The 60,948-nt window shown below is 36.0% G+C and overlaps 2 pseudogenes; both read right to left on the bottom strand.

Annotated features, from left to right (window-relative positions):
• Positions 1 to 9,729: 9,729 nt before the first annotated feature.
• Positions 9,730 to 12,104, bottom strand: LOC135673940 (DIS3-like exonuclease 2; annotated as a pseudogene).
• Positions 12,105 to 17,108: 5,004 nt separating this feature from the next.
• On the bottom strand, positions 17,109 to 42,921 carry LOC135673939 (DIS3-like exonuclease 2; annotated as a pseudogene).
• Between the last annotated feature and the right edge of the window lie 18,027 nt (positions 42,922 to 60,948).

The raw sequence follows: 60,948 nt of genomic DNA, 5'->3' as shown, positions 1-60,948 counted from the left end.
CGGAGAACTTAATTATTGGTTTGTATTAATTGTCTCGATCGAAGTTTTGTTTTAAGTATGCAGGATTAACTATGAAAGCTTGAAGACATAAAGCAAGTCTAACGGAGTCAAGTTTGATGGGTGTTCAAGAGTCCGAAGATTCATCGAAGATGCTACCGGAACCAACCGAGAAGAAATCGGGGACTTGTCGGAGTTTTCAGAAGTCCGCCGAAGAGATCGTCGGAGGTTCACGGAGATCACCAAGAAGGCTCAGCTACTCGCTGAACTCGCCACAAGACTGGGAGTCTGCTGGGAGTCCGCCGGAAGAAATATGAGAGTGTATCGGAAGTCCACCGGAAGTTCGCCGAAAAGCTCGCTGGAAGGAAACTCAATGTTGCCGGTTAAAAACTTGCTTAGGACTATCTCTTAAGCTCATAGTTTGCATGTAATTAGGGTTAGGATTAAAGGTTAATCCTATAACCCGGTTTGGGGCCAATTGAGCCCGAGTTCGGACTGGTTTGGGCCAAGTTTGGAGCTCAACTAGTGAGCTGAAATAGTGTAGGCAGTGGCACCGCCAGACTAGGCGGTGGCACCGCCCAGAGCCTAAAGTATCAGGCGATGGTACCGTCGGACTGGGCAGTGGCACTGCCCAGCACCTGAGAGTTCGGGCGGTGGCACCGCCTAGAACCTAAGAGTTCCAACGGTGGCACCGCCAGAACTCTATCAATGTTGAAATTGACAGGCGGTGGCACCGCCACCGACAGGCAGTGGCACTGCCAGCCTCGGAAACCCAAGAGAATTCAAAATTTGGAGCCCAAATTTGAATCCTCTTGGGGCCTATAAATACCCCTCAATTCTCAGTAGAGAAGACAACCTTTTGATGAGTAAGAAATTGAGATAAAACCTTAGCAAAGTCTTTAGCAAGTTTTATTTTCAATAGCTTGAGTATTCACCTCCTTCTTTCTCTTTGAAAATTTGTAAGAGTGTGAACCACTTGTAAAAGGTTGTAAGAGAGGTATTTGTCCTTCCCCTTCAAAGTGATTTGCTAGTGGAAGTTGGGAGCCTCTTCGAAGAAGGCTTCGCAAGTGGATGTAGGTCATTTTGACCAAACCACTTTAAAGTGGGGTGTTCCTTGAATGTATGAGTTCTTACTTTCCTGAAATTGTTATTTACACTGCTGCTAGTTTTTTATTTTCATCTACTCAAGTTACTATCGAAACGAAATCTCCTCGTATTTACGAATTCGGTTTGAAACTTACAAGTTTTAATCCGCTGCACTAATTCACCCACCCCCCCTCCCCCTCTTAGTGCTGCTCCAATCCTAACAGAAAAAATATTTCAGGTTAAGGGGGAGTCTTCTACTTCAAAAGAAGACAAAAAATCAGTAGGAAGAGGATGTGGCAGAGGAGGATTTCGTGGTAGAGGAAATGGAAGAGGAATGGGACACTTTGATAGGTGAACATAAGCAATCAAATTATAATTTAGTCACATGAAGGCAGATTGCTGGAAAAGAGAAAAGCAAGCAAGTTATGTGGACGAAAATTAAGAAAATAGTAAGTTATTTATGACTCATTCACAAGTTCATGATATCTCAAATGATATTTGGTTTCTGGATAGTGGATGTTCTAATCATATGTCAGGCATAAAATCAATATTTAGAGATATTGATGAAACTCACAAGTTGAAAGTTAGACTTGGAGATAGCAAGCAAATCCAAGTGGAAGGGAAATGAACAATTGAGGTGAAGACAAATCAAGGGAAGGTAAAATACCTTGATAATATTTTCTTTGTTCCTACTTTATCACATAACTTGTTGAGTATTGGACAATTGATAGATGATGGATATTTAGTAATATTTGATGATGGTTCATTCACTATTAAAGATAAAAAATCTGGTTTGATTATAGTAAATATTTGCATGACACAAAACAAGATGTTTCCACTTGATGTGTCAAATATTGAAGGGTTTAAGGTTGTTAAGTCAAAAAGAAATTATTTTTGGATTACCCAAGATTAATACACTTGATGTATGTGAAGGACGCATTTATGGCAAACAAAGTAAAAAACCATTTCCTATTGGAAAAGCATGGAGAGCATCCAATTATCTTGAATTAATTCATGCTGACTTATGTGGACCTATGAATACAAAATCATTTGGTGGAAGTCAATATTTTTTATTGTTTATGGATGATTATAGTCACATGAGTTGGGTATATTTTTTGAAATTGAAATCTGAAACATTTGATAATTTTTAAAAATTCAAGGCACTTGTAGAAAGGCAAACTGGTAGATATATAAAGACACTTCGGACATATAGTGGTGGTGAATTTTTATCTAATAAGTTTAATTCTTTTTGTGAAGAAAATAGTATTTACAAAGAATTGACAACACCATATACACCAGAGCAAAATGGTGTAGCTGAACGTAAGAATCGGACTGTCGTTAAAATGGCAAGAAATTTGCTTAAAGGAAAACATCTTCCAAATCAGTTTTGGGTAGAAGCAATTGCAATAGCAGTTTATTTGTTGAATATTTCACCAACAAAAGCTGTTATAAATCGAACTCCTTTTGAGGCTTGGTATGGTATGAAACATCTAAGAATTTTTGGTTGTATTGCTTATGCTTTGGTGAATTCACAAAATCATCACAAGCTTGATGAAAAATCTGAAAAATACATTTTAATTGGTTATTCTTTACAATCGAAAGCATATCGATTATATACCCCTATTAATGGCAAAGTTATTATTAACAGAAATGTTATGTTTGATGAAAGGGCAAGTTGGAATTGGGAGACCAATAAAGGTGGAACACAAATGCGGACTCCAACAGAACTAGACACTCCGTAGAATCAAATGATAGATCCTGCTCCATCAAGTTCATCGTCAACCTCACCCAATAGCAGTTCAAATTCTGATTCCTCAGATGAAACCCCTCCAAGAAATTTCAGATCATTGACAGAAATTTATAAGTCAACATTTGCTTTGTTTATTTCAGATCCAACAACTTTTGAGGAAGCGATTGAAAAAGAGGAATAGAGAAAAGCAATGAAGGAGAAAATCAACTTAATTGAGAATAATGAAACTTTGGAGCTAATGGATCTACCGAAAGAAAAGAAACCTATTGGGTTAAAATGGGTGTTCAAAACAAAATTTAAATGTAAATTATTTGGTTTCACTAATAGTAATTGAAAGAAACCTATTGGGTTAAAATGGGTGTTCAAAACAAAATTTAAATGCAAATTATTTGGTTTCACTAATAGTAATTAGGCAGGAGCTTTAGATGATCGAAAGAGTACTTCAGGCAATGTTTTTAGCCTCGAATCGGGAGCTATATCTTAGAGTTCTAAAAAGCAAGCAACAACTACATTGTCGACATCAGAAGCAGAATATGTAGCCGCAACATCAATAACTTGTCAAGCAATATGGCTTAGAAGACTTCTTGAAGATCTTCATCAAGAACAAAAAGAAGCAACGAAAATATTTTGTGACAATAAAGCTATAATTGCAATGAGGAAGAATCTAACGTTTCATGGAAGAACGAAGCATATAGAATACACTATCATTTCATCTGAGATCTTATAGCAAGTGGAGCCATAACAATGAAGTATTGTGGAACAGATGAACAAGTTGCGGATATCCTCACCAAATCCATTCCAATTCAAAAACATGTTTATTTTATGTCGCAAATCGGTGTATACAACTATGAATCAAGAGGGAGTGTTGAGATTTGATTCATAGTTATCTATCTAGATAGTTATCATGATTTAGTGGTTACAAGATTATTTCAATAACCACCTCAATCATGATATAGTAGTTATAGGATGATTTCAATAACTACCACAATCATGATCTAGTAGTTATAGGGTGGTTATAACTAGGTCTTATAAATAGGACCATAGTTTATGAAACAAGGAATATAGAGAGTGTGTACTTGAGAATATCTTGTAAGTGTTCTTGTCAATCCTCCTGTTTTAAATACTACATCAGTTTTTAGTATTATGTTTTTTCCTTGCTCCTTCATCCCCAACATACACAACCTGGAAGACTATCCACAGTGGCATCTGTAGGCATCAGCTGTACATAATCCAACTCTCGTCCATTTTCTTCTCCTTCAGGAAGCCATGGATTCAAAGCAAGAAGACCAATCACTCCTCCATGACGAGGAGAGCTTCTAATGATAGACAAGACTCTGCCAGTAGGATGCTCCGATGGATTGCAACTCATCATAGCACGTATCCTTTCTACTGCTTCTCCCTACTCGGATTCCCTGTTCTTAGTTGAATCTGTTGATGCCTCGGAGGTCAGCGCATCATTCGATCCTCTCAACTTGGTCCCGTACACAATAGGATCCGACATTACAGCAACTGATTTCATCACCATCTATCTACACACAATCATGTCAAGGAATCATCATAAGACAATTATCAAATTTGATCCGCAAAGATATACCGAACGAATCATTAAACTCTAATTGGGTTTTAAGCCACCGAGATAACTTCGTTGTCAAACACAATAGGAATCGGGCTCACTCCTAATCCGAGTTGGGTCAGTTCCAACACTACCCAATTTCATCTAAACAATTGAATTAAAATAGATAAAACTGGAAATAATGAAATCTAATAATTTAATGACACAATATTAAGTTAAAAAATAATCATATTATAATTCAAAATTTATTTTTCATCTGTTAGAAAGAAAATTTCTACAATTATCTATGCCATGAGTCCATAGCATATTTTCTTTCATGAATGAAGGTGAATTAATATTCAAATATGATCAATCTCATACAAATTATTAATCATAATAACTGAACATATTATCATTTAAAAAATAAATTAATTAAATAACCTCTTGAGAATAGATTACCTCCATAAATTTTTCCCCACTATCGGACTCTTTCTTTGGTTTAGATGGAGAATCTATTTAGAACATCTATGCAAATCTTTCCCCACAATTAAAAAAACTCTTTGATCACTTAAGATAGATGAGAAGAGGATAATTCCAACCATCTATCTAAATAGGAGAAGAGGAAGACTTGAAAAAATGTCTGAGATTTTAATTTCTATCTTTGATTTCATATTAATTAAAAAATAAAACTATACCTTATTTAAAGGTATTAATATAGGAAATATTATTTTTTAATTAAAATTCTAGATAAGATATTTAGAAAATAAATAACGATATTTCCATTAGAAATAAATAAATTAATTAATTAATTAATAAGCTTACGACTATAGCTTTCGTCGCTTGCACAACTACGTCTCGCTTGATTGGAATTGGTGCCCATTGATATGGGGATTCTCATCAACTTGACAACGTTAGCTCAAAGATCATGTCAGGTATTCGATCAACCTCATACGTATAATGCAAAACCAAATTGGTTTATATCTTATTTGAATATATTTGATTAGTTAAAGAGGTATTTCTCTAAGATCACAAGTTGCCGCATGACAACTTGTGAAATAATTCTAATGTAGTTTGTAGATTACAAAGAAAGAAAAGAATAAGAAATTAAATTATGATTGTAAATGAAGATTACAAATACAAAGATATTTCAAATCATTATTTCTACATAAATGGAAGCCTATCATCGAAGATTATTTTCAAGATAAATTTAAAATGTTATCTTCTTCGAATAAGGAAAGAACAAATAATTTATTTAGTTTGATTTAATTATACTTTTTTAGCTCTAATTTTTTTTCTCTTTTATGATACTTAGGCTTATAAAAAGGGTCTAATACTTTGTAATAGAGATCATAAAAAATGGATTAATAAATTGTGCTCTTTTCCTATATGATATGTGGGTGATGTGATGCCATATTTTTTAAATAATATTATTCTCTCATCAACATGCAAGATGTATATTGATGCCTATATTTTGTGAATCTAGTAGTTATATGTTATTTTATTATTATCTCTTTGTTTTTTTTTTCTCTCTCTAGTTCTCTTTCAGAAAGATGGAGACCACCTCCTTAAACAATATATAATCGACAACAAATTATCGATAGTGGTTCATCTCTTAAATATGAGGAATCTCACGTTGCTTGCAAGCGGGTGATAAAATGGACTAATTAGAATAGTAGATTGACAATATAAGTAGATCATTTAAGAATCATAAATTAAAATTAAATAACATCTTTTCGTAGGCGAAGAGTATTAACAAAATATCTAAATAAAAAATAGATCTTAAATACTTCTATGTTCTAAAGTATTTGATTTTAAAATATGACTTTCGTATTAATTATAAGCATAAAAATCTTGATTATACTACTATTATGTGAAAAATTTTAATACTAGAAATTAAAATCATATAACAATAGATCAAATATACGATGCGTACCTTTCAATTATCATTTACAAAGTTTTTATCTAATCTGTAAGTGCACCATCATCGAATTCAAAATCTACAACGATATCGATATGTAAGAAAAGTTAGATTCACTTTTTTCTCTCTTCATATCCGTCCAGTATCACTATTACCAATGAATTAAAGACAAAGGGGAGATGAGAAAAATATATAATCTCTTAATAATTAGTTCATCTTTTAATAATATCATGTATCTATACTGAGCCGTGAGATCCTATCTATTTATAAGCGTAAGTGGAGAGTCTAGGATAAATAATTAGGAGAATCTCTTCCATCAAATTTATCTCATAAGGAATCCTATAATAATCAAACTTCTTTTGTACTGATGTATATTCATAATCAAAATTCAATCATATGTCTAAAATTAGACAATGATCATATAATCCAACCACTCTAGATTCAAGTCAAATCTTCCTTCAAGTTTAATACGTAAGTAGAACCCCTCTTCCAACTCACCACTGCTCGAATACGCAAGTGTTCAAAGCTTCCTACATAGTTTTAGCAATGAATCTTCCTCTTAAGAAAGACATTTTTGCTGGTTCAGCAGGTGGCAGCCATCGTAGCCTTAATGGACTCGATACCATGATCGACGAAAGCAGCAGCAACACCCACCATGCCTCAAATCCACCCCCGTCCACCCCCGGCTGAGTGTATTCCTAATTCATCGACTGTTTACTGTGATGGATCCTTCTTTCGCTAAGATGTCAAAGCAGATCTAGCTTTTGCTTTGTGGATGGTAACGATAACGTAATCATAGAAGACAACATACATCAAGCTTCATCTCCACTCCAAGTTGAATTCTGGGCTATCTCAAGTTGATGCACTCACAAAAGCCTCCTATCTGAATTTGCGAAACTTTATTCTCAAATCCTATTCTCTTAAGGCAGTTTTGTTTTATAATAAATCTAGGATATATTTTTAATTGGTTGAATTTGTGGGTGTTTTATCTTTTGAATATGTGAATATGAAAGAAAAAAAATGATCACATGTAAATACAATCCATTCTCGAATAGTAGTAAAAAGGTACTATTAGCTCAAAATTAAACCGTGAAAAAAAAATTATTAAACTTCTTAAAAAAATAATTACAGATTTTAAAAGACTCTTATACTTTAGTTCTATTGGCTTGAATACTTAAGATTTGAATTATCTAGTAGATGTCAGATATTTATAGATGTGAAATATAAGAATTCTTAATCTTTATGATTCTATCTAATCTAATTTTAAAAAATAAAATATCAATTTAAAATCTTTCAAAATATATTTTAATCAATAAAATTAAGAACTCATTATCTCTCTAACTCTATCTAATCTTATTTAAAAGATAAAATATTAATTTATAATATTTTAAAATTTACTTTTAACTTCTTAACCATTAACATGTTAAACAATTCTATAGCTCACATCAATGGAGCATTTTTGTTCTTCTCCAACCTTCCTCGGAGGAGAATTTTTTTTAATTTTATGGACAAATAGGGTCCAATTAGTTAATTGATTATATGATTTTTTTTAACAAAAATAACACTCTTTCTCCCATTACAATCTGTATAAATTATTGGATTATTTTATTGGTGTGTATTTTAGTTATATTTATAACATAGTAAGAGAAATTATTTATATATGAAATTATCGAAGTCATTTATAAATTATTGAAAAAAATATCATTGACTAATGAGTCAGTCCGATTAGATATTTATCAAAAGTGCTAAGTGCCTTATGAAAATTTCTCCCTATTAATGTGGAGTGCTGATGTGGCGAACTGATGAGCGAGATATGTTGGGGGGATCGTTCATTGGGGGTGATCTAGTCTTGTAATAGGGAGGTTGAGTAGAAGAACTGGATCTCTCTTACTATGGGGTTATCTCTTAGCCATTGGTAGTCTTGCATAACAGGTCTACGTTGGAGGCTTCCTGGCTTGACCCCTCCGATGTTTAAGTTAGCGAGAGGCAGAGGGGGAAGAAGACAACAACATGAGCTATGTAAATAAAAGAGTAGAGAATAGAGAGGCTATTGCCTAGGCTTGGGGCATGGCTTTTATATTTAGGTGCTGAGCGATCTGATCATGCCTTAGCCAAGGCCCCCCTTACTCTAAACTACGAAGGCTTTAATGAGAGCGATTTGCAGTCAATCGTTAATGCCTAGGGAAGTTGAGGCATGCTATCATTAATGATCGTTGATTCTCATTCTTTTATTGTATGTTAGTTCACATAGTGGAGAGAGTTGGAGGGAGCCAATATTATCCCTATCATTTACGGAAGTTGAGACGTACTATCGTTAATGATAATTTGTTCCCATGCCTTTATTGTTTGTTAGTTCACGTAGTTGAGGGAGCTAGAGGGTGCTAATATTATCCCTATCAAGTGGGTGAGTTGGAGGGTACTAATATTATCCATATCAGGTGGGTAACACGTGAGTTCTCTATATTCTCATAATTAATTAATTTTATTTTTTTAAAATATAATTATTATTAAAATTAGTTAATAATATAAAATTTATAAATAATAACAATAATATTTATGAAGTTTTACATGTCAAAACAATATTAAAATATAAAACTTTATCTAAATCATCATTGTATCTAAATCATCATTGTGTTCAATAATAGCATGAATAACCACAAGAATAATGGATAAAACTCTGATCACCGAAGGAAAGCGTAGAGGAGGAGTCGTAGTTACATCGCTTTCTATATTATAAAAACTCAGAGCAATAGTGATGCATTTATTTTTATCTTCGAGGGTAACTATTCGGCATTGGCTCATCGTCAACTCTATATCTTCAATCTCACGACAACTCCTAGGAAGATGACTTTTTTGTGAGGGTTCAGTGTTTGGTGTACTAAGAACCAAAATACCAGTAGTTGCAATCCATTTAACAACCAATCCTTCAACTTCACCAAAATATATCCTCCTCTCAATCTGTGAGAGAAAAAAACAAGAATCCATGGGATTAATATAGAAGTAAAAATACAAATTTATATCAAGATGAGGTGCTAAGATCTTACGGTAAATTTGTATACGTAGACTGTTATGAAATATGGTCCTACTGTTAGAACCCTAACTTTAGAAAACATCACCTGCAAATAATAATGACAGCATAAGGATCAACTTCTCATGCTCAACCCAAAATGCCAATGAAAACAATCAAGTATGAACTCTGTTTTGTATCTATATCAGCAAATTAATCATAATATGATCAATTTCTCTCTCTAAAGCTGCAAGAAGTTATATATCTTTTTTATAATCACAATATATATGCGATGTTACCACTATTTAATTTTATAATATAGAAAATTCTTTTTTCAGATTTTTTTATCTCTATTATACAATCTCATTTTTTAAAGTTAGATATACCTTATGGAATATTTTAGAACTTGTGTTCATCACTTATTCTTTATAAAAAAATATATATAGTAACTGAAAAAAAAAAAAAAAGAAGATTATCTCCTTGTTCTTCAACAAAGCCCAGAGATAAACATTTTCTGCAGATTGCTCAGCATGGTTGATAGCTCTTTTTCTTTCATTACAATATGCAGGAACTCCGTATCTCACAGCTACAGACAACAATGCTTCTCTACCTTCCTCGCAGCCTCCTTATCAAAATAAAGACCAGTAAAACATCTATTGCCAATCCGATCACCTGAATCAGATGCACCCCGTTTCTTCACATAAACCTCTTCAGCTTCAACCACTGCAGCCAATGTTCTATATACAATAATGTCAGCATACCTTCTCAATGGAGAAGTAAAAAGTGTGTAGAGTGGGATTGATAGTCCATAAGCTCACTCATCTTCTCTGCCTCTCAAATCTCCTGTGCAAAAATAGACTGCTAATTGCATTGTCCTTGCAGCAAGTGCCAAAAGAATTTGAAGCAACACAGGATCATTCTTCAGTTTCTCTCTCATTTTGGGTATTGCGAGCTGAAGTTTGCCGGATGACGAAGCATCCAACTCGAGTCCACGTTTCCTACAAAATTCTTGGAACTCTTTCAGCTTCATCGACATAGGCTCAGCATGCCTGCGAAGTAGGGCACAGCCTGGGAAAGCCTTGGATATGACCTCCGCAACTGATTCATTTGCCAGCAGCATCGACTCCTCAACAAGACAACTTGACTCCTTCCTCACACCAAGGAAGCTGTCATTTGGATTCCCACTCTCATCCAACAAGAAGACAAGCTTAGGAGTCTCAATCCAAAATGCTCCATTTCTTAATCTGATCTCCCTCATCTTCTTGGTGATCCCATGCAGGCTTCTAAGAGAATCAACAACATCCTTTAACTCAAACTGCCCATACATTTTAGGTACCGTTTTCACTGAAACATCAACCTCAAATCCTCCGTCAATGATGTCTTGCACATCATCGTATGATAGCTTGCATCATGAATGGATCACAGATCGGCCGATCCACCGCACGGTGATGTTTCCGGTGTCATCAATGTCCCAAGTGATGGAGAAGGCAAGCCTATCCTAACCTGGTACAAGTGAACACGCTTCCTCAGAAAGCTCTGGAGGCAACATTGGCAGCTTGTGCTGCGGTGTGTACACACTGGTGGATCGAATTCGGGCTTCTCTATCTAATGCTGTGTCTGGAAGAACAAACCTTGAAAAATCAGCGATGTGGACACCGATTCCGAATACTTTTTCGGATACCTTTTCGATAGATAATGCATCATCGAGGTCGGTAGCAGATGCATGATCGATTGTGAAGGTGCAAGTGTTTCTAAGGTCTTTTCTGGTCTCATATTTCTCCGTAGGGATCTTCCATGGTGCTTCTGGAAGACAAGACAAAGACTCCGGAGAGAAGTCTGCAGCTCTGATTGCATGCTCAAACAATACAGCACTTATCTGTGGCTCAATTTCCTCAGCTCGTCCCAACATACGGATAACATGTGCTTTGGGGCAGACACTTCCTTCCTTCCACACCTTTATTCGAGCGGCTACCAATTCCCTTTCGATTGATACATCGTCATTGATGAGCCTTTCCTTTGCACAACCTGGAAGACTTTCCACAGTGATTACCATCATTGGCAATTTGGAATTTGTAGGTATCAGTTGTATGTAATCCAACTCTCTTCCATATTCTTCTCCTTCAGGAAACCATGGATTCGAAGCAAGAAGTCCAATCACTGCTTCACGACGAGGAGAGCATCTGATGATAGACAAGACTCTCCCATTTGGTCGCTTCGATGGATTGCAACTCAACGTAGCACGTATTCTCTCCAAAGCTCTTGCAGCTTCTCCCTGCTCGGAGTCCCTGTTCTTAGTTGAATCGGTTGATGCCTTGGAGATCAGAGCATTATTCGATCCTCTCAACTTGGTCCAGTACACAACAGGATCCAACATTACAGCGACCACATCACCTTCTATCTACACATAATAACGTAAAGGAATCATCACAGTGCGCAAATGTGATCCGCAAAGACATACCGAATGAACATACCGCTCTGTTTTGTGCATCAGCTCCATTAATGAGAACGTCCACCGGGAGACCGTCGACGGTACAGAAGGCCTGCAGCAGCCAAGAAACAAATACCCAATAAGAATTCTGCAAGAACAGTAAAGAACAAGCTTTGTTACTGACCTCTTTCCGGTCATATGCGTTCACGCGAAATGTTGCTTTAAAGGCACGACCTTTCTGCAAGATCAAAGACTCGATCAGTATGGTTTCCACCGTAAGAGTTCATCTCCTATTGTAGCAGACAACAGGTTTACCTCGATCGCCTCTTTGACTGCCTGCTCTGGCCAATGAAGAGCAAAGTTCATCTGCGAATTGCGTGGAGGAGCTGCCGCAGCAACAGGAACAGAGAAGTCGGCAAAGGGTGGTTATTCGGGATCCCTGCAGAACATCAGACAAAAGAAAAAGAACAGATTTTTTGGTCAAATCTTGAAGGAGAGCAGATGGAACGAAGAGGATGGAGGCGCTAAGGCCAACCTGGTAGGAAGGCCATGGTGTCGCCTGCGCCGCTGCTACGTCGGCCTCTTGGCAGCTACGTCGAGATAATTAATTCATATCATTGACTGAACGTCGTTAATTAATTCATATTTTATTTTGCTTATATAAATTAAAATAAAAACTTCGAGAAGAGGACTCGATCTTTTTCTTTATCTGAATATAAATAAATAAATAAAATAGTGAAACATTTTTTATTATTTATATTAAGAGTTTCATATATCATGAAGACACATACTTCAGTATGCTTGACTTAGCCAACCAAGTCGAATGAATTTGGCATATGTTGAACCACACACTGAACCGGCTCCAACTAAGCCCAATTGTTATTAAACCAGGCTAAACCGACTCTAATTAGGTTCAATTTCTCCTTAAACCAAGCTCAACAAGTCAGAATCGATCTGTAAACCGATATGATATCGGATTGAAACTACCAAAATGAGTTTGAACCGATATGATATCGGACTGAGCCGAGCTTAATAAGCCTAAACCGACCAAATTATGCTTACCTCGACTTGGGTTGGCCGTTGGTCTTTGACAATCCACCTACGCTGAGACCTGAATTGGGTTCAGCCACTGGGATAACTAGGAATCGAACCAAACCCATTTGGATCGGGCTCGCGCCCAAGCCTTGATCCGATCCGAGTTGGGTCAGTTCCAACACTACCCAATCTAATTTTCATTTTTTATAAATTTTAGAGTTCATCTAAATAATTGAATAAAATAGATAAAATTAAAAATAATAAAATATAATAATTTTGTGACATTATCTTAACAAATCAAATTGATAAGATTAATTATTTAACATCATATTATAATTCAAAATTTTATTTTACATTGGTTATAAAGAGAATTTCTACAATTATTTATGCCAAAAGTCAATTGCATATTTTCATGAATGAAGGTGAATTAAGATTTGAATATGATATAATATGCATAAAAATATATTCATATAATTAATCTTAATAACAGAACATATTATCATTTAAAATATGAAATAATTAAATAGCTTACTTAGAATTGAAAACCTCCTCAAATCTTTCCCCACGATCGAACTCTTTCTTTGGTTTAGATGGGAACCTATTTAGAATATCTCCACAAATCTTTTGGCACGATCAAATTTTTTGATCACTTAAGATGGATGAGAAGATGATAATTCCAACCAACTAAATAGGAGCAGAGGAAGACTTATAAAAATGTATGACATTTTAATTTCTATCTTTGATTTCGTATTAATTAAAAATAATAAAACTATGCCTTATTGTTATAGGAAATATTACATAAAAGTATTATGGGAAATATTTTATATTTTAAAAGTATTAATATAGGAAATATTATTTTATTTTATTAAAATTCTTGATAATCATATTTATTTTATTTTAGTTAGAAAATAAATAAGCATATTTTAGTTTATAATAAAAAAGTTAATTAAATTAATTTAGAAGCTTATAGTGCACACCCACTGATGGGAGGAGTTTGATACGTGTCGCGTCAATAAGGGGAGTCTGATATACACCAAATTAGTTTATATTTTATTTGAATAAATTCAATTAGTTAAGGAGCTACTATTTCTCGATCACAAGTTGTGATATGTGAAATAATTCTAATGTAGTTTCTAGATTACAAAGAAAGAAAATATAAAAAAATAAAGAAATTAATTTTAGAAGATTATTTTCAAGATAAATTTAGGATGTTATCTTCTTCCAAGAAGGAAAGAACAAATGATTTATTTAGTTTGATGTAATTGTGATTTTTTATTTCTAAATCTCTCTTTTGCAGTACTTAGGCTTATAAAAGGAGCCTAATACAGTGTAATAGAGATAACTAGAAAATGGATTAGTAATTTATGTTCTTTTCTCATATAATGTGTGGGTGGTGTGTTACCATATTTATTTTATTAATGAAATAATTTTATTATTAACGTAGAAAAATCATTATTGATATATGAGTCAATCCGACATTGTCCAAATCCAAAGACATAGGAGTGTTTGAAGTGGTGGTTGAGGTGACTTCGAAGTAAAAATATCAAACTCTCGAGGTGTCACCTGGCCTTAGAGGGGACAATTTGTAATTGTCCAAATATCTCTCTCTTATAATTTTGTCCATGCAAGCAGATGGGTGGAGGATAACATGGACCTTTTCCATCCAGGATAACTTTCACATGGTGATTATATGTCAGATGATAATTTATCGTTAATATATATATATATAACTAACCATATGGTATATCGACATCGTTGCCCTCAGTTTGTTGAGTGTGGGTCGACATATAATCACATTGTACACTAAGGGAATGTTGACTACTATAAATTTGGTCATCATTGCTTTAGAGCAAGGCTCGTCCCCAACCATAATATGTAGGCTTAGAGTCTAGAGAGGGGAGATAGAGTCACCAATTAACCCTATCAATGAAAAAATCATAAGGATGAGATCGTTAGCCAAAAGCCCAAGTTTTTAAAAAGTGTCAAAGTAGAGGATATCGATAGCTCAACTAATATCAATCATAACCCTCCTTACTCGGGCATTAATCATCCTTACAGAGACTACAAAAGCATCATCTTAATTTGGATTGAGGTATTTCGTCTCTTGTTCCTTAAAGGTTATTTCTAAGTCGTCTTCTGACCTCAAGCGCTTTTCAATGGCAGCTTGGGTGTAGACTTTACGATCTAAGAAGCTATCTCCTCCCGGTGCCTTCGGACAAACCTCTCGAGGTATTCCTAATGAATAAATCATTCGATTTGTTCCTTCAAGTCATGAAAGTCCTCTATGTCATGGCCATATCATGATGGAAACTACTTAGATGTCTTTATCAATTGAGAGTCTTTCAAGAGCCTTTCTTTCTTTATTTGTAAAAGATACTTTGGTTCTAGTCATTTGATATCTAGACAAATTATTATAAAGTATTAATCACATGTTGTTCGACATGTCATTGGTTTATCTAGCACTTCATTTGACCCTTCGACGCATCATCCTCTCCTTCGGCATATTGCCCAATCGATATGTTGTCTTTCCGCAACATCGGATCTCCTTAGCGTAATGTATGATCTTCTTAGCCCGAAGCCCAAACTCATAGCATGAAGCCTTCTATCGCCATGTCGACCAATCATTCAGCTAGACGTCTAATATTCTAACTTGTTTCACTTCGGCCCAACATAGATTCTTCCTGTTTTAGTTAAATTATCTCTCCATGATCGAAGATAGTCCTACGAGACTCAAAACACATATTAGATAATAAACTTATTAATTGATTTCATCATCAAAATATGAGATTCAACATGATACACACAAGTGTATTGTATCCATTGATTGCAAATGGATCTTCAAGAAGAAGATCAGAGTAGATGGAAAGGTGACTTAGAGTTGAGGGTCGAGTATTTTTGATTTAGGGTTTAAGATTAAGGGTTTATGGTTTAGGATTTAGGGTTGATGGTTCAAGGTATAGGATTTAAAATTGAGGCTTTAGGGTTTAAGGTTTATGGTTCAAATTTAAGGTTGAGGGTTGAGAGTTGAGAGTGTAGGGTTTATGGGTTAGTGTTGAGGGTTTGAGGTTTTGGGTTGAGGGTTTATGATTTATTGTTGAGGGTTGAGGGTTAAGGGTTTAGGGTTGTGTGTTTGATATTTCGGGTTTAGGTTTAATGTTTAGGGTTTAGTATTGTTGTTTGAGGGTTTAGGGTTTAGGTTTTATGGTTTAGGGTTTAGCGTTGAGGATTTAGAGTTTAGAGTTTAATATTCAGGGTTTAAAATAGGGAGGGAGACCTCTGATGATGTGAAGTCAATGCCGGAGAAGAAGGCTATAGTTACGATGGATGCTACTGTCAAGAGAGTTCTATTTGGCTCTCGCATATCTGTTTGGCTCTAGTGACAGTCAAAGACGACAAGGGCGGTTGAGGGCGATGGACGAAGCGTGAAATCATTAGATATGGGGCTTCCGTCTTTGACCTACCTAGTGTCCAATGGGCTCCCTTCCACCATAGTTGCATTGGACATTCTACCTAGTGTCGAAACTGCATTGGTCTTTGCTACATTGTTCTGGTTCAAAAATGATGTTCTTGAAGATTACGTTGTGGAACAATCTCTTTCAAACTCATTGTAATCTAAAGATCCTAAAATAGAACTCTAGGAATTCAACCATGAAGGGTTAGTGCCAACATAAGCAGCTTCACTTGTACCATCATTCTCAAGGATGGCTTTGTTTCTCATATGTCTTGAAGAGAAACATAGCAGTATACTCGCATTCCAATAGAGAGCGTGGGAGGAATGTATGAAGACTCCAACTGCCTGATCGATCTCTCAAGGTTCTCTGACTTCTCTCAGGGAAAATAACTTAAAAGTGCTCTTCACAATTGAGAAATCAGTAAGGGTGAAATCATTTTAGACATTTTTCTTAAGGAGAACAGAAAGTATGATATTATTCATGTAATGATTAGTAGATTCAAAAGAGGAAGTATTATGTGGATACCATTTGAGGAAGAGTATAAGAGACAGTTTACACCAATTGGCTTGGAGTGCAGAATAAAGACACAGTTTTGCCGCTACAAACGATGAACACCTGTAGTGTACAAGAGGAGTGAATTTTATAGGAAAATTAACAAGGCTCAACCCAACTTTGATTTGATTTGAATCGTGTCGACTCACATATTGACATGACGAGGATGGGTACGAGGGATGAAGGAAAGTGCTTTTACTCTTTCCTGCTCCATCACCATGCGAATAATAGAAAATACCTCCATTTGCATTTATTCCTTGTGCTCGTACCTGTGAACATAATTGATACCTCTACTTGGAAGCTTTTTTTTCTTCTTACCTTATCTAAATCATCAGTGCATATATAGTCTTGCCATGATGTGTACATGACCTTCGCTTCCTCCAACAGCATGAACAGCCACAAAAATAGTAGATAAAACTCGAATCACCAAAGGAAAGCCTAGGGGAGCAGTCGTAGTTACATTGCCTTCTCTATTACAACAACTCGGAGTGGTAGAGATGCATTCATTTTGATCTTCAGGTGTAACTATTTGGCAGTGTCTCATCATCAACACTACATCTTCAATCACACGACACTTCTCAGAAAGATCACTTCTCTATGAGGGTTTAGTCTTCAGTGCATTAAGAACCAATGTACCAATAGTTTCAGTCCATTCGATAGTCAATCCTTCAACTTCACCAAAATATATCCTCCTCTCGATCTATGAGGAAAGAAGAAGAATCCATGAGATTAATATAGCAGTAAAAGTACAAATTTATATCAAGATGAGGTGCTAAGATCTTACAACAAATTTGTTTATGTAGACTGTCATGAAAGTTGATCCTACTCTTAGAACCTTGGCATCGGAAAACATCACCTGCAAATAATAATGACAATATAAAGATCAACTTCTCATTCCCAACCCAAAATGCCAATGAAAACAATCAAGTATGATCACTGTTTTTTTATCTATGGTAACAAATTAATCGTAAAATGATCAGTGGCTATCTCTTGAGCTGCAAGAAGTTATATATCTTATGTATAATCATAATATATTTGTGATGTTACTACTAATTAATTTTATAATATAGAAAATTCCTTTTTCCAATATATATTGGTTGATATATTTTTTTTCAGATTTTTTATATCTACTATACATTTCTCATTTTTGAAAGTCCTATATCTTATGGAATATTTAGGTATAAGAGTATCATAACATATGATATCCTTATTATATATTTTATTTCTCAATTTATAAGAGTATCAAAACATTTGATATCCTTATAATATTTGGGTATAAGAGTATAAATAAATAAATATTAGGATCAAAATCCATCTTCATCGCTTATTCTTTAGAAAAATAAAATACCGTAAGTGAAAAAAATAAATAAAATTACCTCCTTGTTCTTCAGCAAAGCCCAAAGATAAACATTTTCTGCAGATTGCTCAGCATGCTTGCTAGCTCTTTTTCTTTCATTACAATATGCAGCAACTTCAGATACCACTTCAGATGTAGGAACTTCATCACTTATTCTTTAGAAAAATAAAATACCGTAAGTGAAAAAAATAAATAAAATTACCTCCTTGTTCTTCAGCAAAGCCCAAAGATAAACATTTTCTGCAGATTGCTCAGCATGCTTGCTAGCTCTTTTTCTTTCATTACAATATGCAGCAACTTCAGATACCACTTCAGATGTAGGAACTCCACATCTCACAGCTGCAGACAACAATGCTTCTCTGCCTTCCTCAGATTCTGCAGCCTCCTTATCAAAATAAAGACCAGTAAAACATCTATTGCCAATCCCATCACCTGCATCAGATGCACTACTACTCTGCCTTTTCTCCACATAAATTGTAAGCATAAAATCTGTAATCATGCTATATATAATGCGGAAAAACTTTTATGACAAGATTGAAATCAAATAAATTGGATCTAACAATATTACGATGCATACCTTTCTTGTTGTTTAGAAGAATAAACTTTATTTGATCTACAAGCGCTCCATTTTCGGATCTGAAATATCAATCTACAAGGATCTACAAGGAGAACTAGATCCTTCTCCTCTCTTCCTATCTTTTTACAGAACCAATGGATTAGGGGAGAGAAGAGGGAGATTGAGAGAAAAAAAAAACTTTAATCTCTCAATTGCTAAGATGCTACTCAGATGCAACCTTAGCCCCTAGAGGTCCTGTCTATTTATAGACGAGAGTAGAGGGTCTAGGATAAGTTATTAGGAGAGTTCCTCCCATCAGTGTTATCTCCTAAGGAATTCTATTTTAGCATGGACATATTTTCTATTGGCCAATAACCATAATCAGAATCCAATCATATCTATAATATATCTTACTTAATTAAATTAAGTCACATAATCTAATATTCTCCCACTTGGCCTATTAATTAGTAAGATACAAAAGGATTTAAAATAAAAAATAAATAAATTTATTTAGAAATAATTTGGCTCGATTAGATTTTGAAATTTTAGAAAAACTATATACACGCGTATGAATTTTTAGAAAATAGGCCAATAAGTGTGATAATAATAATAATACTACATTAAGTCTGACTAAGAATATGAGTCATAGCAGTTGTATGCCATCAGTGTCACACTTCCTTCTATGTACCACAATACTGTTAGCCTTTCCTAATGCAGTCCAAAATGACCCATATAATTTGTCTTGTCAAAACAATCCTATCATCACATTCAACCATAATATGTATATACATAATTATGAACAGGATAGCAGAAACAAATAACTTTAAGTACGTAAGCAAGAATGTCAATTATAGTATCCACTCAAACATCCATCTCCATGTCCTTTATGGGTTGCTCATAAACCCAATCATAAGAACATATTCTTTTAAAATATTTTAGACTGTAAGTCCTAAGTGAATGGATCGGCAATCAGTACAGTAGAACTCAAGTAATTAATTGACATTAGATGTTTTTGGACTCATCTTCTCTAACCATCTAAGTACTTTATACCATAATGCATATAGATACAATAGTACTTGTCATTCTTAGAGAAGAAAACTACTACAATGTCATAAAATATCTTCAATGACATGGTAATTAAGTTTGACTATACCAAGTCCTAAAATAAAAAATTTACAGTAAAAAATTTGATTAGTGGCCTCAAAGCATGTCCCAAAATCAACTTCTATTATTAATAATAATAAATTACCCCTCTAATTTACATAGATATTAACCATAAGGTGGACTTCCTATTAACGATGCAATTTATATAATCAGCATTTGAAAAATACCATTATTTCAAGCTGATATAATTTCATATATGTGAGCATATAATCCTTTGTCCCTTCGGGTTATCTTATTACTTTTTCTGTAGTCCTTTAATGTTTATACTTCTGGGTAACTCCAATATATACCCAACATTTTAATTGTAAAAACTGACATCCTTTCTAACGCAGGCTTGAGCATAGACTTTCAACTGCGCATATACAAAGAATATCTTATTTATCTGATTCTTTTCAAGTCATTTTAAAATATTTACTATTGACTAAAACTTTGCTTTTATGATTAACTTAACAAAGCTGTATATTAAAATATTTTCAAGACTCGATTGATATATCCTTTATAAGATAATCTTCATAATCATTAAGGTCTATCCTTGAATTACTCAATGTTAATAATATAAGATGTCTTATTCATATCAACCATCTTAAAATTCTTAGTGACAAATTTCTTGATTTAGTATAATAAATCAAGATCACTATTAGTAAGGTAAAATATTATCCATATATAAGACCAATATAATAAACTTTCTTCCATTGATATAAATACTGATTAATAGTATTTATCTTAAATCTGAAATAATGATATCAAGAACCTTTATATATCATTATCTTGAAGCTCGTTTAAGGTCATAAATGGATTCCTGAATTTGCATACCAAACTTTATATTTCTTTCATTTTCTTTATAAATCATTTAGATTAACCTATATAAAGCTAGATCTTTTAAAAATATTTTCATATCATTATGATATAACTCAAACTCATAAATGATGATTCTTAACAAGTTCATTAAAAATCTTGTTATGGTCGATACATTCTTTATGAGTAAAACTTTTAACCACAAGTCTCACCATTATATCATTTGACATTATCCTTTGAGTCACATTTATATAATAGACTCTTTTATAATTATTGGACAATTCGATAAATTTATCAGACACCATTCTAGTTATTAATTTTAACTTTTTTTTATTACATCATATTACTTTTCAAAATCATTACTTTTTATGACCCGTGACAAAAATAAGGGATCCATTCTGATTCTTATATCATAATATAATTCTTGTAGATATACAACATAATAACCATAAATGAAATGATTCCTTCCCCTTTGAGATATTCTCAAAGTTATCAATTATGGTTGTTCTACAAGACCATTAATAATGATATCAATATATAATGTGAGAGTTTAGTAATGTTATTTTGTTGTTCACTTTTATCAAAGCATTTAATGATTTGAGTAACAACAATCTCTCGAATAATAAAGGAGTATTAACTTGTATCTCCTTTATATCAAAATTAAATTTCAAAATTTTCACTCCCACTGATTTGCTATTTTATAGGAATCTTATGTTACCTGATTTAATTGTCCTCGTATAATGATTAGAGCAATAAAATATGTACCCCTTTAAACTTTTCTGAATAGATAATAAAATATTTAAAATAATTATTAAATCTAATTTTCTTTTATGTGAGTTGAAGATCCTTATCTCCATACGATAATTTTAAATATATAAATATCTTAACTTAGGTTTCCTATTATTTTATATCTTAAAAGAAGTCATGTAATTTATTTACTAGGAACACCATTCAAGATATATATAGTTGTCTTTGGAGCTTTTTCTCACATTGATTTGGGTACAAAAGAATAACTTATCACTACTCTTAATCATATCTATAAGGTACGATGATATCGTTCAGGAATCATATTCTAATGTACCACATCTGGTAAATCAAATACCTTATTTTTTAAGAATCTAGCAAAAGAATTATAATTGGTTTCATCATAAATACCATAAAATTTATCACCCTTGTCAGATATGATGATCTTGACTCTTTTATCTAATTGTCTATCAACTTTATTTATATACACTTCAAGAGTGTAAACGGACATAGACTTTACATGAATTAGATATATATAATCATATCTCAACAGATTATTTATATGGTGATTAAATGTCTCTCTTTAATGAGACAAAAGCATATAGTGATCAACATAACCTCAAGAAGTTTATAAAACTATATTTCACTTCAATATTTAATTATAGAATCATTGTAAACTTATGATTCATATTAATTCTGTATAGATTATTATACAAAATTCAAAGGTTAATTTTATTGAATCACAGTAAATTTACAACCACTAAAAGGAAAGTAATAATATAACAATTCTAGGTAAGGAACTCAAATTCCCAGAATTATAAGAACAAAACATGGATTCTTAAGATTTATCAAATTGAATAATCTTTATCTTTAGATATAAGCGATAAATACAAACTAACATCGCATTCACTTTAAGATGATTCCCTACATTGAAAAATATCTCATTCTCTTTTGGTTTTATCCCTCTTCATTTTTCTTTTTATTTTAATAAATATCTATTATTGGTAACATATGATATGATGAAGCATCAAATTAATCCATCAATAATATCTATAATATTTGATTTAAACCATATAAAGGTTATATTTATATATTTTTCATTTCGAATCAAATCTTATAATATATTTCTTCTTCACATAACTTTATTTGCTACAAAAGTAACACTTTTTGTGAAGATATTCTTTCATGAGTTTATATAGTAATTATAAACTCAGGTGACTTACGCTTCACTCTTATTTTGGTATTACATACTCCTTGTGTAGTACTCAAAATATTATGAGTCTTAAGCTTATAGATTTATCATTTATTTTGATAATATAATTTTGAATTCCTCAAATACTATCATAATAAGGTGTCAATTAATGACTTATCAAAAAATTTAAATTGATCCTTAAATATTCTCATGCGCTAGTTGTAAACTACACTGAAGTCTAAGTATCATAAAATTGAGTCTTTCATACATTTCTTGATCATTCACCTCAATTATTTATTTCATAGAACTTTCAGTAATTTATGTTCTATTCAATTAATCTGATCAAGATCTCTCTCACTCAATACAACTTACATATGCTCAAGTCATTTATTTCAGAAAGTATAGAGACATTTACAAAAACACAATAAAGGAAGTGCCACAGTAATAATATAACATTAATGCTTTTAGTTTCCAAAATATGATGAACTATTGATATCATCTATATTTCCAAAATATTTTATAAATTATCGGTCCAAGTCACTTAGGTGGTTACAGGACCAATACAAAAATATAAAATACAATCTAAAATATCTTATAAATGATAAGACCTTTATTGTAATTTATATCACAAAAGTCTATCATCCCAGGCCACTTTGGCAACACTAAGTCAGATAAAACTTAAGGAGATGAATTACAAATAATACTTGTCAAAATTTTTAATTTATGCTAAGCAGTTCAATAATAAAATAACAACCATAATAATTATTAAATATTAATACTAAGTAGTTCAATAATAAAATAATAACCATAATAATTATTGAACATTAAACAACAAAAGAAAACTCATATGATAATCATGATAACATATAAATCATGCCTTCATATAAAAGGTAAATATTATTTCATAATTTCAAATATATACATATGAATAACTAAAGAATATCCAAGAACAATAATTGGATATTATTTATCACATGTATAATCAATAATTCATATGAGAAAAGTATAAAGTAAACCGTAATTTATAGTTTTTTAATCAAAATTAAATCCAATCAAATAAAAATTATAATCATGATTAAATTTAATCATAATTATAATAAATAATATTTATCAATTTTATAATTGAGAATATAAACCAAATTTCTCAATTTCATAATGATAAAACTGTAAATAATTGATAGGATATAAATCGAAAATATACGATTTATGAAGGGCAGAACTATAATTTAGCAAATATGTTGACTGAACATAAACTGGAATTATGAAATTTACAAAGTGTAGAATTGTAATTTTGTAAAACCTTTGCCTCAAGGTCAAAATTGTAATTATGCCAAAATCCTAATCTACCTTAGCGCCTGCGTGTGTGGCGCTGCCGTTGTTCGCACGCGACCGCTACGGCACTGCGTGCGGTGTTGCCGCTGCTCCCGTACGGTCGCTACGGTGCTTCGTGCGACACTCATGGTTGGTCGTGGCTATTGCCAGCGCGTAGTCGCTACGGCGGTACCTGCCCGCGTGCGGCCGCTGCCACCACAGGGGCTACATCTGCCCACGAGCAGCCGCTGTGGCGGTTCCTACCTGCGCTTGGCCGTCGCCTTAGTGCGGTCGCTGCCGCTGCCCTTTGTCCACGGGGGCAGCGGCTGTCACCATTTGCGGCCAGTGACCTTCCGCGGGCACCGCATTAACAGGCGGTGCAGGATGCCTGTGGTGCCGCCACTGCTCGCAAGCGGACTGCTGCCTGCGCACGACCGTGATGCACGGCTACGGGGTGGTACACGACCCTTCATCGACAACGATCAATAGAGATGATCATCTCAATAACATCGATGATAGTAAACTGTAAATTCATTGATCAAACATAAAATTATACATTGCTCATAAATAGTAATAGAGGAAATCATATAGAAAAAATAGATCAATAATATCCAACGAATCATTTAGGCATCATAAACAAAAATAATATATCTAATATATTTGATCTTAAATACTTGGCTCTAATACCAATTGTAAGCATAAAATCTGTAATCATTCTATCTGTAATGCGAAAAAACTTTTATGCTAAGATTGAAATTAAATAAATTGGATCTAACAATATTACGATGCGTACCTTTCTTGTTGTTCAGAAGAATAAACCTTATCTGATCTACAAGCGCTTCATTTTCGGATCTGAAATATCAATCTGCAATGATCTACAAGGAGAACTAGATCTTTCTCCTCTCTTCCTATCTTTTCACAAGACCACCTAGATAGATGGATTAGGGGAGGGAAGAGTGAGTTTGAGAGAAAAAAAACTTTAATCTCTCAATTGCTAAGATGCTACTCAAATGCACCCTTAGCCCCCAGAGGTCCTGTCTGTTTATAGGCGAGAGCAGAGGGTCTAGGATAAGTTATTAGGAAAGTTCCTCCCATCAAGGTTATCTCCTAAGGAATCCTACTTTGACATGGACTTCTTTTCTATTGGCTAATAATCATAATTAAAATCCAATCATATCTACTTTAACTACAGTCAATGTTCTATATACAATAATGTCAGCATACCTTTTCCATGGAGAAGTGAAATGTGTGTAGAGTGGGATTGACAGTCCATAATGAGCTCACTCATCTTCTCTGCCTCTCAAATCTCCTATGCAAAAATAGACTGCTAATTGCATTGTCCTTGCTGAACGTGCCAAAAGAATTTGAAGCAACACAAGATCATACTTCAGTTTCTCTCTCATCTTGGGTAGTGCGAGCTGAAGTTTGCCAGATGACGAAGCAAGCAACGCGAGTCCACGTTTCCTACAAAATTCTTATTACTCTTTGAGCTTCATCGATATAGACACAGCATGCCAACGAAGTAGTGCACAGCCTGGGAAGCTCAGCAACTGATTCATTTGCCAGCAACATCAAACTCCTCAACAAGACAACTTGACTCCTTCCTCACACCAAGGAAGCTGTCATTTGGATTCCCACTCTCATCCAACAAGAAGACAAACGTAGGAGTCTCAATCCAAAATGCTCCATTTCTTAATCTGATCTCCCTCATCTTCTTGGTGATCGCATGCAGGCTTCTAAGAGAATCAACAACATTCTTTAACTCAAACTGCCCATGCATTTTAGATACCATTTTCCCTAAAACATCAACCTCAAATCCTCCGTCAATGATGTCCTGCACATCATCGTATGATAGCTTGCAGATTGAATGAATCACAGATCGATCGATCCTCCGCACGGTGATGTTTCCGGTGTCATCAATGTCCAAACGGACTATTTATATGGTGATAAAATGTCTCTCTTTAATGAGACAAAAGCATATAGTGATAAACATAACCTTAAGAAGTTTATAAAACTATATTTCACTTCGATATTTAATTATAGAATCATTGTAAACTTATGATTCTTATTAATTCTGTATAGACTATTATATAGAATTCAAAGGTTAATTTTATTAAATCACAGTAAATTTACAACCATCAAATGGTAAATAATATTATAAAAATTCTAGTAAAAGAACTCAAATTTCTAGAATTATAAGAGCATAACATGGATTCTCAAGATTTATCAAATTGAATCATCTTTATCTTTAGATATAAGCGATAAATAAAAACTAACATCACATTCACTTTAAGATGATTCCCTACATTGATAAATATCTCATTCTCTTTTGTTTTTATCCCTCTTCATTTTTCTTTTTATTTTAATGAATATCTGTTATTGGTAACATATGATGAAGTATCAAATTAATCCATCAATAATATCTATAATTTTTGATTTGAAACATATAAAGATTATATTTATACCTATTTCATTTCAAATCAAATCTTATAGTATATTTCTTCTTCACATAACTTTATTTGCTATAAAAGTAAAACTTTTTGTGAAGATATTCTTTCATGAGTTTATATAGTAATTATAAACTTAGGTGACTTACGCTTCACCCTTGTTTTGGTATTACATACTCCCTGAATAGTAATCAAAATATTATGAGTCTTAAGCTTATAGCTTTATCATTTATTTTTAGGATATAATCTTGAATTCCTCAAATACTATCATAATAAGGTGTCAACTAATGACTTATCAAAAAATTTAAATTAATCTTTAGATATTCGCATGTGCTAGTTGTAAACTATACTGATGTCTAAATATCATAAAATTGAGTCTTTCATACCTTTCTTGATCCGTCACCTAAATTATTTATTTCACAGAACTTTCAATAATTTATGTTATATTCAATTAATCTGATCAAGGTCTCACTCACTCAATACAACTTATATATGCTCAAGCCATTTATTTCAGAAAGTATAGGGACATTTACAAAAACATAATAAAGGAAGTGCCATAGTAATAATATAATATAAATGCTTTGAGTTCTCAAAATATGATGAACTATTGATATCATCTATATTTCCAAAATATTTTATAAATTATCGGTCCAGGTCACTTTAGTGGTTACAGGACCAATACAAAAATATAAAATACAATCTAAAATGTCCTATAAATGATAAGACTTAAAGAGATGAATTACAAATAATATTCGTCAAATTTCTTTCATTTAAGCTAAGCAGGTCAATAATAAAATAGCAACCATAATAATTATTGAATATTAATTCTAAGTAGTTCAATAATAAAATAATAACCATAATAATTATTAAATATTAATCAGCAAAAGAAAACTCATATGATAATAATGATAACATATAAATAATGCCTTCATGTGAAAGGTGAACATTATTTCATAATTTCAAATATATACATGTGAATAACTAAAGAATATCCGAGAACAATAATTGGATTTTATTTATCACATGCATAATCAATAATTCATATGAAAAAACTAGAAAATAAATCATAATTTATAATTTTTTAATCAAAATTAAATCCAATCAAATAAAAAAATATAATCATGATTAAATTTAATCATAATTATAATAAATCACTTTTATCACTTTTATAATTGAGAATATAAACCAAAATTCTCAATTTCATAATGATAAAACTGTAAATATTTGATAGGATATAAATCGGAAATATTCGATTTATAAACTATAAAACTATAATTTAGCAAAAATTAGACCAGAGGGCAAAACTATAAATATATTGATAGAACATAAACTGGAATTACGAAATTTGCAAAAGGCAGAACTATAATTTTGCAAAACCCTAGCCTCGAGGTCAAAATCGTAATTTTGCCAAAAACCCTAATCTGCCTTGCCGCTTGCGCGTCCGGCGCTGCCGTTGCTCGCGGGCGGCCGTTGCTACCGCTGCTCGCTCGCGACCGCTAAGGCCCTGTGTGCAGCGCTGCCACTGCTTACGCGCAGCCGCTACGGCACTGCATGCGCCGCTGAGGCTATGGCGGTAACTGCCCGCGTGCGGCCGTTACCGTCGCGGGGGCTGCCTCTGCCCACGAGCGGCCGCTGCGGCGGTTCCTGCCTGCGGGTGGCCGCCTCATTGGGGCGGCCGCTACCGCTACCCTCTGTCCACGAGGGCAACTACTACCGCCATCTACGGCTACCACCCTTCTGAGGGCACCGCGTTCACAAGCGGTGCGAGATGCCCATGGTGCTACCACCGCAAGCAAGCAGACTGCTGCCTGTGCACGATCGTGATGCACGGCTACGAGGTGGTACACGACCCTTCGTCGACAACAATCAACAGAGATGATCATCTCTATAACATCGATGATAGTAAAGTGTAAATTCATCGATCAAACATAAAATTATATATTACTCATAATTAGTAATAAAGCAAATCATGTAGAAAAAATAGATCAATAATATCCGACGAATCATTCAGGCATCGTAAACAAAAATAATAGATCTAATATATTTGATCCCAAGTACTTGGCTCTAATACCAATTGTAAACATAAAATCTTTAATCATGCTATCTGTAATGCCAAGAAACTTTTAAGCTAAGATTGAAATCAAATAAATTATATTTAACAATATTACGATGCTTACCTTTAATGTTGTTCGAAAGAATAAACCTTATCTGATCTACAAGAGCTCCATTTTCGGATCTGAAATATCAATCTGCAATGATCTACAAGGAGAACTAAATCCTTCTCCTCTCTTCTTATATTTTCATAGGACCACCTAGATTGATGGATTAGGAGAGGGAAGAGTGAGACTGAGAGAAAAAAAACTTTAATCTCTCAATTGCTAAGATGCTACTCAGATGCACCCTTAGCCCCTAGAGGTCCTATTTGTTTACAGGCGAGAGCAGAGGGTCTAGGATAAGTTATTAGGAGAGTTCCTCCCATCAAGGTTATCTCCTAAGGAATCCTATTTTAACATGGACTTTTTTTTCTATTGGCCAATAACCATAATCAGAATACAATCATATCTATAATATATCTTAATTAAATAGAACCATATAATCTAACATAAACCTCTTCAGGTTCAACCAATGCTGCCAATGTTCTATATACAATAATGTCAGTATACCTTCTCAATGGAGAAGTGAAATGTGTGCAGAGTGGGATTGACAGTCCATAATGAGCTCACTCATCTTCTCTGCCTCCCAAATCTCCTGTGCAAAAATAGACTGCTAATTGCATTGTCCTTGCAGCATGTGCCAAAAGAATTTGAAGCAACACAGGATCATACTTCAGTTTCTCTCTCAACTTGGGTAGTGCGAGCTAAAGTTTGCCGAATGACGAAGCATCCAACGTGAGTCCACGTTTCCTACAAAATTCTTGAAACTCTTTGAGCTTCATCGACATAGGCACAGCATGCCTGCGAAGTAGGGCACAGCTTGGGAAGCTCAGCAACTGATTCATTTGCCAGCAGCATCAAACTCCTCAACAAGACAACTTGACTCCTTCCTCACACCAAGGAATCTATCATTTGGATTCCCACTCTCATCCAACAAGAAGACAAGCTTAGGAGTCTCAATCCAAAATGCTCCATTTCTTAATCTGATCTCCCTCATCTTCTTGGTGATCGCATGAAGGCTTCTAAGAACATTCTTTGACTCAAACTGCCCATGCATTTTAGGTACCATTTTCCCTGAAACATCAACCTCAAATCCTCCGTCAATGATGTCCTACACATCATCGTATGATAGCTTGCAGCATGAATGGATCACAGAACGGTCGATCCACCGCACGGTGATGTTTCCTTTGTCATCAATGTCCCAACAGATTATTTATATGGTGATAAAATATCTCTCTTTAATTAGACAAAAGCATATAGTGATAAACATAACCTCAAAAAGTTTATAAAACTATATTTCACTTCGATATTTAATTGAAGAATCATTGTAAACTTATGATTCATATTAATTCTGTATAGACTATTATACAGAATTAAATGGTTAATTTTATTGAATCACAGTAAATTTACAACCATCAAATGGGAAATAATATTATAACAATTCTAGGTAAAGAACTCAAATTTCCAGAATTATAAGAGCATAACATGGATTCTCAAGATTTATCAAATTGAATCATCTTTATCTTTAGATATAAGCGATAAATACAAACTAACATCGCATTCACTTTAAGATGTTTCCCTACATTGATAAATATCTCATTCTCTTTTGGTTTTATCCCTCTTCATTTTTCTTTTTATTTTAATGAATATCCATTATTGGTACCATATGACGAAGTATCAAATTAATCCATCAATAATATCTATAATATTTGATTTGAACCATATAAAGGTTATATTTATACCTTTTTCATTTCAAATCAAATCTTATAGTATATTTCTTCTTCACATAACTTTATTTGCTATAAAAGTAACACTTTTTGTGAAGATATTCTTTCATGAGTTTATATAGCAATTATAAACTCAGGTGACTTACGCTTCACTCTTGTTTTGGTATTACATACTCCTTGAGTAGTACTCAAAATATTATGAGTCTTAAGCTTATAGCTTTATCATTTATTTTGAGGATATAATCTTGAATTTCTCAAATTCTATCATAATAAGGTGTCAACAAATTACTTATCAAAAAATTTAAATTAATCCTTAGATATTCTCATGTGCTAGTTGTAAACTATACTGATGTCTAAGTATCATAAAATTAAGTCTTTCATACCTTTCTTGATCCGTCACCTAAATTTTTTATTTCTAAGATCTTTCAGTAATTTATGTTCTATTCAATTAATATGATAAAGGTCTCACTCACTCAATACAACTTACATATGCTCAAGCCATTTATTTCAGAAAGTATAGGGACATTTACAAAAACATAATAAAGGAAGTGCCATAGTAATAATATAATATTAATGCTTTGAGTTCTAAAAATATGATGAACTATTGATATCAACTATATTTCCAAAATATTTTATAAATGATCGGTCTAGGTCACTTTAGTGGTTACAAGACCAATACAAAAATATAAAATATAATCTAAAATGTCCTATAAATGATAAGACCTTTATTGTAATTCATATCACAAAAGTGTATAATCCCATGCTACTTTGGTAACTACATGTCAGATAAAACTTAAGGAGATGAATTACAAATAATATTCGTCAAATTTTTTTAATTTAAGCTAAGCAGGTCAATAATAAAATAGCAACCATAATAATTATTGAATATTAATTCTAAGTAGTTCAATAATAAAATAATAACCATAATAATTATTAAATATTAATCAGCAAAAGAAAACTCCTATGATAATAATGATAACATATAAATCATGCCTTCATGTGAAAGGTGAATATTATTTCATAATTTCAAATATATACATGTGAATAACTAAAGAATATCCGAGAACAATAATTGGATTTTATTTATCACATACATAATAAATAATTCATATGAAAAAATTAGAAATAAATCATAATTTATAATTTTTTAATCAAAATTAAATCCAATCAAATAAAAAAATATAATCATGATTAAATTAAATCATAATTATAATAAATCACTTTTATCAATTATATAATTGAGAATATAAACCAAATTTCTCAATTTCGTAATGATAAAACTGTAAATATTTGATATGATATAAATCGGAAATATGCGATTTATAAACTACAAAACTATAATTTAGCAAAAATTAGACCGGAGGGCAAAACTATAAATATATTTATAGAACATAAACTGGAATTACGAAATTTGCAAAGGGCAGAACTATAATTTTGCAAAACCCTAGCCTCGAGGTCAAAATCATAATTTTGCCAAAAACCCTAATCTGCCTTGCCGCCTGCCCGTGCGGCGCTGCCGTTGCTCGCGGGCTGTCGTTGCTACCGCTGCTCGTGCGGGACCGCTACGGCGCTGTGTGCAGCGCTGCCGCTGCTTGCGCGCAGCCGCTACGGCACTGCATGTGCTGCTGAGGCTATGGCGGTAACTGCCCGCGTACGGCCGTTATCGTCGCGGGGGCTGCCTCTGCCCACGACCGGCCGCTCCGGCGGTTCCTGCCTGCGGTTGGCCGCCAAATTGGGGCGGCCGCTACCGCTACCCTCTGTCCACGGGGGCAACTACTACCGCCATCTGCGACCACCGCACTTCTGCGGGCACCACGTTCACAAGCGGTGCGAGATGCCCAAGGTGCCACCACCGCTAGCAAGCGGACCACTACTTGTGCACGACCGTGATGCACGGCTAAGGGGTGGTACATGACCCTTCGTCGACTACAATCAACAGGGATGATCATCTCAATAACATCGATGATAGTAAAGTGTAAATTCATCGATCAAACATAAAATTATACATTACTCATAATTAGTAATAGAGCAAATCATATAGAAAAAATAGATCAATAATATCCGAAGAATCATTCAGGCATCGTAAACAAAAATAATAGATCTAATATATTTGATCCCAAGTACGTGGCTCTAATACCAATTGTAAACATAAAATCTTTAATCATGCTATCTGTAATGCCAAAAAACTTTTATGCTAAGATTGAAATCAAATAAATTAGATTTAACAATATTACGATGCTTACCTTTCATGTTGTTCGAAAGAATAAACATTATCTGATTTACAAGCGCTCCATTTTCGGATCTGAAATATCAATCTGCAATGATCTACAAGGAGAACTAAATCCTTCTCCTCTCTTCTTATCTTTTCACAGGACCACCTAGATTAATGGATTAGGAGAGGGAAGAGTGAGACTGAGAGAAAAAAAACTTTAATATCTCAATTGCTAAGATGCTACTCAGATGCACCCTTAGCCCCTAGAGGTCCTATCTGTTTACAAGCGAGAGTAGAGGGTCTAGGATAAGTTATTAGGAGAGTTCCTTCCATCAGGGTTATCTCCTAAGTAATCCTATTTTAACATGGACTTTTTTTTCTATTGGCCAATAACCATAATCAGAATACAATCATATCTATAATATATCTTAATTATATAGAACCATATAATCTAACATAAACATCTTCAGGTTCAACCACTGCAGCCAATGTTCTATATACAATAATGTCAGTATACCTTCTCAACGGTGAAGTGAAATGTGTGTAGAGTGGGATTGACAGTCCATAATGAGCTCACTCATCTTCTCTGCCTCTCAAATCTCCTGTGTAAAAATAGACTGCTAATTGCATTGTCCTTGCAGCACGTGCCAAAAGAATTTGAAGCAACACAGGATCATACTTTAGTTTCTCTCTCAACTTGGGTAGTGCGAGCTAAAGTTTACAGCATGACGAAGCATCCAACGCGAGTCCACGTTTCCTACAAAATTCTTGAAACTCTTTGAGCTTCATCGACATAGGCACAGCATGCCTGCGAAGTAGGGCACAGCTTGGGAAGCTCAGCAACTGATTCATTTGCCAGCAGCATCAAACTCCTCAACAAGACAACTTGACTCCTTCCTCACACCAAGGAAGCTATCATTTGGATTCCCACTCTCATCCAACAAGAAGACAAGCTTAGGAGTCTCAATCCAAAATGCTCCATTTCTTAATCTGATCTCCCTCATCTTCTTGGTGATCGCATGAAGGCTTCTAAGAGAATCAACAACATTCTTTAACTCAAACTGCCCATGCATTTTAGGTACCATTTTCCCTGAAACATCAACCTCAAATCCTCCGTCAATGATGTCCTGCACATCATCATATGATAGCTTGCAGCATGAATGGATCACATATCGGTCGATCCACCGCACGGTGATGTTTCCTTTGTCATCAATGTCCCAACAGATTATTTATATGGTGATAAAATATCCCTCTTTAATTAGACAAAAGCATATAGTGATAAACATAACCTCAAGAAGTTTATAAAACTATATTTCACTTCGATATTTAATTGTAGAATCATTGTAAACTTATTATTCATATTAATTCTGTATAGACTATTATACAGAATTAAATAGTTAATTTTATTGAATCACAGTAAATTTACAACCATCAAATGGGAAATAATATTATAACAATTTTAGGTAAAGAACTCAAATTTCCAGAATTATAAGAGCATAACATGGATTCTCAAGATTTATCAAATTGAATCATCTTTATCTTTAGATATAAGCGATAAATACAAACTAACATCGCATTCACTTTAAGATGATTCCCTACATTGATAAATATCTCATTCTCTTTTGGTTTTATCCCTCTTCATTTTTTTTTTATTTTAATGAATATCCACTATTGGTAACATATGACAAAGTATCAAATTAATCCATCAATAATATCTATAATATTTGATTTGAACCATATAAAGGTTATATTTATACCTTTTTCATTTCAAATCAAATCTTATAATATATTTCTTCTTCACATAACTTTATTTGCTATAAAAGTAACACTTTTTGTGAAGATATTCTTTCATGAGTTTATATAGTAATTATAAACTCAGGTGACTTACGCTTTACGCTTCACTATTGTTTTGGTATTACATACTCCCTGAGTAGTACTCAAAATATTATGAGTCTTAAGCTTATAGCTTTATCATTTATTTTAATGATATAATCTTGAATGCCTCAAATAGTATCATAATAAGGTGTCAACTAATGACTTATCAGAAAATTTAAATTAATCCGTAGATATTCTCATATGCTAGTTGTAAACTATACTGATGTCTAAGTATCATAAAATTGAGTCTTTCATACCTTTCTTGATCCGTCACCTAAATTATTTATTTCATAGAACGTTCTGTAATTTATGTTCTATTCAATTAATATGATCAAGGTCTCACTCACTCTATACAACTTACATATGCTCAAGCCATTTATTTCAGAAAGTATAGGGACATTTACAAAAACATAATAAAGGAAGTGCCATAGTAATAATATAATATTAATGCTTTGAGTTCTCAAAATATGATGAACTATTGATATCATCTATATTTCCAAAATATTTTATAAATTATCGGTCCAAGTCACTTTAGTGGTTACAGGACCAATACAAAAATATAAAATACAATCTAAAATGTCCTATAAATGATAAGACCTTTATTGTAATTCATATCACAAAAGTGTATGATTCCCATGCTACTTTGGTAACTACAAGTCAGAAAAAACTTAAGGAGATGAATTACAAATAATATTCGTCAAAATTATTTAATTTAAGCTAAGCAGGTCAATAATAAAATAGCAACCATAATAATTATTAAATATTAATTCTAAGTAGTTCAATAATAAAATAATAACCATAATAATTATTAAATATTAATCAGCAAAAGAAAACTCATATGATAAAAATGATAACATATAAATCATGCCTTCATGTGAAAGGTGAACATTATTTCATAATTTCAAATATATACATGTGAATAACTAAAGAGTATCCGAGAACAATAATTGTATTTTATTTATCACATGCAAAATCAATAATTCATATGAAAAAACTAGAAAATAAATCATAATTTATAATTTTTTAATCAAAATTAAATCTAATCAAATAAAAAAATATAATCATGATTAAATTAAATCATAATTATAATAAAACACTTTTATCAATTTTATAATTGAGAATATAAACCAAATTTCTCAATTTCATAATGATAAAACTGTAAATATTTGATAGGATATAAATCGGAAATATGCGATTTATAAACTGCAAAACTATAATTTAACAAAAATTAGACCAGATGGCAAAACTATAAATATATTGATAGAACATAAACTGGAATTACAAAATTTGCAAAGGGCAGAACTATAATTTTGCAAAACCCTAGCCTCGAGGTCAAAATCATAATTTTGCCAAAAACCCTAATCTGCCTTTCCGCCTGCGCGTGCGGCGTTGCCGTTGCTCGCGGGTGGCCGTTGCTACCGCTGCTCGCGCGCGACTGCTACGGCGCTGTGTGCAGCACTACCGCTGCTTGCGCGCAGCCGCTACGGCACTACATGCGCCGCTGAGGCTATGGCGGTAACTGCTCGCGTGCGGCCGTTACCGTCGCGGGGGCTGCCTCTGCCCACGAGCGGCCGCTACGGAGGTTCCTGCCTGCGATTGGCCGCCGCATTGGGGCGGCCGCTACCGCTACCCTCTTTCCACGGGGGCAACTACTACCGCCATCTGCGATCACCGCCCTTCTGCGGGCACCGCGTTCACAAGTGGTGCGAGATGCCCATGGTGCCACCACCGCTTGCAAACGGACCGCTGCCTGTGCACGACCGTGATGCACGGCTACGGGGTGGTACACGAACCTTCGTCGACTACAATCAACAGAGATGATCATCTTAATAACATCGATGATAGTAAAGTGTAAATTCATCGATCAAACATAAAATTATACATTACTCATAATTAGTAATAGATCAAATCATATAGAAAAAATAGATCAATAATATCCGACGAATCATTCAGGCATCGTAAACAAAAATAATAGATCTAATATATTTGATCCCAAGTACTTGGCTCTAATACCAATTGTAAACATAAAATCTTTAATCATGCTATCTGTAATGACAAAAAACTTTTATGCTAAGATTGAAATCAAATAAATTAGATTTAACAATATTACGATGCTTACCTTTCATGTTGTTCGAAAGAATAAACCTTATCTGATCTACAAGCGCTCCATTTTCGGATCTGAAATATCAATCTGCAATGATCTACAATGAGAACTAAATCCTTCTCCTCTCTTCTTATCTTTTCACACGACCACCTAGATTGATGGATTAGGAGAGGGAAGAGTGAGACTGAGAGAAAAAAAACTTTAATCTCTCAATTGCTAAGATGCTACTCAGATGCACCCTTAGCCCCTAGAGGTCCTATTTGTTTACAGGCGAGAGCAGAGGGTCTAGGATAAGTTATTAGGAGAGTTCCTCCCATCAGGGTTATCTCCTAAGGAATCCTATTTTAACATGGACTTTTTTTTTCTATTGGCCAATAACCATAATCAGAATACAATCATATCTATAATATATCTTAATTAAATAGAACCATATAATCTAACATAAACCTCTTCAGGTTCAACCACTGCGGCCAATGTTCTATATGCAATAATGTCAGTATACCTTCTCAATGGTGAACTGAAATGCGTGTAGAGTGGGATTGACAGTCCATAATGAGCTCACTCATCTTCTCTGCCTCTCAAATCTCCTGTGCAAAAATAGACTGCTAATTGCAGTGTCCTTGCAGCACGTGCCAAAAGAATTTGAAGCAACACAGGATCATACTTTAGTTTCTCTCTCAACTTGGGTAGTGCGAGCTAAAGTTTGCAGGATGACCAAGCATCCAACGTGAGTCCACGTTTCCTACAAAATTCTTGAAACTCTTTGAGCTTCATCGACATAGGCACAGCATGCCTGCGAAGTAGGGCACAGCTTGGGAAGCTCAGCAGCTGATTCATTTGCCAGCATCAAACTCCTCAACAAGACAACTTGACTCCTTCCTCACACCAAGGAAGCTGTCATTTGGATTCCCACTCTCATCCAACAAGAAGACAAGCTTAGGAGTCTCAATCCAAAATGCTCCATTTCTTAATCTGATCTCCCTCATCTTCTTGGTGATCGCATGAAGGCTTCTAAGAGAATCAACAACATTCTTTAACTCAAACTGCCCATGCATTTTAGGTACCATTTTCCCTGAAACATCAACCTCAAATCCTCCGGCAATGATGTCCTGCACATCATCGTATGATAGCTTGCAGCATGAATGGATCACAGATCGGTCGATCCACCGCACGGTGATGTTTCCTTTGTCATCAATGTCCCAACAGATTATTTATATGGTGATAAAATATCTCTCTTTAATTAGACAGAAGCATATAGTGATAAACATAACCTTAAGAAGTTTATAAAACTATATTTCACTTCCATATTTAATTGTAGAATCATTGTAAACTTATGATTCATATTAATTCTGTATAGACTATTATACAGAATTAAATAGTTAATTTTATTGAATCACAGTAAATTTACAACCATCAAATGGGAAATAATATTATAACAATTCTAAGTAAAGAACTCAAATTTCCAGAATTATAAGAGCATAACATGGATTCTCAAGATTTATCAAATTGAATCATCTTTATCTTTAGATATAAGCGATAAATACAAACTAACATCGCATTCACTTTAAGATGATTCCCTACATTGATAAATATCTCATTCTCTTTTGGTTTTATCCCTCTTCATTTTTCTTTTTATTTTAATGAATATCCATTATTGGTAACATATGACAAAGTATCAAATTAATCCATCAATAATATCTATAATATTTTATTTGAACCATATAAAGGTTATATTTATACCTTTTTCATTTCAAATCAAATCTTATAGTATATTTCTTCTTCACATAACTTTATTTGCTATAAAAGTAACACTTTTTGTGAAGATATTCTTTCATGAGTTTATATAGTAATTATAAACTCAGGTGACTTACGCTTCACTCTTGTTTTGGTATTACATACTCCCTGAGTAGTACTCAAAATATTATGAGTCTTTAGCTTTTAGCTTTATCATTTATTTTGAGGATATAATCTTGAATTCCTCAAATACTATCATAATAAGGTGTCAACTAATGATTTATCAAAAAATTTAAATTATTCCTTCGATATTCTCATGTGCTAGTTATAAACTATACTGAATTCTAAGTCTCATAAAATTAAGTCTTTCATACCTTTCTTGATTCGTCACCTCAATTATTTATTTCGCAGAACTTTCAGTAATTTATGTTCTATTCAATTAATCTGATCAAGGTCTCACTCACTCAATACAACTTACATATGCTCCAGCCATTTATTTCAGAAAGTATAGGGACATTTACAAAAACATAATAAAGGATGTGCCATAGTAATAATATAATATTAATGCTTTGAGTTTTCAAAATATGATGAACTATTAATATCATCTATATTTCCAAAATATTTTATAAATTATCGGTCCAGATCACTTTGGTGGTTGCAGAACCAATACAAAAATATAAAATACAATCTAAAATGTTTTATAAATGATAAGACCTTTATTATAATTCATATCACAAAAGTCTATAATCCCAAGCCACTTTGGCAGCTACAAGTCAGATAAAACTTAAGGAGATGAATTACAAAAAATATTAATCAAATTTCTTTAATTTATGCTAAGCAGTTCAATAATAAAATAACAACTATAATAATTATTGAATATTAATACTAAGTAGTTCAATAATAAAATAATAACCATAATAATTATTGAATATTAATTAACAAAAGAAAAATCATATGATAATCATGATAATATATAAATCATGCCTTCATGTGAAAGGTAAACATTATTTTATAATTTCAAATATATACATGTGAATAACTAAAGAATATCCGAGAACAATAATTGGATTTTATTTATCACATGCATAATCAATAATTCATATGAGAAAACTATAAAATAAATCATAATTTATAATTTTTTAATCAAAATTAAATATAATCAAATAACAAAATATAATAATGATTAAATTCAATCATAATTATAATAAATCACTTTTATCAATTTTATAATTGAGAATATAAACCAAATTTCTCAATTTCATAATGATAAAACTATAAATATTTGATAGGATATAAATCGAAAATATACGATTTATAAAGGGCAGAACTATAATTTAGCAAAAATTAGACCCGAGGGCAAAACTGTAAATATATTGATAGAACATAAATTAGAATTACGAAATTTGCAAAGGGCCGAACTGTAATTTTGCAAAACCCTAGCCTCGAGGTCAAAACCCTAATTATGCCAAAAACCCTAATCTGCCTTGTCGCCTGCGCTTGCGGCGTTGCCGTTGCTACCGCTGCTCGCGTGCGACCGCTACGGCACAATCGCTGCTTATGCACAGCCACTACGACACTACATGCATCGCTGCCGTTGTGGCGGTACTTGCCTGCGTGCGGCCGCTGCCGCTGCGGGGGTTACCTCTACCCACGAGCGATCGCTACGGCGGTTCTTGCCCACGGTTAGCCGTCGCCTTGGGGCGGCTGCTACCGCTACCCTCTGTCCACGAGGGCAGCTACTACCACCATCTGCGGCCACTGCCATTCCGCAGGCACCGCATTCACAAGCGGTGCGGGATGCTCGTGGTGCCGCCACCACTCACAAGCGGACCGCTGCTTGCGTACGATCGTGATGCACGACTATGGGGTGGTACACGGCCCTTCGTCGATAATAATCAATAGAGATGATCGTCTCAATAACATCGATGATAGTAAACAGTAAATTAATCGATCAAACATAAAATTATACATTACTCATAATTAGTAATAGAGCAAATCATATAGAAAAAATAGATCAATAATATCCGACGAATCATTCAGGCATCGTAAACAAAAATAATAGATCTCATATATTTGATTTCAAGCACTTGGCTCTGATACCAATTGTAAGCATAAAATCTGTAATCATGCTATCTGTAATGCCAAAAAACTTTTATGCTAAGATTGAAATCAAATAAATTGGATCTAACAATATTACGATGCGTACCTTTCTTATTGTTCAGAAGAATAAACCTTATCTGATCTACAAGCGCTCCATTTTCGGATCTAAAATATCAATTTGCAATGATCTACAAGGAGAATTAAATCCTTCTCCTCTCTTCCTATCTTTTCACAGGACCACCTAGATTGATGGATTAGAGGAGGGAAGAGTGAGATTGAGAGAAAAAAAAACTTTAATCTCTCAATTGCTAAGATGCTACTCAGATGCACCCTTAGCTACTAGAGGTCCTATCTTTTTATAGGCGAGAGCAGAGGGTCAAGGTTATCTCCTAAGGAATCCTACTTTAACATAGACTTCTTTTCTATTGGCTAATAACTATAATCAGAATCCAATCATATATATAATATATCTTACTTAAATAGGATCACATAATCGAACATAAACCTGTTCACCTTCAACCACTGTAGCCAATGTTCTATGTACAATAATGTCAGCATAGCTTCTCAATGGAGAAGTGAAATGTGTGTAGAGTGGGATTGACGGTCCATAATGAGCTCACTCATCTTCTCTGCTTCTCAAATCTCCTGTGCAAAAATAGACTGTTAATTGCATTGTCCTTGCAGCACGTGCCAAAAGAATTTGAAGGAACACAGGATCATTCTTCAGTTTCTCTCTCATCTTGGGTAGTGCGAGATGAAGTTTGCCGGATGACGAAGCATCAAACTCGAGTCCACGTTCCTACAAAATTCTTGGAACTCTTTGAGTTTCATCAACATAGGCTCAGCATGCCTGCGAAGTAGGGCACAGCCTGGGAAGCTCTGCAAATGATTCATTTGCCAGCAGCATCAACTCCTCAACAAGACAACTTGACTCCTTCCTCACACCAAGGAAGCTGTCATTTGGATTCCCACTCTCATCCAACAAGAAGACAAGCTTAGGAGTCTCAATCCAAAATGCCCATGCATTTTAGGTACCGTTTTCCCTAAAACATCAACCTCAAATCCTCCATCAATGATGTCCTGCACATCATCGTATGATAGCTTGCAGATGAATGGATCACAGATCGGCCGATCCACCGCACGGTGATGTTTCCGGTGTCATCAATGTCCCAAGTGATGGAGAAGGAAAGCCTATCCTCACCTGGTACAAAGGAACACGCTTCCTCAGAAAGCTCTGGAGGCAACATTGGCAGCTTGTGCTGCGGTGTGTACACATTGGTGGATCGAATTCGGGCTTCTCTATCTAATGCTGTGTCTGGAAGTACAAACCTTGAAACATCAGCGATGTGGACACCGATTTGGAATACTTTTTCGGATACCTTTTCGATAGATAATGCATCATCGAGGTCGGTAGCAGATGCAGGATCGATTGTGAAGGTGCAAGTGTTTCTAAGGTCCTTTCTGGTCTCATATTCCTCCGTAGGGATCTTCCATGGTGCTTCTGGAAGACAAGACAAAGACTCCGGAGAGAAGTCTGCAGCTCCGATTGCTTGCTCAAACAATACAGCACTTATCTGTGGCTCAATTTCCTCAGCTCGTCCCAACATACGGATAACATGTGCTTTGGGGTAGACCCTTCCTTCCACTCCTCTATTGGAGCAGCTACCAATTCCCTTTCGATTGATACATCGCCATTGATGAGCCTTTCCTTTGCACAACCTGGAAGACTTTCCACAGTGATTACCATCATTTGTAATTTGGAATTTGTAGGTATCAGTTGTATGTAATCCAACTCTCTTCCATATTTTCTCCTTCAGGAAACCATGGATTCGTAGCAAGAAGTCCAATCACTGCTTCACGACGAGGAGAGCTTCTGATGATAGACAAGACACTCCCAGTTGGTCGCTTCGATGGATTGCAACTCAACCTAGCACGTATTCGCCCCAAAGCTCTTGCAGCTTCTCCCTGCTCGGAGTCCCTGTTCTTAGTTGAATCGGTTGATGCCTTGAAGATCAGAGCATCATTCGATCCTCTCAACTTGGTCCAGTACACAACAGGATCCAACATCACAGCAACCACATCACCTTCTATCTACACATAATTACGTAAAGGAATCATCACACTGCGCAAATGTGATCCGCAAAGACATACCGAATGAACATACCGCTCTGTTTTGTGCATCAGCTCCACTAATGAGAACGTCCACCGGGAGACCGTTGACGGTACAGAAGGCCTGCAGCAGCCAAGAAACAAACACCCAATAAGAATAATGCAAGAACAGTCAAGAACAAGCTTTGTTACTGACCTCTTTCCGGTCATATGCGTTCACGCGAAATGTTACTTTAAAGGCACGACCTTTCTGCAAGATCAAAGACTCGATCAGTATGGTTTCCACCGTAAGAGTTCATCTCCTATTGTAGCAGACAACAGGTTTACGTCGATCGCCTCTTTGACTGCCTGCTCTGGCCAATGAAGAGCAAAGTTCATCTGCGAATTGCGTGGAGGAGCTGCCACAGCAACAGGAACAGAGGAAGTCGGCAAAGGGTGGTTATTCGGGATCCCTGCAGAACATCAGACAAAAGAAAAAGAACAGATTTTTTGGTCAAATCTTGAAGGAGAGCAGATGGAACGAAGAGGATGGAGGCGCTAAGGCCAACCTGGTAGGAAGGCCATGGTGTCGCCTGCGCCGCTGCTACGTCGGCCTCTTGGCAGCTTCATCGAGATAATTAATTCAGATCATTGACTGAACGTCGTTAATTAATTCATATTTTATTTTGCTTATATAAATTAAAATAAAAACTTCGAGAAGAGGACTCGATCTTTTTCTTTATCTGAATATAAATAAATAAATAAATAAATAAATAAATAAAATAATTCAGTAATTTTAGGAACTAGAAAGTTTTGGAAGAACCCTGAAAAATCGTAAGACAATTATCACTAGTGAAACATTTTTTATTATTTATATTAAGAGTTTCATATACCATGAATACACATAATTCAGTATGCTTGACTTAGCCAACCAATCTGTGAATTTGGCATACGTTGAACCACACACTGAACCGACTCCAACTAAGCCCAATTGTTATTAAACCAGGCTAAATCGATTCTAATTAGGTTCAATTTCTCCTTGAACCAGACTCAACAAGTCAGAATCGATCTGTAAACCGATATGATATCGGATTGAAACCACCAAAATGAGTTTGAACCGACCAGAAGTAGATCGAATCAGGACTGAACCGAGCTTAATAAGCCTAAACCGACATAATTATGCTTACCTCGACTTAGGTTGGCCGTTGGTCATTGCCAATCCACCCACGCTGAGACCCGAATTGGGTTCAACCACTGGGATACCTAGGAATTGAACCAGCCCAAGCCTTGATCCGATCCGAGTTGTGTCAGTTCCAACACTACCCAATCTAATTTTTATTTTTTATAAATTTTAGAGTTCATCTAAATAATTGAATAAAATAGATAAAATTGAAAATAATAAAATATAATAATTTTGTGATATTATCTTAACAAATCAAATTGATAAGATTAATTATTTAACATCATATTATAATTCAAATTTTTATTTTACATCGGTTAGAAAGAGAATTTCTACAATTATTTATGCCAAGAGTCGATTACATATTTTCATGAATAAAGGTGAATTAAGATTTGAATATGATATAATATGCATAAAAATATATTCATATAATTAATCTTAATAATATAACATATTATCATTTAAAATATGAAATAATTAAATAGCTTACTTAGAATTGAAAACCTCCTCAAATCTTTCCCTACGATCGAACTCTTTCTTTAGTTTAGATGGGGAACCTATTTAGAATACCTCCACAAATCTTTTGGCACGTTCTTTGATCACTTAAGATGGATGAGAAGATGATAATTCCAACCAACTAAATAGGAGAAGAGGAAGACTTATAAAAATGTATGAGATTTTAATTTCTATCTTTGATTTTGTATTAATTAAAAATAATAAAACTATGCCTTATTGTTATAGGATATATTACTTAAAGGTATTATGGGAAATATTTTAAAATTTAAAGGTATTAATACAGGAAATATTATTTTATTTTATTAAAATTCTTGATAAGCGTATTTATTTTATTTTAGTTAGAAAATAAATAAGCATATTTTAGTTTAGAAATAAAAAGTTAATTAAATTAATTTAGAAGCTTACAGTGCACACCCACTGATGGGAGGAGTTTGATACAAGTCGCATCAATAGTGAGAAGTCTCATATAATGTGTGGGTGGTGTGTTACCATATTTATTTTATTAATGAAATAATTTATTATTAACATAGAAAAATCATTATTGATATATGAGTCAATCCGACATTATCTAAATCCAAAGACATAGAAGTGTTTGAGGTGGTGGACGAGGTGACTCAGAAGTATCAAACTCTCGAGGTGTCACCTGGCCTTAGAGGGGACAATTTGTAATATATATATATATATATATATATATATATATAACCATATGGTGTGTCGATACCGTTGCCCTCAGCCCATTGAGTGTGGGTCAGCCTATGATCGCATTGTACACTAAGGGAATGTCGACTACTATAACTTTGGTCATAATTGTTTTAGAGCAAGGCTTGTCCCTAACCGTAATATGTAGGCTTAGAATCTAGAGAGGAGAGATAGAGTCGCCAATGAACCCCATCAATGAAGAAATCATAGGGATGAGATCGTTAGCCAAAAGCCCAAGCTTTTAAAAAGTTTCAAAGTAGAGGATATCGATAGCTCAACTTATATCAATTATAACCCTCTTTACTCGGGCATTAATCATCCTTACGGAGACTACAAAGGCAACATCTTAATTTGGATCAAGGTACTCTGTCTCTTCTTCCTTAAAGGTTATTTCTGAGTCGTCTTCTGACCTTAAGTGCTTTTTCGTGGCAGCTTGGGTGTAGACTTTATGACCTAAGAAGCTATCTCCTCCCGGTGCCTTCAGACAAACCTCTTGAGATGTCCCCAATGAATAAGTCCTTCGATCTGTTCCTTCAAGTCATGATAGTCCTTTATGTCATGGCCGTAATCATGATGGAAACCACTCAGATGTCTGCTAGTCATAGATGCCCAACAAGCCAATCACGTGAGTGATGACACGTGTGACTTAATACAGAATTTTTTTTGCTTATTATATTTTGGCATATATCACTTTATAACTATTACATATATGCATATATATATTGTGATGTCCTTGGATTTGTGCAATGGGAATCAAATCGTGATGAGATTACGAAAATGAGATTGATTCACCTTTAAACACATATCCTAAATAATCCCGGTCATAGGTTACTCGAGAGGGACATCGTGATAACCGGACATACTAGTGTGCTGTATACCCGTCCATATGATGGATGCAACGGGTCTCAAAGCTGCTCGTGTAGGGACACTAGGGATATAGTACAGGTGCTCATTGGAGAATGAGTTCACTGATTGATCCGCTGTTAGAACCCTTGCAGATTCTAAACTTGGGGTTGATCTCTTTAGGGGATCGGCCTCCTTGGAACTCTATAGGGGTTCCTGTTGAATCTCGGATTTTGATGATGAAGTCAATTGTCATTTGTTATCTAATCTATGTGTTGAGATAAGTGTGCAGGATTAACTACGATGAGAGTAAGACAAGCAGCAGGAGTTGCGCCGGAGTCAAGATCATGATCACGTTGGGAGTTCGAGAGTTCGACGGAAGTTCGGACGGTCGTCGGAGGTTCAGAGAGAACAGATCCGAGAAGTCCAGAAGCTTGCCAAGCGAAGCTCGTCGGAACTCGCCAAGTGGATCGTCGCAAAGTCCAGAAGTATGCCGGATGTCCGCAGAAGGATCACCGAGGGTTATCGGTTGATCGACGGAAGTTGGCCGGAAACTCGCCGGAAGAAGCGATTGACGCATCGGAGCAAGCTGCAGAAGTTGTCTTAGAGATAATCATAGTTAGCACGATGATTAAGCATGAAAATGGGAGGTGATCCCATTAGCTTAATCTTGGGGCAATTGGGCCCCTGAAAAGATTCAAAGTGGGTCGAATGGAGTGAGCCATTCGGACCCTGATTGCACCAGGAGGTGCAACCGCCCCAGCCAGGAGGTGCAACCGCCTGGGCTGTGGGGCTGGGAGGTGCAACCGCCCCAGCCAGGAGGTGCAACCGCCAGGGCTGCACGGCTGGGAGGTGCAACCGCCCCAGCCAGGAGGTGCAACCGCCAGGGCTGCACGGCTGGGAGGTGCAACCGCCCCAGCCAAGAGGTTGCACCGCCAGAGCTCAAGTTCCGAGCTCTGCCAGGCGATGCAACCACCAAGCTCAGTCTTCGAGCTTTGGCAGAGAGGTGCATCAGCCTGAGCTCAGTCTCGAGCTCTGCCAGGTGATGCATTCACCAAGCTCAGTCTTCGAGCTCTGGCAGAGAGGTGGATCAGCCTGAGCTCAGCTTGGAGCTCTGCCAGGTGATGCAACCACCGAGCTCTGTTTCGAGCTCTGCCAGGTGATGCAATCACCAAGCTCAGTCTTCGAGCTCTGCCAGGTGATGCAACCATCGAGCTCAGTCTTCGAGCTCTGGCAGAGAGAAGCAATCGGCAGAGCTCAGTCTTCGAGCTCTGCCAGGCGGTGCCACCTCTCCAGTCGAGAGGTGCAACCGCCTGATCCCAGAATTCTGGGATTTGATCGATTTGATCGTTTTGAGCTCGAATTTTGAATTGGGTTGGGGCCTATAAATACCCCACCCATTCAGCACTGAAAAGATACAGACCCATACCGAAATTGTGATCTTTTCTGTGATTCTAAAGAGCTCAAAAGTGTTGTAAAGCCTTTAAGTCTCCTCCTTCTGTTCTTCAAGTTTTCAATTGTAAAGTGAGGAGAGAAAGGTCTGTAAAGGTTGTCTCCTAAGCCTGTAAAAAGGAGAGAAACTGTAAGAGGGAAGTTTGGCCTTCGCCCATTGAAGGAAGGCACCTAGTTGACGTCGGCAACCTCATCGGTGGAGGAAGCCAAAAGTGGAGTAGGTCAAGGCTGACCGAACCACTCTAAATCTCTGGTTTGCGTTTACTTTCGAGCACTTTATCATTACTGCAAACCTCCCTCATCACTACTGCTCTCTGCGCTTTCACGAACAAGTTCTAAGTGCTGTTCTTCCAAATCTGCATTCAGACGTAAACTCGTATTTTCATACATTACAGTTTACGTTTACGTTTGATTCTGCAGAACTGTTTTCCGTGTTTTTACGAACGAGCTTCCTTGCAGTTTACGCTTACATTTTAATCCTATTGATAACTGCAATCTGTCCTCTACGATTTTACGAACGAGTTTCAACATTTAGACGTAAAACTGCATTCAGACGTAAATCGGCTTTCTTCGCTCAATCATCAGATTTCAGTTCACGTTTACGTCTTGGTTTGAACTGCATACTGCCTTCTGCGAGTATACAAACGAGTTTCAAAGTTTAGACGTAAATCTGCGTCTAACTGCGTTTAGACGTAAATCTGCGTTTAGACGTAAAACTGCGTTTAGACGTAAAACTGCGTTTAGACGTAAAACTGCGTTTAGACGTAAAACTGCGTTTAGACGTAAATCTGCGTTTAGACGTAAAACTACGTTTAGACGTAAAACTGCGTTAAGACGTAAATCTGCGTTTAGACGTAAATCTGCATTTAGACGTAAATCTGAGTTTAGACGCAAAACTGCGCTTAGACGCAATCTGCGCTTAGACGCAAAACTGCGCTTAGACGCAATCTGCGCTTAGACGCAAACTGCACTTAGATACAAACTGAGAATTTGCTTTTGCATCATAATAGTTTTTGAACGAACGCAGCTTTTGGTTTTTAATTTATTATAAGATTTCCGCTGCACTAATTCACCCCCCCCTCTTAGTGCTCTCGATCCTAACAATTGGTATCAGAGCAAGGTTAACTCTCTAAAGGATTAAAACCCAAGAGAGATGGCATACGCCGGAAACCAAGAGGGGCATTCGATTACACGTCCACCCATGTTCAGTGGAACGGACTACACTTACTGGAAGACCCGAATGAGGATCTTTCTTATTTCTATGGATTTTGAACTGTGGAACCTTGTTGAAAATGGATTTTCAAAATCTTCTCTTCCAATGATCGATTGGAACGATTTGGAGAAGAAGGCTTTCGCTCTTAATGCAAAGGCTATGAATGCCTTATTTTGCGCTCTTGATAAAAACGAGTTTAATCGTGTTTCAACTTGCGAAACTGCTTTTGATATTTGGCACACACTTGAAGTGACCCACGAGGGCACAAGTAGAGTGAAAGAGTCAAAAATCAATCTGTTGCTGCATTCTTTTGAACTTTTCCGAATGAAACCGAGTGAAACCATTGGCGACATGTTTACCCGTTTCACGGATGTCGTCAACGGTCTAAAAGGACTCGGAAAGAGCTTTTCGGATTTTGAGCTTGTTAATAAGATACTAAGATCCCTTCCTAAGAGTTGGGATCCTAAAGTCACCGCCATTCAAGAGGCAAAAGATCTGCAAAATTTCCCTCTTGAAGAACTAATCGGGTCATTAATGACCTACGAAATGACCTGCAAAGCTCATGAAGAGCAAGAAGACATCCTTCCAAAGAACAGGAAGGATATGGCACTTAAAACTTCTGAATGCCACTTGAGAGAAAACTCAAGTGATGAGGATTGTGACGATGACTTGGCACTTTTGACAAGAAAGTTTAAAAAATTCTTCAAAAGAAACAAGTTTAAAAACGATGTGAAAAATAAACTTGAACCTAAGAAGGACCAAGTGATCTGCTATGAATGTAAAAAGCCGGGACATTACAAAAGTGATTGTCCCCAAGTCAAGAAAAGAACAACAAAGAAGAAGGCGCTCCAAGCAACATGGGATGATTCGAGCGCATCCGAGGAAGAAGAATCCAACACCGAGCAAGTTGCTCATTACGCCTTTATGGCCATCGAAGAGGAGGTAACGGATTTATTAGATGCTGATTTATCTTTCGATGAATTATTAAATGCCTTCCATGATTTATTTGATGAATGCAAAGTTATAAATAGAAAATACAAGTTGCTAAAAAGAGTACATGATAATCTTACTTATGAGTTTGATAAGTTAAAAGTCGAACATCATGATAGTTTAAACTCATGTATCAAATGTCATGATTTAGAAACTATACAAAAAGAAAACTTGCTACTTAAGGACACCTTGAAGAAATTCGAGGTTGGTAGCAAGTCATTAAACATGATCCTTACAAACAAGGGTCATGCTCCCAAAAGAAGTGGGATTGGATTTGTGAGGAGTCCTCACCGAAATCCAACTACCTTTGTAAAAGGCCCCATCTTACACGTTCAACACCAAACCAAGTGCAACTTTTGTTGCAAATCTGGACACAAGACACATTGTTGTCCATTCAAGAAAATAAGTCCAAACAAATTAATTTGGGTTCCTAAAGGAACCATGATAAACTCTATGCAACATGATAGAAAATGTAGATCTATTTATGAGGCACCCAAAAGCAAATGGGTACCTAAACGTCATCCTTTCTTGTAGAAAACTAAACAATCGCAAGCTAGGAGCAAGAAATGGTACCTTGATAGTGGATGCTCAAGGCATATGACCGGAGATCCATCTCAATTCTCTAAGCTCTCTAGCATAGACGAAGGATATGTCACCTTCGGAGACAACAACAAGGGTAAAATCATTGGCAAAGGAACCATAGGTAACAAATCCAACCTCTCTATTGAAGATGTTTTACTAGTTGATGGTTTAAAACATAACCTCTTGAGCATTAGTCAATTATGTGATAAAGGATATATTATAAGATTTGAATCTAATGCCTGCATCATTGAAAAACCACACAAAAATGTATCTATGATTGCATTAAAACAAAACAACGTATACACTATTGACATCAATGACTTATGTGATGAAATGTGCTTTGCCGTTATGAATGAGGATGCTTGGCTATGGCATAGAAGATTAGGTCATGCTAGCATGAAACTAATCAATCAAGTATCATCTAGAGAACTTGTAAGAGGAATTCCTCATATCAAGTTCATCAAAGATAATGTATGTGATGCTTGCCAATTAGGTAAGCAAATTAGGGGTAGCTTCAAAGCTAAGAATCAAATAAGCACCTCTAGGCCCTTACAATTGATCCATATGGACTTGTTCGGACCAATCTCTACATCGAGTCTAGGAGGTAGCAAATACGCCTTTGTCATTATTGATGACTACAGCAGATATACATGGACCTACTTCTTAAAACAAAAAAATGAATGCTTTAGACATTTTACCAAGTTTTGTAAACTTGTTCAAAATGAGAAGGAATCTATGATTTCGTCAATTAGAAGTGATCACGGTGGAGAATTTCAAAACCATGACTTCCAAGAATTCTGTGAACTCAACGGATACAACCATAACTTCTCTACTCCAAGAAATCCTCAACAAAATGGGGTAGTAGAAAGAAAAAATCGAAATTTGCAAGAAATGGCAAGAACCATGTTGAATGAACATAGCCTACCCAAATATTTTTGGGCCGAAGCTGTAAACACTGCATGTTATATTTTAAATAGAGTCCTAGTAAGACCCTTACTCACCAAAACTCCTTATGAGTTATGGAATAACAAAAAACCCAATGTCTCATATTTTAAAGTCTTTGGGTGTAAGTGTTTTATCTTGAATGAAAAAGATAACTTAGGAAAATTCGATGCTAAATCTGATGAAGGAATCTTTCTTGGTTATTCTTCGGTTTCTAAAGCTTTTCGCATCTTCAATAAAAGAACCTTAATTATTGAAGAATCCATCCATGTTGTTTTCAATGAGATTTCAGAAATTAAGAAAAATGATCTTGATGATGATATTAATTTTGATTCCTTGAATTTAAACGAAACCCCGTCTCCAACTGGCAACTTGGTTGCATCCACTTCCAAAACATCCTTACCCAAGGATTGGAAGTATATAGATGCTCATCCTAAGGAGCTAATCCTAGGAGACACATCAAAGGGGGTTCAAACACGATCTTCTTTTAAAAACTTTTGTGCCAACGCCGCTTTTCTCTCTCAAATTGAACCCAAATGTGTTGATGAAGCCATGAAAGATGATTCATGGATTATCGCAATGCAAGATGAATTAAATCAATTTGAGAGAAATGAGGTGTGGACGCTTGTTCCTAGGCCAAATGACCATTTAGTAATTGGTACTAAATGGGTCTTTAGAAACAAGCAAGATGAAAATGGTATCGTGGTTAGAAACAAGGCTAGATTAGTGGCCAAAGGTTTCAACCAAGAAGAAGGTATCGATTACGAAGAAACCTTCGCACCTGTGGCTCGATTGGAAGCCATAAGGATGCTCCTTGCCTACGCTAGTTGCAATAATTTTAAGTTATTTCAAATGGATGTTAAAAGCGCTTTTCTAAATGGTTTCATTTCCGAAGAAGTTTATGTTGAACAACCTCCTGGATTTGAAAATAATGGCTACCCTAATCATGTGTTTAGATTAACTAAAGCTCTCTATGGTTTAAAACAAGCCCCAAGGGCTTGGTATGAGAGACTTAGCTCTTTTCTCATTGAAAATAATTTCATAAAAGGCAAGGTTGATACTACATTGTTTATCAAGAATTTTGAAAATGATTTTCTCATTGTTCAGATTTATGTTGATGACATTATCTTTGGTTCTACAAATGAATCTCTTTGTAAATCCTTTGCGAAAACTATGAGTCATGAATTCGAAATGAGTCTAATGGGAGAGTTAACATTCTTCTTAGGCCTACAAATCAAACAACTAAGCAATGGCATCTTTATTAGTCAAACCAAATATGCTGTGAGTTTGCTAAAGAAGTTCAAAATGAATAACTCAAAAGCCATTGACACCCCTATGAGCACCTCCACTAAGTTAGAAATTGATGAGAATGGAGAAAGCTTCAATCAAAAAACCTATAGGGGTATGATAGGAAGTTTACTTTACCTCACTGCCACCAGACCAGACATCATGTTCAGTGTAGGACTTTGTGCTAGATTTCAATCAGACCCTAAGATATCTCATCTCAAAGCAGTCAAAAGAATACTCAGATATCTTAATGGAACTACCAATCTAGGATTATGGTACCCAAAATCAGAAAATTTTGAATTAACAGCCTATGCTGATGCGGACTTCGCTGGCTGTAAACTAGACAGAAAAAGCACATCAGGATCATGTCAATTTTTAGGACATGCCCTTGTATCCTGGTCATCTAAGAAACAAAACTCGGTTGCCCTATCAACAACCGAAGCTGAATACATTGCAGCAAGTGCATGCTGTGCACAAGTTGTATGGATGAAAAACACTTTAGAAGATTACAAAGTGAATCTTAAAGATATTCCCATTAAATGTGATAACACGAGTGCAATATGCTTAACTAAAAATCCTATACAACACTCAAGAACAAAACACATTGATATTAGACATCACTTTATACGAGATCATGTCACTAATCATGATGTAACCATAGAGTTTATTGATACCAAACATCAACTAGCTGATATCTTCACAAAACCCCTATGTGAAGAACAATTTGATTACATAAGAAGAGAATTAGGAATGTTGATGTGTCCAAATACTTGAGTTATTACTATTACATGCCTTGACAACGCTTGATCAAATAACATGTTGCAAATTATGTGACAAATATTTTTAACCAAATGCATGTAAGAAGTTCATTTTTCGGGTTGTATGCTAAAAATGGGATGTTCCCGTACACTCTTATGAAAACTCCTTGGAAAATGACTTTCCTCCGTCAAGCAAAAACAATAAAGTGATATATGTGTCATGACTTCCTTTATATGCTTGATAATGCTATCATGCTTTTTGTTGATGACAAAGGGGGAGAAAAATATGAATTGATAAACACTATGTCATAGCTGAACTGCCATAATCATATCTATGTCATAGTTGCAAATACTTGAGTGATGCTATAAACAATGTTATGCCATCCTTGCATCACCAAGAGATATGTGAACATGTACTATAGTTTGCATCATATCTTGATTTGATATTGTGAAGAAAATGCAAACTTACTAGAAAATCTCAAATGTGAGCATCATGTAAAAAGTCCTTCGTAGCTTTATATGATTACATGATGAATGGTTACAAACACAATCATACAAACTTGATGATGTATGTCATGCCTTGACATAATTCTTGAAGAGATACATCATGATAGGCATCATGATGGGAGCATTGATAAGTTTAACTGATCTAACTTATCAATACGTCACTTGAATTCTTAGGTCTTGAATTCAAGGTTGACTTATCTCAACTATGGCATATAGATAGGGGGAGTTAAGGATAACTCCTTTATCAATTGATTGTCATCATCAAAAAGGGGGAGATTGTTGAATCTCGGATTTTGATGATGAAGTCAATTGTCATTTGTTATCTAATCTATGTGTTGAGATAAGTGTGCAGGATTAACTACGATGAGAGTAAGACAAGCAGCAGGAGTTGCGCCGGAGTCAAGATCATGATCACGTTGGGAGTTCGAGAGTTCGACGGAAGTTCGGACGGTCGTCGGAGGTTCAGAGAGAACAGATCCGAGAAGTCCAGAAGCTTGCCAAGCGAAGCTCGTCGGAACTCGCCAAGTGGATCGTCGCAAAGTCCAGGAGTATGCCGGATGTCCGCAGAAGGATCACCGAGGGTTATCGGTTGATCGACGGAAGTTGGCCGGAAACTCGCCGGAAGAAGCGATTGACGCATCGGAGCAAGCTGCAGAAGTTGTCTTAGAGATAATCGTAGTTAGCACGATGATTAAGCATGAAAATGGGAGGTGATCCCATTAGCTTAATCTTGGGGCAATTGGGCCCCTGAAAAGATTCAAAGTGGGTCGAATGGAGTGAGCCATTCGGACCCTGATTGCACCAGGAGGTGCAACCGCCCCAGCCAGGAGGTGCAACCGCCTGGGCTGTGGGGCTGGGAGGTGCAACCGCCCCAGCCAGGAGGTGCAACCGCCAGGGCTGCACGGTTGGGAGGTGCAACCGCCCCAGCCAAGAGGTTGCACCGCCAGAGCTCAAGTTCCGAGCTCTGCCAGGCGATGCAACCACCAAGCTCAGTCTTCGAGCTTTGGCAGAGAGGTGCATCAGCCTGAGCTCAGTCTCGAGCTCTGCCAGGTGATGCATTCACCAAGCTCAGTCTTCGAGCTCTGGCAGAGAGGTGGATCAGCCTGAGCTCAGCTTGGAGCTCTGCCAGGTGATGCAACCACCGAGCTCTGTTTCGAGCTCTGCCAGGTGATGCAATCACCAAGCTCAGTCTTCGAGCTCTGCCAGGTGATGCAACCATCGAGCTCAGTCTTCGAGCTCTGGCAGAGAGAAGCAATCGGCAGAGCTCAGTCTTCGAGCTCTGCCAGGCGGTGCCACCTCTCCAGTCGAGAGGTGCAACCGCCTGATCCCAGAATTCTGGGATTTGATCGATTTGATCGTTTTGAGCTCGAATTTTGAATTGGGTTGGGGCCTATAAATACCCCACCCATTCAGCACTGAAAAGATACAGACCCATACCGAAATTGTGATCTTTTCTGTGATTCTAAAGAGCTCAAAAGTGTTGTAAAGCCTTTAAGTCTCCTCCTTCTGTTCTTCAAGTTTTCAATTGTAAAGTGAGGAGAGAAAGGTCTGTAAAGGTTGTCTCCTAAGCCTGTCAAAAGGAGAGAAACTGTAAGAGGGAAGTTTGGCCTTCGCCCATTGAAGGAAGGCACCTAGTTGACGTCGGCAACCTCATCGGTGGAGGAAGCCAAAAGTGGAGTAGGTCAAGGCTGACCGAACCACTCTAAATCTCTGGTTTGCGTTTACTTTCGAGCACTTTATCATTACTGCAAACCTCCCTCATCACTACTGCTCTCTGCGCTTTCACGAACAAGTTCTAAGTGCTGTTCTTCCAAATCTGCATTCAGACGTAAACTCGTATTTTCATACATTACAGTTTACGTTTACGTTTGATTCTGCAGAACTGTTTTCCGTGTTTTTACGAACGAGCTTCCTTGCAGTTTACGCTTACATTTTAATCCTATTGATAACTGCAATCTGTCCTCTACGATTTTACGAACGAGTTTCAACATTTAGACGTAAAACTGCATTCAGACGTAAATCGACTTTCTTCGCTCAATCATCAGATTTCAGTTCACGTTTACGTCTTGGTTTGAACTGCATACTGCCTTCTGCGAGTATACAAACGAGTTTCAAAGTTTAGACGTAAATCTGCGTCTAACTGCGTTTAGACGTAAATCTGCGTTTAGACGTAAAACTGCGTTTAGACGTAAAACTGCGTTTAGACGTAAAACTGCGTTTAGACGTAAAACTGCGTTTAGACGTAAATCTGCGTTTAGACGTAAAACTACGTTTAGACGTAAAACTGCGTTAAGACGTAAATCTGCGTTTAGACGTAAATCTGCATTTAGACGTAAATCTGAGTTTAGACGCAAAACTGCGCTTAGACGCAAAACTGCGCTTAGACGCAATCTGCGCTTAGACGCAAAACTGCGCTTAGACGCAATCTGCGCTTAGACGCAAACTGCACTTAGATACAAACTGAGAATTTGCTTTTGCATCATAATAGTTTTTGAACGAACGCAGCTTTTGGTTTTTAATTTATTATAAGATTTCCGCTGCACTAATTCACCCCCCCCCTCTTAGTGCTCTCGATCCTAACAGTTCCTCCCTCCAAGTTGCTGCTCAAAGGCTGCAGAGAAGATTCATCTATTGCTTATCAAAAGAGAAGGAATACATGGCTATTTATAGGGCTTCTAAACCCTAACTCCTAATAGGACTCCTACTTAAGACTCTTACTTCTAACCAACTCCTAGTAGGACTCATAGTCAAGACTCCTATTCCCTTACAACTCCTAATTCTTCTCTAAGAAAACACCTCCTACTTGAATGCCCCTCTCAATTAGGACTCTCCTAGCTAGAGTCCTAACAGAATGTCCCTCTCAATTAGGACTCTCCAAGCTAGAGTCCTAACAGACCCGCCCTCTTCAAATCAGCCTTGTCCTCGAGGCTGATGATTCGTGATTCTGGGAATTTGATCTTCAAGTCGTCATAATTCTCCCAAGTGGCATCTTCTATTGGTAGATTTACCCACTTTATTAGCACTTCTTTAATGGGTCGTCGTCGTCGAGTCACGATCCGTCGATCAATAATGGCACTTGGCTAGGTCTGGAGTTCTCTTTGGGTAGTTATATTTGGTGGGTGGCTTTGGGCTGTCTCCAAGCACCTATTTAAAACTTTCGTCTGGCTGTTGGTTTGTGGGTGATATGTCGTACTCTTTTTCAATTTAGTACCCTGCATATGGAATAACTTTGTCCAAAATCTGCTCTTGAAGATGCAAGTATAATTTGTCACAAGCACAATGCGTCCCTTATAGCATAATTCTTTTGAGTCCCGATTGTAATGAGCCATGGGGCTTAGTGCTTCCTCCAATTTTTTTATAATCTTACTAGTATCTGAATCTTCCTGCCATTCCATCTTAATATCCTCAAGGAAGTCGCTGGTCGGAAGTGAAACGGTCGAAACTTCAACTTGCTCGGGTAGCTGCGAAAGCGCATCTGCAAGAACATTCTCTTTCCCCTTTTTGTAAGTTATTTCAAAATCAAATCCAAGAAGTTTTGTTACCCATTTTTGCTGCTCAGGGGATGGTGTCTTTCGCTCCAAAAAGTACTTGAGGCTTTTATGGTCGGTTTTATTTTGAAATCGTCGACCAATCAAGTAGGGTCTCCACCTCGTTGCTGCACGCACAATGGCGAGCATCTCCTTATCATATGTTGACTTATTTTGATGGGAGGGAGATAATGCCTTGCTAGTGTATGCGAGTGGTCAACCATCTTGCATGAGAATTGCTCCAATTCCGACTCTAGACGCGTCGGCCTCAATAATGAAGGGTCGGTTGAAATCTGGTAGTGTTAGCACCGGTGTCGTCGTCATGGCTGCCTTAAGTTTGTTGAAGGCAACGGAGGCTCTATCTGACCATTGGAAGACATCTTTTTTTAGAAAGGAAGTAAGTGGTGCACTGATCTCTCCATAGTTTTTCACGAACTTGCAGTAGTAGCCTGTTAAACCCAGAAAGCCATGTAGCAATTTTATGTTCCTCGGGGTCAGCCAATTTTGCATTGCTCCAATTTTGAAGGGGTCTACTGCCACACCTTCCTCTGATATGATATGCCCAAGATATTCCACCTTCTTTTGAATAAAGCAAAAATTCATAGTGGTTATTGTGTGTTTAAAAGGTGGTTTTCGGTATGTCTTCTTTGCATACTCGTATTTGATGATACCCGGATCGAAGGCCCAGCTTTGTGAAGATTTGTGCTCCCTTTCATCTTGCAACTCATCTACTACTGGAATAGGGTATTTATCCTTGATGGTTATGCCATTGAGAGTTCGGTAATCAACACATAATCGCCATATTCCATCCTTCTTTCGTATGAGGAGCACCGGTGAAGAGTAGGGGCTACAACATGGCCGAATAACTCCTGTTTTGAGCATCTCTTTTACAATCCTTTCTATTTCATCCTTCTGGAGATGTGGATACTGATATGGCTGAGCATTTGCTGGAGATTGGCCTGGAAGAATCGTTATACAATGATCATGCTGACGGGTAAGAGGTAGGTTGCGTAGTTCGTCAAATATATCTGAAAATTCAGCAAGCAAAGGAAGTAGATTTGGATCTTCCAATTTTGTTGGCTCTCCCTTAGTTTGCTGCTCAAGTTGTATCAAAAAGCCACTGCATGCTTTATGCAAAACCTTCTTCATTTGTTGTGTGTAAATCATCGTTACGTCGCCCCCACATTTCCCATGCAGTATCACCTGTTTCTCCTTACTGTAAAATTTCATAATTAGTTTCATAAAATTCCAAGAAAAATCACCTAATGTTGTCAACCATTTAATTCTGAGCATGGCCTCATCATCATCAAGAGGGAGAAGGAAGAAATCTGTAATTATCTCTTGGTCCTGCAGCAATAGTTTCTCCTGCGGGCGCCTACGATCACACTTCAAAATCTGTCTGTCGGTGACCTTAACATCAAACCTGCAACGATTCTCGATAGGTAATGCCATTTGGATAGCAACCTTACTGTTTAGGATATTATTAGTGCTGCCCGTGTCGATAAAAACAGTGATCAGTTGTTGTTTGAGAAGGCCTCCAACTTTCATCATTTGCGGGTTTGAGTAGCCGGCTAGTGCATGTACCGTAACTTCGGTCGGTTGTGGCTCTTCTTCTGCATCTTCTTCTGTATGTTCAATGCTCTCTTCTAGATGTTCAATGACCTCTTCTTCTACTGGTTCAATGATAAAAAGTCTCCCTTTACTACAACGATGCTCATGGCTCCATGGCTCGTCGCAATGCCAACATAACCCCTTCGCAGATCGCTCTTGAAGCTCTTCTCTTGTCAACCTTTTTGGTGTAGGGACTCGGTCAATAGTAGGGGGGGCTAAGGGCTTCAATATTACTGGTTGAGGAGTGATCCTAGTCCTTCGAGCTTCATGGTTCAATTGCTCCTCTTGATGTCGTGCGAAAGAGATGGCTGCCATAAGCGTGTACGGTTGTCGTGCTTTAACTTCTCCTCGGATCTCCGGCTTCAAGCCCTCAATAAAGGTCCTTAATAGCTGTTTTTGAGACCAATTAAGAGTTTGAATAGATAACCTTTCAAACCTGGTTTGGTACTCCTGAATGGTGGAGGTTTGTCGGATCTTTGCTAGTTGTCGGTCAATATTCTCGTAATCGGTTGGTTTGAAGCGGATCAGCAGTCCTTCTTTGAATTGTTGCCATGAAAGGACTCCATAAGTATGTTCAAACCAGTCAAACCACTGTATAGCATCCCCTTCAAGATGTATAGCTGCAATTTTCACCATAGATGGGTCTCCTTCTTCCCATCTAGGGAAGTCCACCCTTATGCATGGATAGTTGGGATCGATCATAGAGCCTCCCCTCTCTTGGAACTCATCTCTTCGGGCCTGGTGCGATTGGGCAAAGCTCTCTCCGTGATATGATTTTTTCGGGCTTAGTAGTCGGCCCAATCTGAGTTCAGTAAAGAGCGTCCGAATCTTATCCTCCATTCGCGCCTCCAAGGCTTCGAATTTTGCATCGATTGCCTCCTTAGATGCCATAGTATATGCCTCCAAATCTATGATGTTAAGATCTCTCTTTTGTTGTCAGGTTAAAGGCATGTATAGGTTGAGAGAAGTGATGGTCGAAAGGGTTGATGGATCGGTGGATGTAGGCTACGATTTAGGCTTGTTTTGTGGCTATTTTGGGTGTAGTTTGAGGGTGTGGTTTGGTGGAGTTTTAGGGCTATGGATGAAAGTTTTGGATCTGTGGTAGATGGCAGCAAAGGTTTGAGAGAAATCAGTGGAAGTTGCAGCAAGTATGTGCTGTCTTGTAAGAGCAGAATTGTCGTCGAAGAAACAGCGGTTTCTTGACGTAATTTCCACCAAAAACTTGAGAGAATTGAGGAGGGAATTGATAGCAAAATCACAGTTTATATGACAGTAAGGATGACTAATTTAATCAAGAAAATTTCGGCAGTATAATAGCAAGGAAATTGGTGCAAGTTGCAATAGCAGAATTCTCGTCGAAAAATTTCAGCAGTTTACGATGAAAATTTATAGCAACACAAAAATCAGTTTTAGAGATGAATTCCTCAATAGATTAATCTTAGATGGAAGCCAAGATGATCTATAAAGTGTATAAGAAATTTCATTCAAAAAAGATTGCAAATAGATGGGTTAAGGCAACAATATGCGACTGAAATTTTCTGCAGCACAGATTTTTAAGTATGGCAGATTGGACGTAAAAGATCATAAGTTTATATTGAGAATTTTTTGATGTAACCAAAGGAAAATCCACTATTAGGAAGTGTCAAAGCTATCATAAAAATTTTATAGAGATTTGGATAGAAACAATGTAGTATCAAGATCAAACAATCAGTGCTATGCGGCTGAAATTTTATGGTGCAGATTTTCAAGTATAGCAGATTAGATGTAAAATATCAATGGTTTATATTGAGAATTTTTTGACGAAACCAAAGGAAAATCTGCTGTTAGGAAGTGTCAAAGATGTCATAAAATTTCGTGGAGATTTGAATAGAAAAAACATAGTAGCAAGATCAAACAGATAGTGATATACGGTTGGAATTCTGCAATGTATCTTTCGTCGTAGAGATGAAAACTTTATGACGAAAAGTTTATGCAGCAATATAGGAATAATTTTTTTGGGATTTTCAAATAAGGATAACTAAATTGCAGCAGCAGTAAGGTAGAAAACCAGAACCTGTTGTAATTCACGGGGAGATCAAGGGATGATCCGTGGTGGTGGAGACGATGGCGGAATTCGGCGATGATCTTTTAAGCAATTGTGGGAATTGCTTTGGATGGTTGTAGAGGGTTGATGGATGGCTGTGGAAGGGCAGCGAGACGCCAAGAACGCTGCTCTGATACCAGGTGTTAGAACCCTTGCAGATTCTAAACTTGGGGTTGATCTCTTTAGGGGATCGGCCTCCTTGGAACTCTATAGGGGTTCCTCCCTCCAAGTTGCTGCTCAAAGGCTACAGAGAAGATTCATCTATTGCTTATCAAAAGAGAAGGAATACATGGCTATTTATAGGGCTTCTAAACCCTAACTCCTAATAGGACTCCTACTTAAGACTCTTACTTCTAACCAACTTCTAGTAGGACTCATAGTCAAGACTCCTATTCCCTTACAACTCCTAATTCTTCTCTAAG

The sequence above is a fragment of the Musa acuminata genome, chromosome BXJ1-5 (genome assembly GCF_036884655.1).
Source record: "Musa acuminata AAA Group cultivar baxijiao chromosome BXJ1-5, Cavendish_Baxijiao_AAA, whole genome shotgun sequence".
Lineage (NCBI taxonomy): Eukaryota > Viridiplantae > Streptophyta > Magnoliopsida > Zingiberales > Musaceae > Musa > Musa acuminata.
The sequence above is the reverse complement of the archived record's forward strand: the minus strand, read 5'-3'. Positions and strand labels throughout refer to the sequence as shown.